The following is a 58,051-nucleotide window of genomic DNA, read 5'->3' as shown; positions in this document are numbered from 1 at the left end:
TAGGACCTCGTGAGAATCGGGGTATGCAGACTTACCCAGTATGTCAGACATGCAGGGAACGACATTTGAGGGAGTACCGAGTAGGGAGATATGTTTTCTATTGTTATGGGAGACCCGACCACATGGAACGAGCATGCCCAGGACAGCTGATCCAGGTCCCAGCTCCTAGACCCTATCGGGGAGGTTATCAGGCGCCACATGGAGGCCAACAGAGGAATGTAGCCCCGGCGAGGGTTTATGCTTTGATGCCGGGTGATGCTGAGATTGCCCCAAATGTAGTGACAGGTACTTTACTGTTCTATCATATCAAGTTATTATTTTATTTGATTCAAGTGCTCCTCATTCCTTTGTCTCTGTGACCTATGTCAAATTGTCTGGAAATGAGACCCAGTATTTAGATGTGGAATTGTCAGTGGCTACACCGTCAAGGTTAGTAGTGCATTGTCAAAGTGTGTTCAGGGGTTATCCAATAGAAATTCAGGGGAGAGTGTTACCAGCTGACTTGATCGTATTAGATATGTGTGGGTTTGATGTAATATTGGGTATGGATTGGTTGGAAGTTAATCACGCCAATATTGATTGTCATCAGAAAGAAGTAATTTTTAGACCCCCTGGCGAGTAAGAATTCAAATCTGTTGGTTCACGTGTAAGTGTTGCATCGCAGTTAGTGCCAGTCATGCAGGTGAGCAGATTGCTTCTGGACAGAAGTCAAGGGTTTATGGCTTTTGTAAAGGAGGTGTCAGAAAATGAATCGAAACTTGACAGTACACCAGTGGTAAGGGAATTTCCAAATATTTTTCCAGAAGAGCTACCTAGGTTGCCTCCCAATCGTGAGGTAGATTTTGCTATAGATTTACCTCCAGGGACAGCGCCGATCTCTAAGGTTCCTTACTATATGGCTCTGACTGAATTGGGAGAATTAAAGGATCAGTTGCAAGGCTTGCTAAATAAAGGATTTATACAACCCGGTGTATCGTTGTGGGGAGCTCTTATGTTGTTTGTAAAGAAGAAAAACGAGTCTATGAGGATTTGTATTGATTATAAGGAGATAAACAAGGTCACTATTAAGAACAGATATCCACTACCGCGTATAGATTTTTTTTTTTATCAGCTCCAAGGTACAAGAATGTATTCCAAAATCGACCTCAGATCAGGTTATCATCAAATGAGGGTAAAAGTAGAGGACGTTTCGAAGACAGCCTTCAAGACCAGGTAGAGGCACTATGTGTAACGACCTGCTTAATTTCCATATAAATTTTTTTTCCATAATATAATAAAATCACAATAACAAATTCAGCAGATCACAATCCACCTGAACCCATGGGTACCAAGGATATATCAAAAACACAATGCGAAAGCCTAAGCAGCAGGACACATAAAATCATAAATAACTCATAATACCATATACTATTCCATCACAATACCAAAGTTACTATATCCACTATAATTACATGTGTAAACCACCCAAAAGAGTCCTAGGGTCACTTCCCACAAAAATTCATTGGACCCTATCACAAAAATACATACCCTTCAGAGAGGGCAGATCAGCCGTAGCTATCTCAGTGGAGCTTTATCTGCTCTCCTATCCGGGACTTCTGAAATGTTTATGAAATTTTGGGGTGAGACACCTCTTAGTAAGGGAAATAAACTAATACTAGTATGTGACAATATGAGTTTATTCTGGAAAAAAACATGTATAATCATAATGTGGCAGAACATACTGGATTTTCATAGTATAATTTATCTCATATAATAATAATACGAAAACAACCCTGGTAGGTTAGCTGGTTGTTGTCATGTATTATGTAACGACTTGCTTAATTAACTGGGTTTTTTTTTTCACTATGACATATAACATGCTCTGATACCATTCTGGGAGTAAACTCAATCATTAGCCTAAACAGCGAGAAGCAGAAATCACATAGACATAACCATATGAAAAAATATATATACAATACCAATACCAGAGTACTACATGTTTTTCCAAAATATACACATATATCTGTTTTCCGAAATACCCTCAACTATACTGGGATATACAAAAATTCTCCACAATACTCACTTCACTGACAGGACACTAGCAAAGCCCCTCTATCTGCGAGCCTGGTCTACTCGCCTACCTGGTTCACTTGAAAAATGATTCAACACTAGGATGAGCCAACGCTCAATAAGACGAAATATGCTATTACTAGTGTGTGGCAAATGAGCTACAGTATTATGAAAATCTGTTTTCATATAATCATGTATAACTGGATACGTAAGTACAATACAAGTAACAAATTACACCACCCTTTTCATGTTACTTAACATAACAGTATTGTAGGTTACTATTCAAAATACTTCTAGTGTACATAAGTATGTCCCCTGTTTTTGTAAATCTGTACATACATAATAGTAATTGAAAACTTTCCCTGTGGATAACTGTGTGTCATGATTTAACCCCTCATGACAGGGTTGTACGGCCCATAGGCGGGATTTACCCTGGCTGGCCAATCAAGAATAAATTATTATACTCCATCGGTCTAATCTGCCCACCTCAACCCATATCTGATGGGGAGTCTGTCCACGTCAAGGGCCTAGGTGATCGACCTACTACCATGTATTATCTAAATAGGTGGTTGCACTCATAACATAACATAATATCTGTAACAACGGTACCGTGCTCTGTAACTGCATAGTCCAACTGGGTATGATACTATATAATATATTTCTATATACAACTATATGATTTACCATGATCCTAAAATAACCGTAATTACCATGAAACTGCATAAACTGTAACTATAATTCATACTTCATAATTTTGAGAAGTGTATAATCATAACACTAATAACTACATAATCATATTACTGTAATTCATATATTCATGGAACTGAGAGTCGTATAATCATGGTGCTGCAATTCATAAAATCATGGTACTGAAATTCGTAAAATCATGATACTAAAATTCGTAAAACATAATTCTGTACTATATTCATATACTCAAGCCACGCCATACTTTAATACATAATTTTCATAATTTAATAAACTGCATAATATTTTAAAAATACCTAACATAGCATATTTCCCTTACCTGACTACTAGAAAGCCCCTATGGTATACTGGCCCAACACCCGCAGGGCCTCCCACACAACACCCTGAAAATCATAAATCCCATAACAAAACATCAATATTTCTTGGCCTATATCATTTCCTATAACTATTAGAAGGCCAAAAATAAACTAAAAGGTCTTACCCTGAATTTGGGATTAAATCCAACTTCATTTCACCAACCATCCGCTCTGGTAGACTTGCATAGAACTTCGCCAAGAGCGTCGTGGTGGCTTCGGATTGTCAATCCGGTGACTAACAGGACCAGAATCAAAGAGAGAAGTGAGAGAGGGACATAGAGAGAGATAGAAGAGAGAGAGCGCTGTGAAAATGGGTTAAAAATCTGAGTTTTCACTATTTATAGGGCCAGATTCGTCGACGAGACACATCACCTCGTCGACGAGTCCTTCATTAAATTCGTCGATGAAACCCTGTATTTCTTAATGAATTTCCTTATGCACTTCTCGACGAAACCCTGTATTCATCGATGAATTTCCTGGCAATTCCTTGAAATTATTATTTTTCTTATTATCTCCAAAATGTGATGTCGTCGACGAAGTCTACCTCCTCCTTCTATTCCTGTTTCCATTTTCCTCCCTATTTATTATTAAAATAATATTATTCTTCAGGTCACTACATATTACCCCCACATGACTAGGTTGTGTACCCAAAGGCGGGACCTGACAATGGTTGGTCGATCACTGCCAAGTCAAAAGTACAGTTTGTAAGTTCGATGAGTTTGCCAGACTTGGTCGGTACACCAGGGGCGCTCACACTTTTTAAAACCACATCGACTATCCATCCTTATGCTACTCCGTACAACAGCGTTAACACAATATCATGATGATCATGAACACATAGCAGCGGTACCGTGCAAGTGCTAGCCTAAACCAAGCCAATCAGGTTCTAATAACATATAGCATATAATCAAACTGTGGTATATGAATATTTCATACTAATAATTGTCAAGTTAATATCATCACATCATTTTGCATATATATATATATATACATCATTAAAAATCATCGACCCGTACGCCAGCATTTCATATTTTTACCATAGCTCGGCCCGTACACCGGCAAAACATATCCATAGGTCGGCCCGTACACCGGAAAAACATATCCATAGCTCGGCCCGTACTCTGGAAAAACATATCCATAGCTTGGCCCGTACACCGGTAAAACATATCCATAACTCGACCCGTACGCCGACAAAACATATCCATAGTTCGGTTCATACACCCGACAAAATATATTCATAGCTCAGCTAGTACGCCGGCAAAACATATCCATAGCTCAGCCTATACGCCAGTAAAACATATCCATAGCTCGACCCGTACGCCAGAAAAACATATATAAAATTCTCTGCCCGTACACCAATTTTTCATTATAAAATCCACATTATTATCATATTCCCAGAAAACAGTAATTCATCATAAATTTTACTCATGTCACACAAAATGGGTATTACGTATATTCAGAACATATCATCATTTTCAACAGTGTTTTCCAACATAATGCAAAACCATATATATATATATATATGTAAACATATATTTCCCTAAAATCACATGCTATAAAATTATACTTATTTTTCACAAAACATCTAACTTAGTTTATCTCCTTACCTGATTCCTGAAAATGCCCCTTAAACAATCCACTCAATACTCGTTGGGTTCCCCAGTTAACACCTTGAAGACAGAATCTCCCAGAACTAAACTTCAGTATGTCATCATATATAACATTTCTTACAACTATAGTACGGTCAAATATTGAATAAAAAACCTTATCCTGAATTTGGGATGCATTCCAAACTCGTCTCACCAACGATCCACTCCAACAAATATGCAAAGAACTTCTCTAGGAGTGTCGTGGTGGCTTATCGTCGAACCGGCAAAAGATCAGCCCAAAATCCTAAAGAGGAGGGAAAATTTAAGAGAGAGAGAGAGAAAGAGAAAGAGAGAGAGAGAGAGAGAGAGAGAGAGAGAGAGAGAGAATTTTTGCAGCCAAAATGAGCTCAAAAAATGCGTTTAGAGCAACTTATACTATGACCTTCGTTGACGAGCCCCGTCATCTCATCGACGAGGTCACGAAGACAATTCGTCAACGAACTCACTCCTCGTCAATAAAATTCAGAAATGCCCAAAACATCCTCTTGGTACTTTCTCGTCGACGAATCACCACCTCGTCGACAAGCCCCTTTTTCCTTTCTTTCCTTTTCCCCTTCTTTTATTATTTAAATATTATAATTATTCGAGTCACCACACTATGAATTTCTCGTTATGCCATTTGGTTTGACGAATGCCCCAGCTATGTTCATGGACTTGATGAATAGAGTTTTTCACCAGTATTTAGACCAGTCTGTAGTGGTTTTTATTTATGATATACTGGTTTACTCGAGGAGTTTTTAGGATCATGAGGCGCATTTGAGGCAGGTATTGTAGACGCTCAGGGAGAAGAAGTTGTATGCCATGTTTAGTAAATGTGAATTTTGGCTAAAGAAAGTGTTGTTTCTGGGTCACGTGATCTCAGGGGATGGTATTTCCGTGGATCCCAGCAAAATTGACGCAGTGATGAATTGGGCCTAGTCAAAGAACGTATAGGAAGTTAGAAGTTTCTTGGGACTGACAGGCTATTACCGTTGATTTGTTGAGGGGTTTTCAGCCTTATCAGGGCCTCTCACACGGTTGACCAAGAAAAATTCAAGATTTGCATGAGATGAAGAATGTCAGCAGAGTTTTCAGGAATTAAAGTAGCAGCTCGTCACTACACCAGTATTGACGATTCCATCATGAGGTGATGGTTATGTAATTTACGGTGATGCATCTTTAAAAGGGCTTGGTTGTGTATTGATGCAGCATGGTAAGGTGGTAACGTATGCTTCCAGGCAGATGAAAGAGTATGAAAAGAATTACCTTACCCACGATCTGGAATTGGCTGCAGTGGTATACACACTGTATAGTGAGAGATGTGAAATATTTTCTAATCATAAGAGTTTAAAATACTTCTTTATGCAAAAAAAGTTGAATATGCGGCAAAGGAGATGGTTAAAACTTATCAAGGATTACGATTGCACCATCAGCTACCACCCAGATAAAGCAAATGTGGTGGCTGATGCACTGAACCGTAAATCAGGGGATACAGCGCAGTTAGCAGTAGTAATTCAGCACCCTATTTAAATGGACTTGGAGAGGCTTGGCGTGGAATTAGTGGAGGATGATCCTCAGGTATTTATTGTCAATCTTGTTATTTATCCTACGATATATGAAAAGATTAAAGTCGTTCAGGGGAATGATCCAAAATTAGCAGAGGTAATAGCCCAAGTACAGGATGGTCAAGGAGAGGAATTCAGTATTTCTGACGATGGGGCTCTGAGATTTTGCACCAGATTGTGCGTGCTTGCGGATGATGATATTAGGAGAACAATTCTAAAGGAGGCTCATAGATCTCTATACACATTTCATCCCAGCAGTACGAAAATATATAGGGATCTGCAAGAGTATTTCTAGTGGAGTGGTATGAAGAAAGAGATTGTAGAATTTGTACAGCAGTGCTTGACGTACCAATAGGTTAAAACTGAACACTAGAGGCCGGCAGGACAGTTTCAGCCACTCTATATCCCTGAGTGGAAGTGGGACCACATATCCATGGACTTTGTTACTGGGCTACTGCCGATGCTACATGGTCAGAATGTCATTTGAGTAGTTGTGGATAGGCTGACAAAAATAGCTCATTTTCTACCTATGAAAGTCGGCTACTCTATGAACAGATTGGCAGAGATTTACATTCAGGAGATTGTTTGACCCCGTGGAGTACCGGTATCTATAGTTTCAGACCGTGATCCACGCTTTACATCACGTTTCTAGAAGAGTTTGCAGGAGACTCTGGGGTCTCAGTTAGCATTCAGCACCGCATTCCATCCTCAGACAGATGGTCAGACAGAGAGAACAATTAAGATACTCGACGATATGTTACGAGCGTGTGTATTAGATTTTGGGGGTAGCTGGACCCAGTATTTGCCACTAGTGGAAATTGCCTACAACAACAGCTATCAGGCTAATATAGGCATGACACCTTATAAAGCGCTTTATGGTAGGAGATGTCGTTCTCCTTTATACTTGAGTGAGCTTGGTGAGAGGTGAGTTTTGGGGCTAGAAATAGTGCATCAAGCGTATGATAAATTCCGACTTATTCGAGATAGAATCAGTGCAGCACAAAGTCAGCAGAAAAGTTACGCGAATACTTGCCGCCGGGAATTGGAATTTGAAGTGGGGGACCATGTGTTCTTGAAAATAGCACCATTGAAGGGAGTCATGAGATTTGGGGAGAAGGGTAAGTTGAGCCCTAAGTTTATTGACCAATTTGAGATACTTGAAAAAATTGGGCTAGTTGCCTATTGGCTAACTTTACCACCAGCTTTATCCAAAATACATGACGTATTTCATATTTCTATGTTAAGGAAATACGTCCCAAATCCTTCTCATATTATTAGTTACGCAGAATTAGAATTCAGTGATGCTCTTGCATATGAGGAAGCTTCAGTGCAGATCTTGGATAGAAAAGAACAAGAATTGCGCAGTAAAAAAATACCACTAGTAAAAGTCCTGTGAAGGAATCACGCGGTAGAAAAAGTTTCTTGGGAGCTTGAAGATGAAATCAGATAGAAATACCAACACCTAATTAGTGGAATATAGCAGTGATTTGTAAGTTAAAGTAATGATAATTTTATTTTATTTAGTGCAGTGTAAAAGTAAAGTAGAGTATAGGATAGGTAGTGCTTTTGGTTTTGGGAGAATTTTTCTTTTATGGGTATAATTGTAATCTCCTAGAACTACTTATGTAACCACGGTATTTCTCCACCATAAGTGAGGGTAAGTAATAAAATAAGTAGACCGATTATCTTTAAGGGATGATGAATCATATGGATAGCAAATTTCGAGAACAAAATTTTTATAAGGAGGGGAGAATGTAGAGACCTGAATAATTATTGTAATTTAATAAAAGAAGGGGGAGAGAAAGAAAGAATTTAACAGGGTCTCGTCGACGAACACAGGGGATTCGTTAATGAGTGCATATGAGGGGCTCGTCGATGGGAATGCGTCTCGTCGACGAGAAAATACTGAGAGACCATATTTCAGTTTCTGAATTTCGTCAACAAGGAGTTGGCATTCGTCAACAAACTTCCTTCGTGGCCTCGTCAACAAAGTAACGTGTCTCATTGACAAAGCCCAATTTATACATAGTTCTAAACTCGGATTTCAAGTAGAATATTCAACACAAAACCCACTCTCTCTCTCTCTCCTCTTCAGTCTTCCCCTCTTCTCTCTAAGATTATGGGCCCATTCTTCGCCGACTTGACAATCCGAAGCAACCACGACACTCCTGGAGAAGTTTTCTTCAAATCTACTAAAGTGGATCGTTGGTAGGATTAACTTGAACCCCATCTTAAATTCAAGGTAAGGGTTTTATTTGGGAATTTAGCTTTCCTACATTTGTAGAAAGTGTAGAACTCGAAGAAATACTGAAATTTTGTTTTGGGAAATATTGTTTTCAGGGTGTTTAATAGGAAATCCTGCGAGTATAGGACTAGTCGTAATAGGGGTTTCTCGGTAATCAGGTAAGGGAAATATGCTATGCTAGTTAAAGTAGAGATTTTTACTAGTAAAATATAGTATATGTTCATGGGTTTTCAGAGCAGGAATTTACATGGTTTTTTAAATTATGTTAAATGAATTTTAGTTGTGTGGCATGAGGATATTGATATAGTACAGAGTTTTACACAGCTTTATACAGAATTATGATTATATAGTTTCAACAGCATCATGATATACAGTTTAGACAGTTTTAATTACAAGTTATGGTTTTATCATAATTATAGAATCATGATTTATAGTTATATATAGAAAGATGCTTTACAATATTTTCAGGAGTATGATTTACAGTATCTGTAGACAGGAGGATGTTTTACAGTTTTTGTCATGGTACCATGATTATACAGTTTTACAGAAACCATGACATACAGAAATACAGTTGATACAGAAATACAGTTTACTATAGCGTCATGGTTAATACAGTTAATACAGAATCATGGTAAAATAGATAGATTTATATAGAATGTATTATATAGTATCAGACTCTGATGGACGATTACAAATCAATTTATAGAGCATGGTATCATAGTTATTTACAATTCAAAGTGCAACCACATAACTTAGATAGTATGTGGATTTATAGCAGTCGATCGTGCCTATGTAGTGGACAAGCTCCCTATCAGTTAGGGTTGAGGAGGCCTATCAAACTTTCGGAGTATAGTGACTTATCCTGGTAGGCCAACCAGTGATAGGTCTCGCCTACGGGCCGCACAACCCTATCATAAGGGGTCAAATCATGACATACAGTATCCATCCAGGGAAGTTTTCTCAGTTATTATACGTATACTCAAATTTACAGAAATAGTAGATGTAACTATGAATATTAGAAGTATTATGAATAGAAAATTTATAAGAACAGTTATGTTAAGTAACATAGGTATAATCTATAATGTACATTATTTATACATGCTTTTTCAGATTCAGTTATCTATGGTATTTCTAAATCAGATTTTATAAATATGTAACTCATTTGTCACACTCTAGCGATAGCATATTTCATCTTACTGAGCGTTGTCTCATCCTAGTGATTTAATATTTTTCAGGTGATCTAGCTAGGTGATCAATCAAGCTCTCAGATAGAGGGGGCTACAGTACTGCCTTATCTGAGGGTGAGTATTTTGGGGACATTATTGTTGTTTGACCCTAGTTCAGTTAGGGGTATTTTGAAGATAGTCACGTATGTACAGATTGGGGAATATTCCGACACTCTGGTATTGTAAATATAAATGTGGATAAGTTTTTATGTATACAGCTTCTCGCTGCTTAGGTTGTTTGTTGTAGCACAGTTTTCATGGGTCCTATTTGGACCGAGATGTCGGTTGACTTACAATAATAGGTATCATAGCAATGAAATTTCACAATATATATGTAAGGAAAAAAAATCTTTATTAAATCGGGTCGTTACAAAGTTGATTAGGTCTTCGGAGAGATGTAGACTGTCCCTAGGTCTAGACTAGGTTGCGATGGGCCAATTGTACTACAGACGAGGTATTTTGACTTAGCCTGGTAGGCCAACCAGGGTTAAGTCCTGCCTTTGGCCCGCACAACCTAATCATGTGGGGTTATTACATAACGATGATATGAATGGGTCTCCTCATTATAGACGTGATACACTCATATGATTGTACTTTGAAAAATATGATACTTTGTATACAGAAATATTTATTGAGCATGATTATTTTTTTGAGAAAAGTATATGGTTACAAATATACATATATGTTTGTGGATATAAGTACAGATTCCTATGATACCTTAGTTAAATTAATATTTTTATAAACATGATATGATACACTGAAACTCATTGCCACACACTGATAATAATTTATTCCCACTTACTGAAAGGTGTCTCACCCCATAGATCTTAAACATTTTAGGAAATTTAGGACGTTAGACGGACCGAGCTCCGTGATAGAGGAGGAGTAGATTTCCATTAGTCAGGGTATGTTTTTATTTTGGGACTGGATATATGTTTATATAGACTTTGGGGGTCTAATGACTTTCGGGAGTTGGTTTGTATATTTTTGGGAGAATGTAGTGCTCTGGTATTGTACCTAGAACTTGGATGTGTTATGTTTTCCACTGTGTAGACAATATATGAATATTGTTAGAGGACTCATTCTCGAAACCTAGGTGTTAAAGAAAGAGTGCTAAGATGATCTTATACTGGTTTTGAAACTGCTCACAGAGAAGATGTGGGACTAGACGGACATTAAAACTCCCCCTCGAGCCCATGGGGGAAATGAGGCAACGAGAGCCCATGGGAAGAAATGAGGCGAGGAGAAGTCCAGCCCACGGAGGAGCTAAGCAGCCCAAGGCCCAGCTCTGATACCATGTTAGAGAACTCATCCTCAAAACCTAGGTGTTAAGGAGAGAAAGCTAAGGGGATCTTATACTGGCTTTGGAACTACTCATAAAGACAATGTGAGATTGGACGGACATTAATAAATGTAGACAAGTGTACCCCTGGTACCGCACCCTAGGTCCGAGTTGACTTGGTTGACCTTATATTTATTATGGTATTAGAGGTATTTAATTGAAAAAAAAAAAAAAACATGATATCTCGTTTGGTTAGTAGATACCATCTAATTTTTTTAGCTTCAAATCATTGATTTATCTTATGCAATTTGAATTGAAATTCGAACTTTCAAGAACAGTATAGGGTCTTGAGCGTGCGAAAATATTTTGTGTTTTTGTTATTTATGGGTGTAGTTGGTCTTTTGAGTAGTAGATAGATATCACTCTCGATGTGGACTTCAAAATTGAATCACATAAATTTATGTGCACTCTCTCTCTCTTTCTAAAGTTGTCTACTTTATTGTCGTTTGCATTATTCTACACATCATTCTATAATAATAGACAGAATGATGTTGTCATAAATGAGATAAACAATCTAAAATTTTCAACTAATATCAATAAGGTATCTCACGCTAAGTTTGAAATGTAAATTTCAACTTTTAAATTTTACATTATATAAATTTAAATAAAATATAATACAAAATCATATTATTATTTTTCATACTATAAAATGCAAAATGTGAATTTTATATTCCCAAAAGGTTGTTTCAACTCAATGCCTATCTTCCTTTTTATGTACTCACCTTGACCTCAGCAAGAAAAAAGTCGTTCTTATCATAATGACCAATGAGGCCTCCACCTTCATCTGCTGCCATTTCTTTTCACATGCACACACTCACACTGTGGTCCATAGCCCATGGTCCCCATCATAGCTTCTGCACCCCATCTCTCTCTCTCTCTCTCTCTCTCTCTCTCTCTCTCTCTCACACACACACACACACAAACAAACAAAAAGATACATCTAAAACAATATATTATGCTCTGATCCATTTATAAGTACACATATATATATATATATATATTAAATCTGTTTTTAGTTTTTTAAATGATGAAATAGTAAATTTTGTAAATCATATCATGGTAAATTTTATAAACCAATGCATGACTGCACTTATACAAACATTGTCTTATTTTTTGGACACGCTTATTCTCGTAACACTAAAAAATTTCTGTCCATAACTACTAAAAACTACAAAAATATGGGTAGCTTGAATCCATGACCAACAGGTCCAAATAAACAGAAGGCCGTGCTCATTTAATTAATATTCAGCTATATCACTTCAACACTATATAGAAGTTTAGTCAGATGTGGTCACAGACTTTTGCAGAATTTATTAATTGGTTTAGTCAGTGAAGCTCGAAGGCACCTTCAGTGCATCAAATGCATAAACCACCAGATAGTGAACTGTTTATGGATAGAATATGAATTTAAAAAGCACCCATTAGAGTTGGAAGATGTGTTTTGGATCTAAGCTAAGCTAAGCTAAGCTAAGCTAAGCCAGGAAGGCTTGTGTTAAATTTAGTATGGAGTCTTGTAATGGAAGCAAATTTTTGCTTTTTTCTTTTCTCCATTCACTGATCTTAACTTAGCCCCTTTTAATGCTTGCTTTTAGTAAAATAATTGGGAGTGGGGGTTGGAAAGCCCATCAACTTTTTTTTTTCTTATTTAATTAGAAAAGAGAAAAGGTGTGGGATACCTAGAGAGGGTTTTTTCTTTCATGACTTCTTCTACTTTGTCTGAGACTCTGTTTATATTCTGGGACTCTGTTTATATTCTACTGCAAGTGGTGGTTAATATATGATCACATGCATTAAAATGACCAAATGGTTAGCATAAAAGCCTTTCTGGTAATTGATTGTTTCTCAAGAAAAATAATAGCACCTTGGAAAGTTTGATATCTGTCTATTAACCATGTGTATAGAGAGGTAAGTACCATTTTCGGAATACCATTAGCGTGTTTGGTTCATAGTTCTTCAAGCTATCACCTTCGGAATGCTATTCCCATGCGTCCCCCTTCCTTTCTCGAGAGCAAGTTATTGTACCCTGATATTAGCTTTTGATTAGATTGTCGAGGAGCAATGAGCATGGTAGTCTTGATTCGATCTTCCAAAAACGTCTCTAGGGAGACATTCTAATGGTTAAAATTTAATACATTCTTATTAGAAGTCTCGAGTTGAATATCGGATGAGAGATGACCTATGCCTCGCTATGTGACCCAAGCTTAGTATGGACTTCCAATTGACAAAAAAAATCATTCATTACAAAAAATAGTCAGTTGCAATCACCAATCAGAGCTGATATAATTTCAATACCATTTGCATACGTAATAATGCCCATTTTACTTCTCCACTTGCCATGATACTCACGAAGCTAACTCATAATCTACCTACTGTGTTGACACTTTATTCCAGTAACAATGCTGTTATTGCATAAAACCACAAGAATATCCAAGAAGGAAATACAAAATATGTTCACAAAAATTAGTTTGCCCTGCACTCCTCTCCCTCCACCATCTCTCTCTCTCTCTCTCTCTCTCTCTCTCTCTCTCTCTCTCTCTCTCTCAAAAGATGAACATTTAATATTAATAGAAAGAGGATTTTTGGCCTTATTAAAAAATTGTTGATGGGGAGCTTAGGCACAACAATAGGGGAGCTTAAGCATAACGATAAGGTTATCGCTGTGTGACCTAAAGATCACAGGTTCGAGGGGTGAAAACAAAGTAAGGCTGCATATTATAGACCCATTGTAGATCCCCCTCACACACAGGAGCTTTGTGCACCCGGATGCCCTTTTCTTTCCTTATTTTAAAATTGTTGATCACTCTTAATCCCAGAAGATAAATGAAAGATGTAAATGCATGCAGCTTTGGTGCCACCATGGCTCGGTTCGTGGACCAACTCTAAAAGGACAATTGTAGATAGTAACTAGATGTACTGGTTGTCCAGAGTGACTTGGAGCTCAAAGGACTTTGGTTGGCTTTTGAGGAACAAAATATTTTTTCCCTATATAATCACCATTCATTTGCAACATCAATTACTCTGCTTCCTAAATCACTTCAATCTAATAACTGCACCAAATTCATACGTGAATTACAACTACTCAAAAGTAGTCAATTACGGTTTCATGCCCGACAACACAATTTTGCAAGTGAGAAACTTGGATGGAACGAGGGCACCATGTAAAATTTACAATGCAGTATCTTATGATCCACACCAATGTTTTTTATGCAAGTACACATAAATCCGACTAGCAAAGAATGTAGATACAAGTGACTCTGACTTGCGTGAAAAAAACTAATGTAGCATAATAGGATAAATACATTATAAATCTTGTGTGGCGACCTGTTTCATGCAACCATTTTTTTTATTTTTGCAAAAGCATGCACACGCAAAGGCGCAAACACATAGCCAAGCTCACTTAGTAGCAAAAAAATCTATTCAAGAATTTCATTAATTCCAAACATTTGACAATCAAAATGGCTTATAGTGTTCTATCATACAAACAACCTAAATACAATATCAACTCCACACTCCCTATGACTTCAATTCTGGTATGGGGGACTAAACTATGACACCACTTATAATGTCACAACAAAGTGAAGAAAAATATAGAGAAAACCTAGCAAGATGAATGGATATTGTATGCAAAGAACCAGGAAAGTGGGGATAAAAGACCGAAAAGCAGAAGAAGAAAAGAAAATTTATAGAGTAGCATATCAAAGCAGCAAAAGATCATGAAGACATCTCCGACTCTGCACCAGGCTTGTGATTAGCGACCAAGGGCTGCTCGATTTCCCTGCGAGATGCTTCCCACAGCTGCTGTTCAATCCCCAGTTTCCTCAATTCCATCAAACCATGCTCAACTGCCAAGGGCACAATCCATGAATGGTGAAGCTTATCAGTGTTTTACACAGTAACCATAATGGTGGCAGCTAATTGTAAGATTCACATATCATTTATCAGACTGATTGTGTCCAATTTTGGTCCTCAGAAATGTTTAATATATATAAAAAAAAAATTCTTTTAACTTCCAGATATAGCTAAGCTAAAGATTTTCTTCTTGCTTTATAAGTTTATATTTTGGTCAAAATTAGTCCGGACAAAGTTTCCTAAACTGTTTTCCAAGTTCCAGATGGCTAAAAAATTTACATTAGAAAATCACTAGGCTCCCTTACCATAACATGGCTGAGTGCTAGCCCAATAAAAGCAATGCAGCTTAGGTAGTTCAACGTAATTCAAAAATCCAATAGAAACCATTTTGGACCATTTTATAATCTTGGGCTAGCTGTTTAAATTAGTAGACCTTTTATATCAACACCAAACAAAAAAACAAAATATACACTCATTTAAATCCTTCCAGATAGAACAATGCAAAATATAGCAGATTGTAAAAATATACAAAACAAATATTAATCAAATGAGACCCAATCATGAGCTAACAGATGATGTACACACCCAGCTATGGTGGTGAATTTGCATCCGTGTTCAACTCACCTGCCCATACCAAGGGCCAATATGTATTTTTAAATATATTTTAAAATAAAAATATTAATAATCTTGCTATTAATGTATATTTATAACATATTATTATCATATTAAATTATAATAAAAAATAATATTCTTAATTAAATTTAAAATTTTAATTAAATTAATAAATAGTTGATGAGGATTGGCAACCACTTTCCTTTTCGTTCGCTAACATGATGACATGTGGACGACCCCCAGATGTCCACAATGCTTGCTAGCCATTGAAAGAACTTAAGGAGATACTTGAAGACTTTTCAAAATAAAGAAGCCCGAGTTGTGATTCCGAGCTCAAGACCCTATTGGGCCCCACACAATTCTCTAGGCCCCACATAGCTTGGATCTCCCTTTTAACTTTATTTATATTTAATTAATTGCATTATGAGTTGTAAAGTACTTAATTTGTGAGAGACTTATGTGAGTTAATTTGTGAACTTAGTGAGTTGTCTCCCATGCCTGTATGGGGACATTTAGGTCATTTATTGCTAGGTCTTTATTTTTCCCTATATATATTACTATTGTAAACGCTGGAAAAGAGTTTTTAGCCAAGCATTATTATTGATTGAATAAAGGTTCTTCCTTTGAAAGCTCAAAGCTTTGTTCCGATCCTTACGATTGAGTGGCGAGTGGCTACGACAGTCTCCTCAGAGATCAGTTGGTGTGAGACCAACAATCTATTCATCACATCTTCACCATCTCTGATCCTTCCCGCCGTTCGCATCCAACTTCAACAACACCACTATTCCGATCCACCAACATCTTAAGGATTTCGTGATTTGATTCATGTTCATTGATCATTGGTAAAATATCCAGCGATTTCATAAGGTAATACCCATTCTAATCCATCCTTAACTTTGTTTGAAACCTTTATTCAAGATCCCATAAACACCCGCTTCACAAAACCCTAAAAATCCCATTTTTAGCTCAAGCCTGTCAGGGGTCAGGCGACTGACCCCAAACGGCCTAGTCAACCGACCCCAAACGGCCCAGTCGACTGACCCTTGAAAGCTCTCGGTATTTTTCCAAAATCTCAGTCAGTCGACTGACCCCCATTGGCTCTGTTGACTGACCCATTTTCAACTCTCGGTATCTCACCGAAATTTCAATCAGGCGACTGACCTTCCACTCCCCAGTCGACTAAAGTTTCCCTGAAACTTTTAATTCCAACATTTAAATACATATTTGATTGTCAATTGGGGGAATATGATTGTGATAACATAGACTTACTTTTTTGAATGATTGAAAAGCATCTTTATGGCATGTCCCTTGATTCTTTTGTGAAAGAACCATCTAGGATTGAATTTTGAATCAAACTATAGGCCTTTCCAAAATCCTTAAACCTGGGAAGACAAAGCATGATTTATTTTGTGCACGTTTACTTGATTCAATTCTTATTTTAAAGTGTTTCTCATATATGTTGATTGAGGGTTGACACCCGTAGGACTAGGTTACTCATCCCGTCTTACATCAATAGTTCTTGTTCAATCCAGAATTGAATTATAGTAACTAATATGTATTTTTAAATACATTTTAAATATAAGTATTAATATTTTTATAATAAAAATTTTAAATGATAATTATATTAATTTTATAATTCAAATTTTCTATTAACTAAAATAATATAGTATTATTTATTAATTAACAATAATCTTGTTATTAATGTATATTTATAACATATGATTATAACATTAATTTATGTTAAAAATAATAGTAATAACTAAATTAAAATTTTTAGTTTTTTTAATGTTAATTTACATTTATAGATGGTTCTTTTATTCATTCTAGAATTTAATTATATTTTAATAATTAATGGGAAGTTATAATGCATAATAAAATAATATATTATAAATTTTTAATTAATGTTAACTCTTATTTTTAATTAATATTTAAATATTTTTCTCAAGTAAAAATAGTATAGTATTATTTTTTGATTAATAATCTTGTTCTTGATTTATATTTATAACATATGATTATCATATTAATTTATGTTAAAATAATATTACTAACTCAATTAGCATTTTTCCATTTTTAATATTAATTTAAAATTTTAAATTAATAGATAGTTCTTCATTCTAGAATTGAATTATGTTTCATTAATAATTAATATTATAAAATACAAAACAAAATAGTATATGATTATCTTCTCATGTAATTTTTAAATTATAAAATAGCCACTAAATTTTCTTACGCATACAAAATTGACCCTGCTTATGAACAATGTCACTTATAAGTAGCCAAAACACAATCTTGGATTGCTTATCAAAATTCACTTAAATAGTTCTTAAAAAAATGGTTCTAGAAAAGCACTTTTTACAATGTGTTTGTTGTAGTACAAGTCAAACGCCATTTTTTGTAGAAGTGCTTATTTTAAGTGATAAGCGCTATAAGCACATTTTTTTAAAGTGCTCCCAAACGGTGACTAAGTCATTTATGGCCAGGCTCCTCTGATATTTATAATATATATATTCAGTACAATGTCAAAAGAGGCTACAGCTAGTGTAGATTACCATCAACAGCATCATGTGAAGTCGGTGACTGCCCACTACGGCTGATCCAAAACTGAAGTCGCTCCTCAGCAATATCTTCTTCCACACCATGAACTTTGGCCCTTCTCCAGAAATATGTAAGCCAGGCCTGTGCACATTTAAGTTTTTCTAAGATCCCAAGCATTGTGAACCAACATGAAATAATCAATCTCTACTAAGTACATTAGAAATTATTCAATAAAACAAAACAAGTTAGCAGATCATACTGGCTTATGGAAGCACAAAACTGTGAAACCTTCATTAACTTGTTAGTTGTTACTAGCTTCTATAGTGATTAGTGTTGTAGTTTACCAACTAAAATTAACAGTTTCTCAGAACCAAACAAAAATGCAGCTATTGGTGTAATTAAAGTGTTTTGAGGTTTTTCACAGTTCTAGGGTTTTGTTTTATGCATATGGTGGGGGGTGGGTGGAGAATGATGTTTTGGTCTGTGACACATCCAATTAATTCTTCGTGACATATGTTATTTTGCAGAGGATTTTCATAGAAGTTCAATAGTTCTTAATCCAACAAATCCAAGAATTTTATGGAAAGTGGTTTACATAAATTGCTCATAATCTAAAAAACTAGACAGGTACACAATCTACAAAATAGCATGAGACCATAGGAAAAGAACAATCATTACATCTCTACAAAGGAACCGACAGAACTGTCTTTTTATCTGTTTCTTAAGTATAAAAGTGAAATTCTAGAAAAGTTTTAATATTTGGAAGCCTCCAGATGACACAGTTCTTCGGTCAGTGACCTTGTCAACTCATAAATAGATAACTAGAGTAGTACAGAAGTAATGGTTTGCAGGGTTTAAAGTCTTAATTCAGAGACTTGGAAAAAGACACAGATACAAAAACATTTAAATAAGAAAGTAGCACACCTGCTTGAAAAGAACATCTTCTGATTCCTCTTGACTTAATTCTGAAAAAATAAATAAATAGAAGGAAGAAGAAACAACTCAGATTAGTGATAAAATAAGCATCTTAAATGTTAATAAGGAAAAAAAAAATATAGAAGGAGAAAGCAGGGGAAGGGGGGAACCTACACAACTAGAACTCCCATTGGAAATGTACAGACTGTAACTTGGGGGCCACTATACCCTCAATCATAACAACAAAATTTGAAGCAGGAACTATACTCATCCACATGAGCGACAACATTACTTAATGGTACGAATGAACCTTCTAAAAGGTTCAATCACATTGACCTGGTAACTGCTAACTGCTTATTGAAGAGTTTAAAGCCTATCAAGAAAGAATAAACCCAGTCCACAAATGATACACCATTTGCATGTGATATTCATTGTAGAAGCATGTAGAAGACCTGACATTTCCCATTAAATATACATAAACCAACTAGGATTAACTTGTGCAAATTTCTCTTTTCTATCTTTTTCCTTTTGTGGTGAACTTTTTAGGGAAGGAAACAGTCTGCAAATAAACATAAAAGATTTGTTGAATTAACATTTGACCATAAACTTAAGAAGTTGCCTAGCCAACTAAACATATCAACTATCAAGCACTAAAAAAGGTGAGTTCATAGGGTGGAAAGAAATCCACAACAGAGATGCATCCCTCCAGCATTGTTATGTATCCCTCCACTTTCTTAATCCAGCATATCAAACAGACACTGACACATAGCATAAGAACTGATCAGAATCTCTCTGTTACCAAATGCGTCCATAAACTTGGGATCCACTGGTGACTTCGGATCTGAAATAAAGAAAAACAAAATATAGATGACTATGCATTTTTATTATAACCCTTTTAACTTAAAATAACATATAGATTCTCTCAGATAGAAAGAAGGAAAAAGTTGCTTTAATGTTTAGATCATTTTCATTTTCCAATAAGATATTTATTCAAACAGAGAATGCAAGCAATCATTCATGTAACGAACTATTGACAAAATAAACTGAAACCTAAAAAAGGGTAACGGCCAGATAGAATATTTCAGTCTTATAATGCCACACCAAAAAACCAAAAAAAAAAAAGGCTATTTCATGAGCAAGGTGGGGAGTCAGTCAAAGATGGGTGGCAGGAATAAAAAATGACGCTACAGCCATCACATGTGGGGAGGAAGAATTTCAAGTGTAAATTGTAAATGAGACCAACGAGCATACACTAATTCATAAAAATTCCAGTGTGCCTGCGTGAGGAGCAACTGAACAAGGAAAATAAGGATTCAGCCAATCTGAAAAATACTGCTAAAATGTTTCTTTAACCTCCACATAGACAGATTAAAGAGAAAACAAAGTTCATGGAGTTAAATTAATCATGAATATCCAAAATAGAAAATCTTGAGTACAACACAATGTTACAACATATCATACCCGTGATTGATTGTCGAACCAAATTAGGGCGTCTATGTTGTGCCAATGCAAGCACAACGGCATCCTCAACCTAGAAACAACAGAAGCAAATATTAATTTAACAATTTAAATATAACTCCTTCACAAGAGGAAGAAACATAGAAACATTATGAACAAAATAACAAGTGTAAAGTGGCACAAATTCTGTAGCCCATGTTTGCATTTACAGAATACAAGAGGTGTCAGAAGTAACATGTTCCAGATGAAAATCCAACAAATCACAAAATCATTTGAATGAGAAACTGAATTGGATGTTAAAACCATGAGAAAATACCTTCAAGGAAGCTAGTTCCCTCAAACCCATTTCAACTGAAAGCATACTCTCAATATTTCCTTCTCCACTTAAATCACTCAAATCCCGAACAAGTTTGCTTCGCCTATCTGGATCATCACCACCTGCTCAATGTAGCACATTGCCTATGCTTAAGACTATTTTTTTTTTAAATAAAAATATATGCACCAAAAAGGCATCAAGGAGTAGCCACCCAAGAAAATGAGAAAGGCCAAACGCCCCCCCCCCCCCCCCGGGGGGCAGGAAAAAAATACTTTAGACTCAAGATAGACTACAGAATCCAAAAATTGTACCATAGATGGATCCATGCAACCTGAAAACCAGCTACACAAAAACAAGAAACAGCTAAACTAATTTCAAGCAACAACCTAAAAATATCTTGAAAAATGGTGATGGTAGAATATAAGATCAAGATTAATCAATGGGCTTGCCTGTATCCCAGGATTCCTCCTTCGCCTTCTGCCCAGCAGAAATTACAACTTCAAATGGTAGAGGAGCTAAAGATGACCAATGCTCATGCTTTGACACTGCTATTTCAGCATACATGCCTGTAAATGAGGATACTAGCAGTAAGAACTCAAACACTATTGAATAATTAAAAAAAAAAATTCACAAATAAAAAGCCAAATACAATCATGAAATTCCCAACATCAGAGCAAGAAATGTTTGAATATTTATGTAGCGGGGAACAGGGGAAACTGCTTAGGCCTGTCCTGAAATCTAAGGAAATTATAGTCTGCTCATATATATTTTATCAGAATTTTTAAAAGGCCTGCATAATGCAAGGCGTTTAACCCTTAAGAGGCAAGACGTAAGCCTTTGGAGAAATTATTTATGGATAAAAATATGTAAACAAATTACATATATATTTAAAATATGGAAAAAATAAGAAAATTACAAATAAATGTAAAAAATCACATATAGTTTGTAAACTGCTTGTTGGCCGTCCAAAAAAAAAAAAAACTAACTTGAATTCATTAAGCAAATCATGCCAAGAGGGAGGTACAATAACATTACAGAGTTCAAATTATTTTCAAGATCTAAGATGCAGCTCTCAAATATTTTAGGAAAAGGTTGAGGTTCAAGAGTTCTAGAGATTAACTCATATTACGACATTCCTTTAATATACACATGTAGTTAAAAATTTTTAGCCAATTCTAACTTGAGATTCACACTCAAATCGTGTGAGCCTCAACCAAAAAGGAGCACAAGGTATGCTGCCTTTTGTACAAATGCATAAGCCTTAGTGTGTATTGCAATGGCCTTTTTGGGATTAGGAATTTTAGATTGAGCCTCAAGCTGTTTTAGGCATGCCTTATCTTGACGCAGGACTCAATTGAAAGTTAGAGTAAATCTTGGAATTTCCAACATAAGAAAATGAAATGTTTGATCAGGAACGGACTGAGGAAGGAGAACAAGGTTGTTAAAATCAGGATCCAAAATGGGATTAGCAGGATTGGATCAAGGATCGAAAGATTCAACCAATTAAATGAACTCGTATAGAATGCATCTATATTTTATATTTTCATAAATTTCAACGTATAGATCCACAAACTTGGCTATTAAGTGTTCAAAACTAAGAGATCACAGCTAAAGTAGCTCAAAAAATAGGGTCCTCATAAAACAAAGATATCAAAAGGTTCAAATTGTTGCGTTCCTGACTCCAGTAAACAATTATAGTGGAGGAGAAAAACATAAAAATAAAGATACTTTTTAACACAAACCATTTAATGCAAGAATGCCTAAAGCCAAAATGACAGTTTTGCAAACAAATAACAAATGCCAAACTATCAAGCTGGCTTCTCCGTATTAATATCATCATTTACACCATAATTTTCTTCTTTACTATCATTAAGATCATCAAAGTCTTTATCATGGCTCATTTATCATAATTATCACCAAATACATTAGAGTACTAAATTCCATCCAAACCTTAACAGCAATGCACTAAAATAAATTTATGAGTTCATAATGATGCAGATCAAGAGTATAGGTTACTGCCAATAAAGAAAATGGGGAGAGATAGAAAGAGAACAGGGGAAGAGGAAGAAGAAGAAGAAGAAGGAAGAAAAGGAAAAAGAGAGGAGGGAGAAGAAGATACCAGGGGAGAGGCGGGTTGGGGAAGGACACGTGTTAACTTCTAATTTCAGATACACACAGCTGCCTTTACATGATGTCCACACACTAATTCATAGGGAAGACTAAAATACACAAAAAATTACAAAAGAACCCCTAAAAAGTCACATCTATCACAAACAAATCACAACACAGTTAGTAACTATTAATTAACGAAATACATGGAGTTTAGGACCCAACAAACCCTTGACTCGATTCTTGTAAACCATTCTCCAAACTGGATCAAAATGATCGATCCAATAACCCACTTCCCATCCAGCATCAAATAATTTTGCTAATACTGAATAAAATAAATCACCTTCTAGGTCGTCTATTTCTTGTACAAATTGTATACAGAAAAAACACTAAATCTATAGTTCAAGAAAATTAGGAAAAGAAGAATATAAATTTTTATAGGATCTTACACTCCTAGCACGATTCTACCAATCCTACTATGATCAGACTGCAGTCCCGCATTTTGTGATTCTATGTAGGATTTGGATTGTTTTAGCAAAATTAGGACGATCCTACAATCCGGTTCGCAATTTTAACTACCATGGAGGAGAAGAAAACTGCATAGGTCTATCCCTGAAATCAAAGGAAAAAAAAATATAAGGAAAAGATAAAATAGGGCTATTAAAGTATTGTTGGCTCATAATTTATCATATGATAATCTGATGAAAGAATGGACTGTCCTCTCTAACTAGAATACACAAATTAGGAGAATTTGGGGGATAGGTCTCTCTACTTGTTCTTTTTTTTATCATTTAAAAAAAAAAAAAAGAGAAGTGCCTTGATATATTCGCCTAATACAAACAAAGGCAAAAGAAATCAAAAAGCTAAACAACTCATTCCTCTCTTTGGATTGTAACAAGTTGATTACCATGCTGTACAGCTAAACCCCAATAGCGAGCAAGCCAACATCTCTTCAGAACAACTTCCTCCTAAAATTCAAGTATCAAGAATACGATCAACCACTGAGCAACTAGTCATAAATCTCACTATAAGTTTCAAGGGATAAACCATTTCTTCTTTAGTTAAAATCATTCTCTGTGTCATGGAGCGAAGAGATTTTGCGTCAGATTCTGCTTCTCGAAGCTGTTCTACAGCATTTGCAGTCTCTTCTTTAAAGTTCTGATGCAAGCAAGACATGGCAAAGAAATATAGCATAAATCAGAATAGAATCAGCAGTATATTAGAATATAAATAGAGGTCAGAAGTGGTTGCAGACGTAACTCACATTAATCTGAGTACGAAGTGCAGCTATTTCTCCATCTCTCCCATTATTAGTTTGTTTTACAGCCTTAAGAGCAGCCTGTGACAAAGGTCATTTTGAAGTCTAAGGACAGCCTCTCTGAGAATAACATTTGGCACAGAAACAACATAGAGAGCACCCTAACATCACATGATAACATAAAATGGAATTTTGTAATCCAAACAAAGTGTCTTCAAATAAGTAACACGAATCATGGAGTGGCAAAATAAGTATATGACCTTCAGTACCAATACTGAAAAACAAGGACAATAGGTAAAAGTCTATCCATCCCAATTTTACATAATAACAACAACAACAACAAAAAAAAAAAAAAAATCCAAGCCTTAAGTCCCACTAGGTGGGGTCGGCAATATGAATCCTTTTCCGCCAATTTACATGTATGTGCCAAATCCAGTTCAACAGTCCCAGCTTACCTCTCTTTGACGCAATGCTGCTTCCTTTCTGCAGATGAATCACAAGAGAAATCATAATCAGAACAATATAAAGGAAATAACATATGCTAAACCAAACCAATTTTACCTGCTTAACAACTTGGCTTCCAGGGATACACCTTCTCCAAGAGAAGCTACCTGTAAATTTTGAATTGAACATAAATAAACAATAAAAAATAAAAAATAAAAAAAAAATAATGAATCACTAAGCATCATTGCTAGAAAAAGAAAATGAAATTTTAGGACACATTCAAGAGGCACATATAATTAGTGAAAAGTACCTCATTACCAATTTTCACCAAAAGCATAAATGGGACATTTTGAAGGTCCAGGTAATAGGCCGTACTCTTCAGTACAATACTATCCCATTTTAATCAGGGTGTAGCATGATTAGAAGGCTGGAGATAAATTAAAAGAGTAGGAATATATAAGATATGATGTTTATGTTCTTTCAATCACCTCAGTATATTGTTATTTGTGAAGCATCAAAAGCAATCCATCTTTCACTCTAATTTGCATCCTTACATATTTCAAAATAAGGCTGTTAAGATTTGATTAAAAATGAATGACCTAACTTGAAGATAGGTTTCTCCCTCTATTTATAATACAAATTTAAATACATTCTAATAACCCTTACTAACTCTTACTAATTAACATTCTAACACACTCAATAATAATAATACTAAAAGACATATATAACCTCTAACACCCCCCCCCCCTCTCAAGCTGGAGCATAAATGTCATAAGCTCCTAGCTTGTTACAAATGAATCTAACACGCGCAACCCCTAATGCTTTGGTAAACAAATCAGCAAACTGCATGTCCGACTCAACATAAGCGTTTGTAATGAGCTTCGGCACAAGTTTCTCCCGAACAAAGTGGCAATCAACGTTAATGTGCTTCATACACTCATGAAAGACCAAGTTGGAGGCAATATGAAGAGCATCTTGATTATCACACATCAACTTCATAGGCTGAGAATGCAGAAAACCCAATTCTTCCAAGATATTCTTCAACTAGACAAGTTCACATGTAGTGTGAGCAATAGCTCTATATTCTGATTCAGCACTTGACCTTGCCACCATAGTTTGTTTCTTACTTTTCCAAGAAACCAAATAACCACCAACCAAAATACAATACCCGATGGTGGATCTCCAATCGGAAGGCGATCCAGCCCAATCTGCATCCATATATCCATGGATATAAGTGTGACCCTGATCATGATATAAAAGGCCTTTCCCATAAGCACCTTTGAGATATCTCAAGATGCAAATTACTGCATCCCAATGACTTGTCCTCAGAGAATCTAGAAATTGACTCACAACATTTGTAACAAAAGATATATCCGGCCAAGTAACTGTGAGATAATTCAATTTTTCAACAAGCCTCCGGTATTGTCTAGGATTAGGTAGCAAATCACCCATATCTGGCATTAACTTCTTGTTAGGATCCATGGGTGTATCAACCGGTTTAGATCCCAATAAGCCAATTTCATCTAACAAATCAAAAACATACTTCCTTTGTGAGACAACAGTTCCGATACAAGATCTCAATACTTCTATACCCAAGAAGTATTTGAACGATACCAAATCTTTGGTCTAAAACTTAGTCAGTAGAAAAAGTTTGAGACTCTAAATACCTTTATCTTCATCAGTTGTAATAACAATATAATCCACATAAACAACAAGAAGGATCCTATCTGATGAAGTATGTCGATAAAACATGGAATGATCCACATTACACCGTCAAAGACAAAACTCAAGTACTACAGCACTGAAACGACCAAACCATGCTCTAGGAGACTATTTTAAACCATATAAAGTCTTCTTGAGCCAACACACTAAGCCTGACTACCCCTGAGCAACAAACCCAAGTGGCCGCTCCATATAAACCTCCTACTCAAGGTCACCATGCAAGAAGGAATTTTTTACATCTAACTGATACAAAGGTCAGTGACAAGTAGTAGCCAAGGAGATGAACAGACATACTGATGTAAGTTTGGCAACTGGAGAAAAAGTATCAGAATAATCCAGACCATACGCCTGAGTATATCCCTTAGCAAAAAGACGAGCCTTTAAATGAGCCACAAAACCATCAATATTGACTTTCACAGTATAAACCCATCGACAACCAACCACAAACTTGTCAGAAGGAAGCGGTACCAAGTCCTAAGTACCATTGTCATGTAAAGCATTCATCTCTTCAACCATAGCATCCCTCCACCCTGAATGGGCTAAGGCTTCCGAAATAGATTTAGGAAGGGAAGTAGATGACAGAGTAGTGACAAAACAATAATAGTAGGGTGATAAGGAGTCATAAGAAACATAATTGGAAATGGGGTGTTGAGTACATGTTTGTTTACCTTTCCGAACAGCAATAGGAGGAGCAACATCATGGAAAGTATGATCATCAGATCAGGAAATCAAAGGTGTGGTAGTAGAAGCTAGAGGGGACTCTCTTCCTTGGAGATGTTGTCGTGAATACATCTGCAAATCAAAATGATCAAGGCGATGAGAAGGACCCGAACTACATGGAGATTCGGATCGTTGCTTGGGCAAGGGCAGCAACGTAGAATCTGGAAGATTAGGCAAAGGAAAAAACTCATTGAGCTCATAAGCGCTCAATGACTGGGTAGGAAGGTGTAGACTTAAAGAAGGTAACATCGACAGAAACAAAGGAGCAATGTAGCACATGACTATAAAAAACGATGTCCCTTTTGAGCATACGAGTAGCCAAGAAAGACAAATTTTATAGCATAAGGATCCAACTTATCTACCCCAAGAGTTAGTTGATGAACAAAGGACACACTCAAATATACGAGGAAGGAGAAAAAATAAAGGTGAATTAGAAAAGAGAATGGAGTAGCGAATTTTACCACTAAGAACAGAGGATGGCATTTTGTTGATCATATAACAAGCAGTAAGTATAGCATCACTCAAAAACACTTTAGGTACATGCATTTGATAAAGTAAAGTGCAAGTGATTTCAAGAAGATGTCTATTTTTCCACTCTGCGACCTCATTTCGTTGAGTGTGGGCACAAGATGATTGATAAACAATACCAAACTGAGTCATATAAGTAGTGAATTGTGCACTGAAAAACTCTTTAGCATTATCATTTCGAAGTATTCGAACTAGCAAACCAAATTGAGTCTTCATTTCATAAAAAATACATAAAATACATGAAATAACTAAGAACAAACTTAAATTAAATATAACCAAGTCATTCTTGAATAATTATCCACAAAGGTTACAAAGTATCGGAAACCCAATTTGGACACGACCCGACTAGGACCCCATACATCTAAATAAACTAACATAAAAGGGCTTGCAGCTCGTTTATCGACCCAGGAAGCGAAAGAAACACAATGGCGTTTTCCCAACTGACAAGACTCATAATCAAGACTAGACACAGAACTCAAACTAGGAACAAGACATTTTAACTTTTCCAATGAAGGATGACGCAAGCGACAATGAATTTGGAAAGGTGTGGCAATAGTAGTGCAGGCAGTAGAAGGAGACAGCGGCTCAAAGTGATAAAGCCCACCAACTTCACACCCTCCTCCAATTGTCTTCCTTGTATTCAAATCCTGAATAACCACAGAATCGGGGAAGAGTATCACTGAACAATTCATGGATTTAATAATTTTGCTAATGGACATAAGATTGAAAGGAAATTTGGGAATATATAAAACCAAAGGAAGAGAAATAGAAGAAGACTTCCCTTGATTGCAGTAGTGGATCCATCAGCAAGAATAACACAAGGTAAATTTACAGGATATTGAAGAGTGGAGAAAAAGCTAGGTATACCGGTGATATGATCAGTGGCGGCAAAGTCTATGACCTAAGGACTAGGACGAGAAGTATTGGATGACAAGCATATTGTGTGCTTACCTAATTGGGCAGAGATGCAATGGAAAGAGAAGCTTGTTGTGACGCTTGATACTACTAGAACTTGGAATACTCTTCCTCTGACATAGAGACAATACATTGCCCCCCACTCGACCACAAAGGTGGTGGCAGCATTGGCAAAACATGAAGGTCTGCCATGAAGACCCCAATACTGCTCAATACTATGATTATTCCCTCCACAATAAGCACTTGCAAGGAGCACCTCAACCTTGTCCGTCTCTACCAATACAACTACTCGAACCACTGCGATAACTTTTGCTGTAGTTTGGTAAAGAACTAGAATCACTCTGTGTAGCAAAGGTTGTCCTCTCAGAGTTAGATGCAAGAACATGAGAATGTGTGCTAAATGATGGCAGCCCGGCACCCTTGAATATCTAGGACCAAACTACCTCAATCTCAAGCCTGCTAGAACACAAAGAACTGTCATCTGCTCCCTTTGCTTCTACATCTCACAAACGTTGGCAGTTATAGGTTGCATGACGTTAAGCTCCTCATGAATACGTTTACTCTCTCCAAAACAATCTGCAATGCTCCTATCTCCTTGTTGTAACTGAAAGTACTCCTGAGATAAATTATACATACGTGTAAGTTACTAGAGAAAAGAAGTTACATAATCCCAAATCTCCTTGCACATATCTAGAAGCATACACATCTGTGCAATTAGTAGTTCCATTGAATTCTATAAAAGCGAAACAATCAAATCATCTTCTTGAACCCACACGTCTTTTCTATTCTCATAAGAAGACTCATACTGGAGCAAGTGGTCAAATTTCCCTAATTCTGCTAAATAAATCTGAATAGCTTTTAGACCACACATAGATCTTTCCATCCAACTTTTACGTCGTTATTTGTCGCAGTGATGTAGGAAACAAATTTTTGGGATTCATAGATTCCACCCCAACACTCACAAATCAGCAATCACACCAAAAACAAGATGAACAATCAAAACTAATCGGGACAATCACAAACTATTTGAAACACTGACACGATGATGGACAAGGTGAACAACTCACCGATGGATATAGCACTGCCACAGAACTCACAAACGGCAACCACGCCGAAAAAAAGAAGAACAATCAATAATTGGAACAAGCACAAACCATGTGAAGCACCAACGCAATCACGGACAAGGTGAACAACTCACCGACGGATATAGCACTGCCACAGCCTCACAACTGAACATACGAATGCTGCCACGGCTCCAAAAAAAACTCACAAGGAAGCTTTCACAAACCATGAACAAAAATTAACGGAGTACTACAAGTGCATAGTCGAAAAAAGTTGAATTTTTGAGCAAAAAACTGGCCTAACAGCTTGATAATATAGTCTAAAGAAGGAATTGGAGCATGGAAGAAGAAAAAAAAAAAAGGCCAGGACTGCTCTCACGTGCTGGCGCGTGGGGTCGGCCTTGCCGGAATTTGGCCAGCTCGTCTAGAAATGGGGTTTTGTGGGTGGGTCATCGGGGGGTCTAATTATGGGTATATGGTTGGTTTTGTGATTTAGTATGGGATGGAGGTGGACTAAGGAAGAACAGCCACAGGAAAGATGTTTTCCGGCAATGGCTGAGGGAAATAGGGTTTAGATAGGATCATGCTCTTATACAACGTTAAGATTTGATTAAAAATGAATGACCTAACTTGAAAATAGGTCTCTCCCTCCATTTATAATACAAATGTAAAGACATTCTAATGACAATAATACCCTCACTAACTCTCACTAATGAACATACTAACACACTCAATAATAAAAATACCAAAAGACATATATAACCTCTAACAAAGGCCAACTGGGGTCAACCCAATCCAAAACTGCTTGGGCACAATTCAAACTTGCCTCGAGCTTGATCCTATCTCATAGATGTTAAAGCTTGATATACATTGTTGGCCCACAACCTAACAACTTCAGCTTTTAGGTAAAGTGGTAATCTAACATGGTATCAAAGTTAATTACTAGCAGATCCTGGGTTCTAGTTAAAACATTGTTAAAAAATAAGTTGAACCAAAACTTCCATTACTTTGTTAAAACAATAACTTGAACCAAAACGCTCATGGTTACTCGCTCTCTCTCTCTCTCTCTCCTTGAAATAATAGCTTGCTTTGTGTGTGTTTTTTTAAGTGTGTACTTCTCCTTTTTGCTTGAGGAAAAAAAGCCCTCATTTTTTCACTCAATAAAGTAATCCAATTTTGAGTGGGAAAAAAAAATATATATATATATATATATATGTATATATAATGAAAAGATCAGCATCCCTCTCTCTCACACATGCAAACAACCATTCAAAGACAAAGTTCAGATTCCAATTAGCATTTCTAAAGGCCTATTTATGATTCTCTGTCAAATTTTACTATCTTTAAGTATTTTGCAATCAATAAAGTTCACATGCAATTCAAGTGGCTCGCAGTAAATTAATTTAAATTCCCACAAAGTATTGATCTGAATATATTTAAATGCGAATAAATATTAGGGCAAAAAGGAGGGGAGAACAACCATATACTGAATGTAAACTCATCAAGGACAGCCTTTGCGTAAGCAATGAAGGAGATGAAGATTTGTCTAAAAAGATATATGTCACAACAGGAATATGCTTTATTGTGTATAGAGTTCCATAAACAAGGTTGAGTAACTTTGTTGCAAAACTGCAAATAAGAAAAATTCATCGCTAAGATGATTGACCTGTTTCTCAAGCTCCCTTGATCTGGCCTCTGCTTGTTCACGTCTTTCTTCTGCACGACGAAGCTGCAGTGCAGAGTCAGGCATTAACGTTACATGTCAAAAATACTATGGGCTTAAAACTAACTGTCAGGCATTAATGTTACATGTCACAAATACTATGGGCTTAAAACTAACTGTTTAGTTTCCCTCTTATTATTAGGGAAGACTGTTTTGGAAAGAAAAATGGAGAAGGCAAAGGAGGGAAGGAGGATAATGCACCTTGTCAAGAATAATTTCATTCTCTTCTTGTAGCATATCAAGCTGCAAGTTAAGAATATGTCAGCATCACATAACTAGCATGACCACATAAATAATGATGGACAAGAGCAACATACCTCATCACGAAGTGCAGAAGCCTCCCGCTGATTTCCTGTACCTTTTGTGTTAAGAGATCCCATATCAGATGGAAACCTGCAAAAATTTTCCAATAGTATGATTCAAGCAGCCATGTGAATACCAAGTAATGCTGTCAATTTAAGCATAAAAATATAGTTACAAATTTGTCCTCATCTTGCCAAATGCATTTTTTTAATCCCTGACGTTTCGATTTAAGCATTAACTCATTAACACTTGCAATCAAATCGCAATGTGATCCTTGATGGTTAAATTGGGAAGCAGAAGTTAGTATTACTCTTCTGTCCCTCTAAAGCTGAGAGGAATATAAAAATAATCTCAAGGGTTTTTTTTTTTAAATCATTTTTCGCAGCTCAGAAAGGCAAAAAAGTCATTTATAGACTCTAATCACATGTTTCTCACATTGACTAAGGTCTGTAGCTAATTTGATTTCCAGGGAATATTGCAATTTGGTAGCTAGTTGGGGGAGCATAATGCCCAAACTTGAAATAAAAGGGATCAAAGTGCACTTTGGCAAAACTTTGAGGACCAGTTTTGCAATTTATCCATTGATTAAAAAAAATAGTGTTATTGTTATAATAATAATAATAATAATAATAATAATAATAATAATAATAAGTGTGGTACCAAAAATTATTCTCAAAAACTGTGATTAGATTAATGTCTCAAGGTGGCAGAAAAAAAAAAGTGGGAAGGAGAATGAGAAAATAATGTAAATATCTGAATTAACATAGGCCCACATGTATCTGTTTTGATTCCTAGTTTATTGAGGTAAGTTACGTAGGTTTGTTACGTGTGGCAGGTGTAGTATGTTCCAGGCATCAAATATGTTTAAATATCAAATTTTTGGATATAGGGACATTGCTAATTGAGGAACCATTCAATCATATTATCCTCCACATACAATTAGGATCCAAAGCCATTATTCTACTTTATTAGCAACCAGCCCATTCCCAACACTCCCCTCCACCCCAAAAAGATAATAAAAATGGGAGGGAGTTAATAAATGAATCTACCTTTTCTCATTAAGCCTACTAGTTGGAGGCTCAATTGGAGGTATAGAAACTGGAGTTCTCAGTGATGATCGGCTAGGAGGCACCAATGGTGTTGAACGAACAGACATCGATGGTCTTCCAGCTGACGAGGAGCGAACTGAAGCAGCATGCTCTACAAAGTTCCGACCTAACTAATCCAATTATGGAAATTTCCAATTAGCCCAAGTATCCAATCAGATTGAACAGAACACCCCCAAATCCAAATTTACACCAAATTGACACCGTGAATCAGTTCAAAAGCAAATTTGGAGCTCAATGAATAGCCCAGATTTAGGTCCCTAATATCGGTTAAAAAAAAAACACTAAAAACTCAGGTTAAAATCTCCATTTCAGTACAGATCAAGAGAACTCGTATCCAAATTATACTTCACCGCGCTAAGGATCAAAATAAGTTCAAAACACACAAAGTCGCAATGCAAACAAGACCATAGTCCAAATAAGTTGACACATCCAGACACATCGAATCGCAAAGCATGGGATCAAATCAAGTCTATTACACATTCAAAGACAAACTATCTATCCAGTACGCGTCACCACGCATAATCCCAATCAAATCTCTTCAAGAACTACATTGATTACCCAAACGCAACACCGACAAGGAACAGATAATCAAATTACCGCAGGCGAAGGAGATCTATTAGGCCTAGCAGTCGAAATTGCGGGAAGAATGCTGCTGTTATTAACATTACTGGAGAAATGAGGTGGAGGCGGAGCACTGTATCGGAACCCTAGATCGTCGTCGTCGTCATCGTCATCGGCCGTCTGCGACGCCATAACCTGAGCCAGACGCTGCGCGGCGGCCTTGGCGGCGACGTTCTGCGTCCGCTTGACGGTCGAGAGCCCGGAGACCGACGGCTGCCGTGAGTGGGGGTGCGCCGGCGACATCGCCGGAGACGACGACCCCGTGCTGCTGGAACCACTCCACTGCCGCGAATACACAGGACTCCCAGCTCGTCTTCGATCCATCTCAATTTACAGAAATATATAAATATATATATGTATACTGAAATATGTATACGGACGTATACGTGCGTATAAGCTCTGACAGTAGGGAGTAAATCCGGAATTTTCTCTTGGGGGCTAGATTTTCTCGAGAAAATCGAAGCGAGATCGGGGGTGGTTCTCAGGGTGAAAAGAAAAAGACAGAAGGGGGTCTCAAAACAGAAACGTTGACCGGACGAAGCTTTGAAAGTTTTGACGCCGTCCGATTTAGGAGGACGCACTCTTCGTCTTCTGCCTACTCCACTTCGCGGACAACGGCGGGCAGTGAAATCAAACAAAGATATGATTCTTAATTATACGCTCTTCAAATAATTACCCTTTCCAATGTTTTCTTTTAAATTTGGACATTTAGAAAATGAAAAGGAAAGGAAAATAATTTTTTTTTTTTATTAAAAGTGAAAAAGAAGAAAAAATTTATAATAAATTAATAAACAAAATTTTAATTTTGTATCCGATTAATATTTTTCTTTATTTTTTTAATTATATTAAAACATTTTGTTATTTTAAATAGTGTTGAACAACATAAAAATATTTAATAATTTTTTTATTTTTTCCCTAAAAAAAATATATGTAGCATTTAATACCAAAATTCATATTTAAGGCGCGAGATTTTTGCTCTCGCATAGTGTAATTCTATATTATATTTTATATAAAGTTCCACAAATCCCAAACTAAGACCCAATGTTTTATTTTATAATATAAAGTATTATTTAAATTAATGGACTGGACAAAAAAATTTCCTCTAGATTTTCTAAATGACTAAATCGTTTTAAATTCCATTAATAAACTTGAGACACACTTATGTCATAGGTTCTGAGTTCAAATATTCTCTTGTGGGACGAGGTTTATGTTGTGAGCCAGGCCAAAGTTAGTTTAGGTCTTTAATTTTTTTTTTTAAATAATTTAATTAACTTCGCTCCTAATCTAAGTGGCAATATACAATGTATAATATGGACTTAGGGAGTCCTATACATATAAGTTACTCTAGTTATTTTCTACGCCCTATAAACGTCAAATATAATAATTTTATGTTGTCATTTAGGAATTGAAAAATATTAGGGAAATAAAAGAAAAATATAAAATTAAATTTACTTTTTCATGTTTATTTATCAATAAATACGAGAAATAAAATAAAAATGTACCAAATTAATAAATGAAAATTTGATTTTATAGATTATTAACATCTCATTTTTTAAAATTCTTAACCATATTAGAATAAAGTTTTTACTACTATTTAATATAAAGAGAAAATTTAATATAAAATCGATTTTTCTATCATATTTTTTCTTTTTTTTCCTCTAAATAAAATCCTTAATGCCAAAAGATACTAAAGTAACTTGATTTGTTAAGTAATATCAAACAAAAGAAAAAAATTTGAGCTATCGACATTGTTCCATTTACTATTTACCATTGCTTGACCTTATTGAAGTGAAACATTAATGGCCTGTTTGGAACTTGGAAAATATTGATAAAAGGAAAAGAAAATAAAAAAGATTTTACTTTTTATGGCTGTACATTAAGAAAAGTGTAAAATAAAATAAAAAATATATCAAATTAATGAACAAAATTTTATTTTTACATGTACTTAGTCTTCATTTGGAACTTAGAAAACATTAAGGAAAGTAAAGGAAAATATCAAAGAATTCACATTTTCATATTTGATTGTCAAGAAAATGAAAAAGAAAATAAAAAATGCACCAAATTTATTAACTAAATTTTGATTCTATTCATCATCAATACTTCACTTTTTTATATTTTTAATTATTTTAAAACAAATTTTTATTTTTAATAGTATTTAATATAGAAGGAAAATATAATGGAAAATGAGTTTCATCCTCCTTTTCATTTCTTTTTCCCTTTTCCCAAGAAAAAATCTTGATCCAAACGCACTCTTAATATTTAATTTTTCTTAATTTTTAATCATATTAGAACAATTTTTTATTTTCAATGATATTCGATATACAAAGAAAGTATAATGGAAAATGAATTTTTCTCTTTTTTATTTTATTTTATTTTTTCCAAACAAAATCCTTAATTCGAACTGAGCATTCAAAAAATCACAATTTTCAATGACTTTTCTACATGTTTAGCGTTATTATTTTTATTTTATTTTATTTTTTTAATAAAAAACCTACGAGAAACAAAAAGAGATAAATGCGCCAAGTGGTTCTTAATCAATTACTCTTCCCATGCAAATTTGAAAGGACTTCACAATAATTGACAGGTAAATGTTTGTTAATACTTTTTGAAAAAAAGTAAAGTAGTTGAAGGCTTGCATTTATTCCCATAACTAGTTTTTAAGCATGAATAGTTTTTTTAAACAATTAGTGGTGGAGGAGATTTGCTTTATCCACTAATTAGGGTTGCTAGAATCCTACTAGTGGATTAGATAAGGTTTGGTCCACTTTTAAGCTTCAATATTTACTTTTAACATTGATATCTATTTGAATGAATCATGATAGAGTCTTCATTTGTCCAAGTCAATTTTTTAGTAATTATTTTTAAAAGTGTCCATATCTAACTAAGTCGGATTTCAATTCCAAAGTGTTATACTTTGGTATTTATCAATTATTTCAAATTATGAAAAGAAATTACACTATATTTTTTCTCCAATGATCGCATGTGACATAATTTGGTCAAGCAAGTTAAGTTAATTAAATGTGCGAAAAATGTAATCGATTCTCTATCAATATTGTGCTTAAAATTCTTAGATGGAATTATATATATTCATTTTTATACTAAATTTCAACATTTTTATAGCATTTCAACGAGTTCCACAATAAAATTATATGCATGTTTATACTCGAAATGTTTGAACAATTTTAATTGGGGAGTCTAAAATTAGACAATTTTACCTTAGAAAATAATTACATGGATAAAAATAATCAGTTGAACTCATGACACTTGATTTTAATGTAAGAATTGTGGATATACTCCTTAAATATTGAATTATTTAACCTCTGAATAAACAAGCAATCAATTTAACCTTTTTTGAGTCATGAATTTCACGATAAATGAGACATATATTTGAATTTATGCCTCCGTGAAACAATGCAACATATTTAAAATGATTTAGGACTGAAATCACTTGAAAACTCTTATTTTGAAGAAATTATTTACCTTACGAAATGAAATTATTGTGCCAATAAAAGTTGTACTTAAACATATAGACGCTCTAATTTAGTAGCGTTTTTGACGGTAGACATTATTGATTAATCATAATATAGTGGCGAGTATTCTTGCTTGCCACTTGGGTGACCTAAGTTTGATCCCCAACAACTATTGCTTGCCACTTGGGTGACCTAAGTTTGATCCCCAACAACTATGAGATTTTGAAAATTCAAGGATGTCCCCGAAAAGATCAATATTTTTTACCCAAAATTTTTAGATTAACTTATGTTAGATATTTGGTTTTCTATACAGTCTTCAATCCGAACCAGAAATACTCATAAAGTTAAAAAAGAGGTTTCCCAAAGCCAAAATGTACATGGACACTGCCCTTGCCTGCTTTCCCTTGAAAATAACAGGCTGCTGAAAACAAAAAAACACATTTTCCAAGTCACTGCTACTGGCATCATGTTCGCTTAGCACGAAAAAAAAAATGACAAGACATGATTTGAACGTCAAATTTTCCCATCAAAAGAAATAAAAAGCTGCGAACAAAATGAACCAATTAAGCTCCATGAAGTAGTTGTCGAGAATTCATATCGATCTCCTGAAACAATTATCAAGCTTTGGCTTTCTTCTGCACTAGTTTCTCTATCAAATCAGCTGCTTCTTGCACAGTTGTTTTATGTTCTCAGAGCTCTCCTCCTCCACTGTGATCCCAAACTCTTCCTCCAGCTCCCATCACTATCTCCACTCATACTCGATTCGTTAAGTTCAGTCAAATTGACATAACTAAAAAGCGTAGGGTTGGCTTACCGTGTCGAGGGAGTCAGCCCCAAGTGTTGAGAACTCGGATTCGGGGGTGAGTTCGGACTCGGGAGGCAAAGCAAGTTGCCTCCTCACAATCTCACACGCTTTCTGCACTGTCTCAGGCTTTGCCTGTCATAGTTTGTGTTGTTTGAGTATATAAATTGTGTATAAGTAAATTTGCAGCCAAATTGAGCTGAGGGACGACAAGTACCGCGCAAGAGACGTTGAAGCGGGAGGTTCTTGACGAAGGAAACCCTCTCTTTGCCCAACCCACAGAAGCCACTCTCAGTGTTGTTGTTCTCAAAGTCATCTGCATATGGAAGCACAAGAATCACTTTGGTGTGTTTGGTTCTGCTTGGGGAATTTTGACTGTCATGGTCTCGATGCATTCCGAAGTACATTAGTCTCGAGTTAAGAGCATAGAGTTTCGATCCTGAACTTTTGTGAATTTGAACAAAAAGCAATACGAAGTATGACGAATCTAAATCCACATAATTCAAAATTTCCGTGTATCAAAACCAAAAAGACTACACATTGAATTCTATCCAAATTCACAAAACTCCAAATCCGAATCTCCAAGAAAAACACAACATTGGTATCTAATAAACCACTAACATTAATTAATATACCATCCACCGAACTGTAATAAAATACGCACCTTATGCATGCAGCAATGGGTTTTTTTAAGTACTAATTTCTCGAAAGTAAGAAAAACACTTTGAAACTCTTTCCTTTACTCTTCCAAATCAGCTGTAATAGTTAAAAACTCTGCAGACCCACCAAACCCAAAACAACAGTGAATTGAAATATGGCAAAAACAGAAAGACCCCATTTAGCTTCCAAATCATAAAATAAGAAATCAGTTTGAGTGAGAGATAATGGATTCAGTACTAGAACCATGATGCTGTTGAGAATTTCACTTGTGAGTTTATCCTACATTGGAAAATTTGAGTAGATGATAGGTGTTTATATACATTATTGGGCCCAACACCCAATAGACTTAACCTTTTGAATCAAGTTAGTTTACCCATGTATATCAAAATCACCCATAAAGCAAATGCAAATATGTCAATGCAGTAGTTGGTGAAGAAGGCTGACTGCCTGGGGAGCCTTGGTGGGTTGCTTCAGCAAAGGTCTGTGCCCAACAGAAGAAGTAGAGACAGCAGCCATGGATGAACCAAAGCACAGAATGGTTGATTAAGTTGAACCAATAAAAATGAAGAACTGAAGAGGAAATGAAGTTGCCCAGAAGGAAACGTTGAACATTATTTGCCTTTGAATATATATATATATATATATAGAAGAAAAAGACAGGTGATCTCTTCATTGAGATACTAGAGGTGACCATTGGCTCTTGGTTTTAGAAAGCTTATCCAGTCCCACTATTTCTTTCGCGTGTCTTGTTAAAAATGAGGATCATTTGAATCAAATTATTTATGAATAGACTAATCTAATAACACTTATACTAAATTAATGAGTAAATTATTAACTTTCTTTTGAAAACAAATCAAAATAATTTACTGGATTTGTCTATAAATGATGCAGTAAACTCGGTTTACCTAATAATTTTTCTAAATTGGGTCGCAAACAATTTAAATTACATTCTCTAATATATATGAAACCTGATTTCTAGTATATGGTGTAACGACCTGACAATAAAATAAAAATTTTTCTCCTATGTTAATATCAAACATTAACCTAAACAGCAGAAAACTACATACATAAATATAACCACATAAATTACAATATCAGAGCGTCTAAATATCTCATAAATTATACATATATCACTGTTCTTCTCAAAACTATTCCCTACTGAAGTCAAGGCATATAAAATACTACCCAAAAATGCTACTCACCCTTAACAGGGCTGACTAACAATCCCTCTACCTGCGAGTCTGATTCACTCGCCTAACTGGTTCACCTGAAAAATAATTTAACACTGGGGTGAGACGACGCTCAGTAAGACGAAATATGCTATCATTAGTGTGTGGCTACTGAGTTATATTTTTGTATAAATAATTTGATTTAAAAATAATATCATGGATACTGAAATTGTAAATGCTGGTATAAATAACATATATTAAAACTATATAAATTTACTTTTCATAATACTACTACTATTTCTGGAAATCTACTTATACTTCTAATATCTAAGAAAATTTCCCTAGATGGTTGTATGTCATGATTTAACCCCTCATGACAGGGTTGTGTGGCCCAAAGACAGGACCTATCCTGACTGGCCGACCAGGGTAAGTCAACTGAACTCCGACAGTTTAATCCGCCCCCTCAATCCATATCTGAATAAGAGTCTGTTCCGACATGGGCACGATCAACCTTATACCACTTACTGTCTGAGTAAAGTGATTGCACTCTGAACTGAATGTCTGTAGTTACGGTACTGTGCTCCGCTGAATCTAATCCATCAGGGTCTGATACTATATAAGTACCTGATATCTTTAACGTATTTTACTATGATTTCTGAAATAACCATAACTCCATAGAATTTATTTGAAATTCTAAATTAACTGACTGAAAATATGATTTCTGTATAACTAAACTTTTATCTGTATAACTGAATATCGGGGCGTTATGGTACTGAAAAAAAAAACTGATTATTCTGAAATTACTGAAAATACATTTTTGTTCATAAACTGTAAACATGGTATTCATGTAACGACCCGAATAAAATGGTATTCAAATAATAAAGAGAGGGAAATGGAGACCAGAAACAGAAGGAGGCCGTCGACTTCGTCGACGAACGCAAAAAAGGGGGGGAACAGCAGGATTTCGTCAACGAATACAGGGATTCGTCAACGAAGGCTTAAGAGAATTCGTCGACGAATACAGGGGCTCGTCAATGAGAAAATACCGAGAGGGGTTCTGAGGCAGTATGAATTTCGTCGACGAATATAGGGTTTCGTCGACGAAATTTGTGAAGGACTCGTCGACGAAGAACAAACTCGTCAACGAAATCCTCTGTTTTATATATATACGAAAATCCGAATAATTTGGCTTCTTAAAGAAGCCAACACTCTCTCTCCCCCCCCCCCCCTTCAGCTCACTCTCTCTCTCTCTTCATTTTTGGGCTATTTTTACGCCGGATCGACGATCCGAAGTCACCACGACGCTCCTAGCGGAGTTCTCTCCAGATTTGTTGGAGCGGATCGTGGGAGAAAGCTAGTTGGAAATCGTCCCAGAGTTGAGATAAGGCTTTTTAAGTCATATTTGGTCTTGCACTAGTAAGAAGAAATGTTGTGCGCATGAAAATACTGAAATTTAATATTTGGGGTTTTCAGTTTCGGAGTATTGGTCAGGAAACCCCTCAGGTGTTAAACTTGAATGCTTTTGGGTAAAAACTTTCTACTCAATACGTGAGTTTTTGACAGTTGAGGAAAATATTGTATGTTTCGAAATACTGAACTTTAATTCTGGGATTTTTTATTTTCAGGGTGTTGAGTTAGGAACCCTGCGGGTGCGGGGCAGTTTTATTAAGGACTTTCCAGGGATCAAGTAAGGGGATAAACTAAGTTAGTTTCCGTTTTTGAGAAAATGTTTATATATATGTATACTTATCATTTGATTTATGGAAAACGTATATGTTTACATATATATGTTTTATATTTGCAAAATATTGTGAAAATGATCGTATGTTGAATATGTGGAAAATCTGTTGTGTGGCATGAGTAAAAAAAAAATTTTGTGAAATACTGTTTTTCTGGGAATGTGGATGATATGGATTTTTATGATGGAAAATCGGCGTACGGGCCAAGATTTTTATGTGATTTTCCGACGTACGGGCCGTGCTATGTGACTGTGATTGCCATCGTACAGGGCATGCTATATGATTACTATTTGCCAGCGTACAGGTTGTGCTATGTGTAGCTGGCGTACGAGCCGAGCTATGTTAAAATGTGTAATACTAGCGTACGGGCCGATGATTTTCATGATACATGTATATATGTGAAATGATATGATTGATGTGAAAATAAATGATCTGAGATATTTATGTATCACGGTTTTAGTATATGTAAATGATATTAGAACCTGGTTGGCTTGGTTTAGGCTAGCACTTGCACGGTACCGTTGCTATGTGTCCATGGTCCTCGTGATCATGATATCTGTGTTAACGTCGTTGTACGGAGTGGTATGAGATTAGATGGTCGATGTGGTTATGTTTGAGAAGTGTGCTGTTATCGCCCTTGGTGTACGGACCAGCCTGGGTAGACCCATCGGACCTACAGACTAGACTATCGACTTGGCAGTGATTGGCCAACCATTGTCAGGTCCCGCCTTCGGGCCACACAACCCAGTCATGTAGGGGTAATACATGACAATAGCCAGCTAACCTACCAGGGATTATTTTATGATATTATTATTATGATATGAGATGAGATATGTTATGAAAATGCAGTATGTTCTGTCATGTTGATTTATATATATATATATATATATATATATATGTTTTCCCAGATTTGATGAAACAATACTAAATGTGTTATATATGATATATGTTGAACACGAATTACTCATGTTACCATACACTAGTATTAGTTTATTTCCCTTACTAAGAGGTGTCTCACCCCTAATTAACTTTTTAGGAGCCCCGGATAGCAGAGCGGGAAAAGCCCCGCAGAATTAGTGTTGTTTATCTGCCCTCAGCGAAGGGTAAGTCTTGGAAGGGACAGTTAGATTTTTAGGGAATTGTCCCTAGATTTATTTTTGGGATGTATATACTAAGAGTTAGTGGTTGTAGTACTCTGGTATGTATTGGGCACATTATGATGAGATGTATATAATTTTATACTTTCTGTTGCATAGGCTTCTGCTGTATGTTTTGTTATATATTTGGTACCCACGGGTCTAGGTGGATGGTGACCTGCTGAGCTGGATTGTGGGATATGTAGTATTGATCTTATGATGTTGATAATATAAAAAAAAAAATGTGAAAAATGAGCAGGTCGTGACAGCTTGGTATCAGAGCCTAGGTTGCTAGGTTCTGTATACTTTAGAGTGCAGCAGAAACAATACCAGAGTTTAGGAAAGGATTTGAGATTTTGTTCTACAGTCTAGAAGCAGGACTTCCGTAGTAGTTTCTGTGTTTTTCCTGGGGTGATGATTTCAGGAAAATCATAGTAAGCTATTGTCGGGTTGTGTTCCTAGAACGTAAGACTGGGGATTAGAAATGAGTTAGGAAGGTTGAGATAAGTGGTGAAGATAGGTGGGTAAACTATAAGGATAGAAGTTCTAAGTCGTGTTTGTTGTTTCAGGATGGATCCATAAGAAGGAAATAGTGCCCATGCGAGTGGCAGTGATGGTGCAGGACCATCAGGTGCAGCTGGGACCGATTCTGACGCAGTATTACGTAGTGTGGCTTAGCAGGTTATGGCTGAGATCGCTACGAGTTCGAGGGGGCAGAGTGGTCCATCTGCAAACCATGGATGCACCATAGAGAAGTTTACGAAGATGAATCCCTCAGCGTTCTCAAGCGGAGTTGATCTAGTAGCCGTCGAGAACTGGATGCAAGAGATTGAGAAGATCTTGGTTCTACTACAGTGTACTGAGGAACAGAGGGTCCTCTTTGCCACCTATAGACTGACAGGAGAGGCTGAGAGGTGGTGGACTTCGGTGAGACTATTGGAGCAGCAGAGGGTGACTCCGATAGCTATTACATGGGACCGATTTAAAGAGCTGTTTTTTGATAGATATTTTCCAGCTACAGTTAAGGAGGCTAAGGTAGAGGAGTCCCTGAGTCTGAAGCAGGGACAGTTATCCGTCTAGCAGTATGTAGCACGTTTTATCGAGCTTTCTCGTTTCACCCGTACATTGTTCCTGATAAGGTGAAGAAGGCGAGGCAGTTTGAGAGAGGCTTGAGGCGAAGTATATTTAGGCAGGTGGTGGTGCTGCGGATCCAGGACTTTGCTGAGTTGGTCGATAGAGCATCTTTAGCAGAGGTTGGTAAGCGTCTTGATGCAGAGGAGCAGGGACAGAAGAAGAGATCTGCATCTACCGGCTACCAGTAGTGTCATAAACCGGGTTAGTGGAGGAGAGAAAACCATGACAAAGGACGAATACAGGAGACAGGAGGACACGAGGTGCAAACAGGGCAAGGTCTCCAGTCTGTCAGACTTGTGGTAGGAGACACTGGGGGGAGTGTCGAGCTAGTGGTATGGTGTCCTACTGCTGTGGTAGATCAGAGCACATGGTGCGAGACTGTCCTACCCCATCAGATACAGTTCTAGTGTGTTATCACTGTGGTAAACCGGGGCATATGGTACGAGACTGCCCTACACCACCAGATGCAGTTCCAACTCATAGACCATATCGAGGAGGTTACCAGGCACCACGTGGGGGCCAGCAGAGGAATACGGTTCCAACTAGGGTGTTCGCTTTGACGCTGGGCGAGGCTGAGACGGCAGGTGACGTTGTGACGCCCCGATTTTCATACAATTTTTTAAAAAAATAATAAATAAATAATCATGTCATAAATCCATTAGTCGGCCACGTCAACAATCCTACTATAATTCATGCGACCTGACCCGCATTGGGTACCGGGAAAAAAGTATTTTATTAAACAACCTAACAGCGGAAGACAATATATACACATCAGTCAAAATACAATACTCAGAGTATCAACGTACATAAATACACAACACTATCTCATACCCAAAAATAATACAACCCTAGGGAACCACACCTCCCTAGTCAAAACTCACCCTGTATCTCAGGGTCCCAACTCCATATGATCACGGAGCTCTACCACCTGGCCTATCTCTGTCCCTTAAAAAATTTAGATAATTTGGGTGAGACACATCTCAGTAAGAAGGAATAGATTATTTACAGTGTGTGGCCAAATAAGTACAATTATAATACACTTTACTTTTCAAATCACCATTTCATTTGAGAAAATACACTGATATTCACATACACATAATCATATAGATATACAACACAAGCTTTTATCGGCTTTAAAATCATTTATCAAATTCAATGATTTCCAATACATATTTACACGCAAAGTTCCTGAAAATAGGAAAGATTACCCGCCCATACAAGTAGCTTCCCTTTGCCCTAACACATTATGCAGCCGGGTATGGCCACATCTAATACCTATCAGGGCACTCACCTTACTCAGTAAGCCCTCAGGCGGAGAGTTTCACTTCGCCTTAATTATTTATATTATTAACTCACACTGTTCCATTTCTCAATTTTATAATTCTTTATTTCTCAATTTTCATTCTTTCTTTCATTTCTCATTTTAGCCAATTTAATCATTCTTTCACTTTTCATTTCCACTTTACTTTCCGGCTCATGAGTATCCTCGGTATCAAATACCAACATTGCGTCTGTAACTCATGGCCACCCTGAGGATCTTTCTATACACGCCATGCTTCCCCACATGGTCAACGTTGTGCGGCCCAAAGGCTAGATCTAACCGCGGTTGGCCAACCCGGTTAGATCAAATATCATATCACATATCGTGTCTGTAGTACGACTGGCCGGCCTAATACCCTGATCCGGACTCAGGGGGTCCAACAATTCTACACAATGGCACAGTCGACTGTCACGCCACACGCTCCAAGAGTCCGTGTGGTTTCACTAACACCACTCGCAACGATACCGTGCTGAATATTATAACCATCCAATAGGGTTTACCACCACATATCCGCAATCATTATGTGGTATTGGCATTTTATCAATTATATTCCAGTATATCACAATTCAGTTTAATATAAATATTCTCATCATTTTCTGTGCACATTTCATCATCTCGTAATATCATATATCATATTTCATGTATTTTTCACATTTTCCCAAAATACTCATTTCTCATGCAAATAATTTCCACTCCCAAATTAATACCACATTTCATTATTTTCCAATATCAATAATTCACAAAATCCCATTTTCCAGGCAAAACATTTCTACTCATATAATAATACCATATTACATTATTTTTCACTAATCACATAAGTAATTCTCATCTCAATATTTTCTTAGAAATTACTTATCGTTATATTTTACACTCCAAAATACCACAATTTAACATCACTCAAATGTCACACAGTTTATCTGATATTTATATCATAATAATTTTCAGAAAAAATATCATTTGCTCATTTTCATATATTAATTCAAATAATAATTCTAAAAACACTGCTATAATTTATTCCCCTTACCTGGCTTACTAACAGTCTTGCTAGAATCCCAAAATCTCATGCCCTTGGCGCCTGAAATTTAACTCCTGCAATTTACATTTTTCCCAAATTAACTAATCTATTTCTCCAAAATAATACTCATCTAGCCTTCCTTAGGCCCCATATACCTCAAATTAATATTTAAACTATTATTTAAAACGCCCACTTAATTTTCTAAATTTTGCCTGCGGGTCCCAATATTACACCCGCGGCGCTCACCCAGATCCTAAATTCGAGAAATCATACTTCAACGCAAAATGCTCAATATTTTAGCATTTCTAAATTAATACTAATTAATTAAAAATAAGCCCCTTAATAACCCCCGCACCCTAAATTTGGGGTTTTAACCTGACACCCCCACGAGAATTCCGTCCCTCTAGACTTGTAGAGAATCATCCTTAGATTCTCGTGGTGGTGTCCGTTCGTCAATTGGGCTTATATTTTGTAAGAAATTAAAGAAAAAAGGGAAAATGGCTTACCTCAGGGAATATGCTTACGCTGCTCCTCCCACTGATCCGTTTCGGTAGAAATGACGGTAGCGGCGAATGGAGTCCAGTGGTATCTTCGAATTTTCGATCGAGCGAAAATCCGTCACGAAATCGAGGAAAGAGGTAGAGAGAATGAGAGGAGAAAGAGAAGGAGTTTAGAGGTCGCGAAGGAGAATAAAGAAAAGAAAGAAGAAGAAGAAGAAGAAGAATGAATGATTGAATTTAAAAAGCCTCCTGAAGCTTCTTTAAGCTTCAGGAGAAGCTTCAGGAGATAATAATAATAATAATAATAATAATAATAATAATAATAATAATAATAATATATTTAATTAATATTAAAAATAATATATTTTATTAATAAAAATAAAAATAAATAAATTTTAATTAATTTTTTTCTTTTAAATTCGATTAATTAATTAATTAATTAATTAATTAAATTTTTTATTTTTTATTTTTATTTTTTATTTTTTTTTATTTTTGGAAATCATTCCACTAATCTTCTATAACCCTTTTTGGGGTTATTACAGAGGTGGTGACAGGTATGATGATTATGCTTTCTTTTAGAGTTATTGCATTATTTGATTCAGGAGCTACACACTCGTTTGTGTCTTTGGGGTGTATTAAATTATGTGGGATTGAAACACAGTCATTAGATGTTAAATTGTTAGTATCTACGCCGATTGGATCAGTAGTGAGATGTAGTAGGGCACTCCGCGACTGCCGAGTAGAGATTCAAGGGAAAATATTGTCTGCTGATTTAATAGTGTTAGACATGCACGAGTTTGACGTTATATTTGGCATGGATTGGCTAGTGGCTAATTTTGCCAGCATAGATTGCCGTGCATGAGAGGTGATATTTAGATCTCCAGGGGAAGCAGAATTCAAGTTCGTAGGGTCACGAGTGCAATCCCCACCTCAGCTAGTTTCAGCTATTTAGGCCAGGAGACTACTACTGAGTGGGTGTCAGGGGTTTATGGCTGTTGTGAAAGAGATGTCAGAAAATGAGTCAAAACTTGCTAGCACGCCTGTAGTAAGGAAGTTTACAGATTTTTTCCCTGATGAGTTACCGGGCTTGCCACCCGATCGTGAGGTAGATTTCTTTATTGATCTACCTTCTGGTACGGCACCGATTTCTAAAGTACCGTACCGGATGGCGCCAGTGGAGTTAGCAAAGTTGAAGAATCAGTTGCAAGATCCGCTTGATAAGGGCTTTATACGGCCTAGTGTATCCCCGTGGGGAGCTCTTGTTCTATTTGTGAAGAAGAAGGACGGGACTATGAGGATGTGTATAGACTACAGGGAGATTAATAAAGTGACCATCAAGAACAAATATCCTTTACCTCGTATTGATGATTTGTTTGACCAGCTCCAGTGTACACGGGTGTATTCGAAGATTGACATCAGATCCGGCTACCATCAGATGAAGGTGAAAGCAGAAGACGTCTCGAAGACGGCCTTCAGGACCAGGTACGGGCATTACGAGTTTCTTGTTATGCCGTTTGGTTTGACGAATGCTCCTGCGGTATTCATGGACTTGATGAACAGAGTCTTCCACCAATATTTACACTAGTTTGTTGTTGTTGTTATTGATGATGTACTGGTCTATTCGAGGAGCTATGAGGAGCATGAGACACATTTGAGGCAGGTTTTGCAGACACTTCGGGAGAAGAAGTTATGCGCCAAATTCAGTAAATGTGAATTTTGGCTTGAGAATGTCATGTTCTTGGGGCATGTTATATCTGGAGACAGTATTTATGTGGATCCTAGCAAGATTGAGGCGGTAGTGAATTGAGCTAGACCAAGAAATGTCCAGGAGATCAGGAGTTTCTTGGGGCTAGCTGGCTATTATCGCCGATTTATAGAGGGATTCTCAGCTTTGTCAGGACCTTTGATACGACTGACGAGGAAGAATGTCAGATTTGAGTGGGACGACAACTGTGAGCAGAGTTTTCAGGAGTTGAAGCAGAGGTTAGTCACAGCGCCAGTGTTGGTCATCCCATATGGGGGTGAGGGGTATGTTATTTATAGTGATGCGTCCTTGAAAGGACTTGGCTATGTATTAATGCAGCATGGCAGGGTAGTGACATATGCGTCCAGACAGTTGAAAGAATATGAGAAGAACTACCCTACCCACGATCTTGAATTAGCAGCGGTGGTACATGCGTTAAAAATTTGGAGGCATTACCTGTACGGCGAGCAGTGTGAGATCTTCTCCGACCACAAGAGCTTAATGTATTTCTTCACACAGAAGGAACTGAATATGAGGCAGAGAAGGTAGTTGGAGCTGATTAAAGATTTTGACTGTACCATCAGCTATCACCCAGGGAAAGAAAATGTGGTAGCTGATGCGTTGAGTAGGAAATCTAGGGAACCAGTGTTAGCAGCTATGGAGATCCAGCATTCAATTATGATGGATCTAGAGAGACTCGGCATAGAATTGGTGGAGAGTGATCTTCCAGTGTGTATTGCCAGCCTTGTGGTACAACCTACTCTGCAGGAGAGAATTAAAGCTGCCTAGAAGGAGGATCCAGAATTAGTAGAGGTGATGGATAAAGTACAGAGTGGTCAGGGGGAGGAGTTCAGTGTTGCAGATGACGGAGCTTTGCAGTTCCGTTCCAGATTATCCATTCTTGCCGATACTGAGATCAGAAGACCATTCTAGATGAGGCTCACAGATCCTTGTATGCAGTTCATCCTGGTAGCACGAAGATGTACAGGGATCTGCGAGAGTCGTGCTGGTGGAGTGGCATGAAGAGAGAGATCGCCGAGTATGTAGCCCAGTGTTTGACGTGCCAGTAGGTAAAGGCTGAGCACCAGAGGCCAGCAGGGCTGTTGCAGTCGTTATTTATCCTGGAGTGGAAGTGGGATCGTATATCCATGGACTTCGTGTCAGGACTGCCAACGACGTTGCATGGCCAGAATGCCATCTGGGTGATTGTGGATCGATTGACGAAGACCGCCCACTTTATTCCTATCAAGATCTGCTACTCCCTCAGCCGTTTAGCGGAGATCTACATTCAAGAAATAGTTCGTTCTCATGGAGTGCCAGTATCTATTGTGTTAGATCGAGACCCATAATTTACGTCACGATTTTGGAGGAGCTTGCAGGAGGCTTTGGGGTCTCAGTTATCGTTCAGCATGGCATTCCATCCGCAATCAGATGGGCAGACTGAGAGGAAGATACATATACTTTAGGACATGCTCTGTGCGTGTGTATTAGACTTTGGGGGTAACTGGACTCAGTTCATGCCACTGGTAGAGTTTGCGTGTAATAACAGTTATCAATATAGCATTGGCATGGCACCATTTGAGGATCTATATGGTAGGAGATGTCGATCTCCTTTGTTTTGGGATGAAGTGGGTGAGCGGCGAGTTGTGGGGCCAGAGCTTGTGCAGCAGGCGTGTGATAAGGTCCGGCTTATCAAGGACAGGATCAATGCAGCTCAGAGCCGACAGAAGAGTTATGCCGACCATCGCTGCAGGAATTTAGAGTTTGATGTGGGCAATCATGTGTTTTGAAGATAGCTCCGATGAAAGGGGTTATGCGATTTGGGAAGAAAGGTAAGCTTAGTCCTAGGTTTATCGGTCCATTTGAGATTCTAGATAAAGTGGGACCGGTAGCCTACAGACTAGCTTTGCCACCTGTGTTGTCCAGAATCCACGACGTATTCCATGTCGCTATGTTGAGGAAGTACGTCCCAGATCCTTCTCATATCATCAATTACGATGAATTGGAGCTTAATGATCCACTGGGGTATGAGGAGGTACCAGTACAGATTCTGGATAGGAAGGTGTAGGAATTACATAACAAGAAGATTCCTCAGGTAAAAGTTTTGTGGAGGAATCATGCAGTAGAAGAGGCTTATTGGGAATCCGAGGAGCAGATGAAGCAAAGATATCCGCATTTATTTCAAGAGGTCTGAGTGGATAAAAGTAAGTAGTTAAGTAGTTTCTTTTGCAAGTACATGTAATGGTTTAATTAGCATAGTATTTTAGTTCTAGAGGAAGTTTTCTTTTGTGCATGTAATCTTCCAAGACTTGGAATGTAACCACGGTATTCCTCCGCCATAAGTGAGGGTAGGTAATAAATAAGTAGACCATTTTCCTTATTAAGGGATGGCGAGTTATATGAACAGTAAATTTCGAGGACGAAATTTTTTTTATAAGGAGGGGAGGATATAACGACCCGAATAAAATGGTATTCAAATAATAAAGAGAAGGAAATGGAGACCAGAAACAGAAGGAGGTCATCGACGACATTGAACTTTGGAAGGACTAACGGAAAAAGGGGGGGAACAGCAGGACTTCGTCGACGAATACAGGGGATTCGTTGACGAAGGCTTAAGAGAATTCGTCGACGAACACAGGGGCTTGTCGACAAGAAAATACCGAGAGGGGTTCTGAGGTAGTCTGAATTTCGTCGACGAAATTTGTGAAGGACTCGTCGACAAAGAACGAACTCGTCGACGAAATCCTCTGTTTTATATATATACGAAAATCCGGATAATTTGGCTTCTTAAAGAAGCCAACGCTCTCTCTCTCTCCCCCCTTCGGCTCACTCTCTCTCTCTCTCTTCATTTTTGGGCTATTTTTACGCCGGATCGACGATCTGAAGTCACCACGACGCTCCTGGCGGAGTTCTCTCCAAATCTGCTAGAGCGGATCGTGGGAGAAAGTTAGTTGGAAATTATCCCAGAGTTGAGGTAAAGCTTTTTAAGCCATATTTGGTCTTGCGCTAGTTAGAAGAAATGTTGTGCGCATGAAAATACTAAAGTTTAATACTGAGGGTTTTCAGTTTCGGAGTATTGGTCAGGAAACCCCTTAGGTGTTAAACTTGAATGCTTTTAGGTAAAAACTTTCTACTCAATACGTGAGTTTTTGACAATTGAGGAAAATATTGTATGCTTCGAAATACTGAACTTTAATTCTGGGATTTTTCATTTTCAGAGTGTTGAGTTAGGAACCCTACGGGTGCGGGGCAGTTTTATTAGGAGCTTTCCAGGGATCAGGTAAGGGGATAAACTAAGCTAGTTTCTGTTTTTGAGAAAATGCTTATATATATGTATACTTATCATTTGATTTATGGAAAACGTATATGTTTACATATATATGTTTTATATTTGCAAAATATTATGAAAATGATCGTATGTTGAATATGTGGAAAATCTGTTGTGTGGCATGAGTAAAAAAAAAATGTTGTGAAATACTGTTTTTTTGAGAATGTGGATGATATAGATTTTTATGATGGAAAATCGGAATACGGGCCGAGATTTTTATGTGATTTACCGGTGTGCGGGCTGTGCTATGTGACTGTGATTGCCGACGTACGGGCCGTGCTATGTGATTACTGTTTGCCAGTGTACGGGTTGTGCTATGTGTAGCTGGCGTACGGGCCGAGCTATGTTAAAATGTGTAATACTGGCGTACGGGCCGATGATTTTCATGATACATGTATATATGTGAAATGATATGATTGATATGAAAATAAATGATATGAGATATTTATGTATCACGGTTTCAGTGTGTGTATATAATATCAAAACTTGGTTGGCTTGGTTTAGGCTAACACTTGCATGGTACCGTTGCTATGTGTCCATGGTCCTCGTGATCATGATATCTATGTTAACGCCGCTGTACGAAGTGGTGTGAGATTGGATGGTCGATGTGGTTATGTTCGAGAAGTGTGGTGTTATCGCCCATAGTGTACGAAACAGTCTGGGTAGACCCATCGGACCTACAGACTAGACTTTCGACTTGGTAGTGGTCGGCCAACCATTGTTAGGTCCCGCCTTCGGGCCACACAACCCAGTCATGTGGGGGTAATACATGACAACAACCAGCTAAGCTACTAGGGATTGTTTTATGATATTATTATTATGATATGAGATGAGATATGTTATGAAAATGCAGTATGTTCTGCCATGTTGATTTATATATATATATATATATATATATATATGTTTTCCCAGATTTGATGAAACAATACTAAATGTGTTATATATGATATATGTTGAACACGAATTACTCATGTTGCCACACACTAGTATTAGTTTATTTCCCTTACTGAGAGGTGTCTCACCCCTAAATTTCATTAACTTTTCAGGAGCCCCGGATAAGAGAGCGGGAAAAGCCCCACAGAATTAGTGTTGTTTATCTGCCCTCAGCGAAGGGTAAGTTTTGGAAGGCACGGTTAGATTTTTTAGGGAATTGTCCCTAGATTTATTTTTAGGATGTATATACTAAGAGTTAGTGGTTGTAGTACTCTGGTATGTATTGGGCACATTATGATGAGATGTATATAATTTTATACTTTCTGCTGCGTAGACTTCTGCTGAATGTTTTGTTATATCCCTGGTACCCACGGGTCCAGGTGGATGGTGACCTGCTGAGCTGGATTGTGGGATATGTAGTATTGATCTTATGATGTTGATAATATAAAATATAAAAAAAATGTGAAAAATGAGCAGGTCGTGACAATTCATGGTTTGTATAAATACGATACTTCACTCTAATCAACTCAAGCCACACTAATAAATATTATCATAATCAGGTTCTGAAAACTGTATATATAATTTGAATAATAATTTGATAACAGTCTATATTTTGTACGTAAATCATAATGAAGTTTCCTAACATAATAGGCTTCCCTTACCTGACTACTGGAAAGTTCCTACTGAATATTGGTCCTACACCTACAGGGTTTCCCACTAAACTCCCTGAAAACAACATTCACCAAAACAAAACATAATTATTTCTCTGTCTACTTCATTTCCTATAACTGCTGGAAAAACTAATTTCGAATAAAAGACCTTACCCTGAACCTGGGGAGAAATTCAACTCGATCCCACCGATGATCAGCCATGGTAAACTTGGAGAGAACTTTGCTAGGAGCGTCGTGGTGGCCTCAAATCGTTGATCCGGCGATTGATAGGGCCGAAATCGAAGAGAGAGGGAAGAAAAACCGTAGAAGAGAGAGAGGGGAAGATTTTCGCTGAAGGTTCTACGATTAAACCCAGTTTAGGGCTATTTATTCTGCCGGCTTTCGTCAACGAGCCATGTCATCTCGTCAATGAGGTCCAGAAGGAGGTTCATCGACGAATACCATCTCCTCGTCGATGAAATTCAAAATTTGAAAAATAGCCGTTCGGTATTTTCTCGTCGACGAAATGCTTCCTCGTCTACGAGGTCCTAATGTACCCTTGTCGACGGATCCCCTATGTTCATCGACGAGGGTCTAGGAAAATTCTTGGGTTATTACATGCCAAAGTCGGCTGCCTCCTTCAGTTACTATTTCCATTTCCCTCCTTTATTATTTTAAATATCATTATTCTTTGGGTCACTACATATGGAGTATTACATGGACACCATTCTAGGTACAAAATTTGTATGTGATTTTGCGTGGAAGAGAGTGAGGAAAGAGTTAGGGCATTCTACTTGTAGTTATTATTGAATAGTGAAATCAGTAACCTAATCTAACTCCAAGAACGTAGATAAATTGTCGAACCTCGTAAATTTGTGTGTTTTTTGAGATTATTATTTTTTAATTCTCGTTTTTATTTCTTTCGTTTGTTGGATTTGTTGCAAGTTTTTAGAACATCCTTATTATAATTTGATTTATTTAATTTTTTTTAAGTTCGAGTTTATTTTATTTAAGTAACTTGGCAAATTAAATTAAAGTTTTGTTAATACTTGTGAGTGTAATTGAATTTCTATTGTTTTTTTAGGCTGTATCTTTGAAAGTATGAAATTTAATTTTAAAATTTTAATTTATATGAATTTGAACAAAATTTAATATAATTTGCTGCTTTTTTTAAAAAAAAAAAATTTAAGATGATATTACAAGTTCTTATCAAGTTCAAGTTGCTTAAGGAGTATTATGAGTATAATTTTGATAATACTACTTTATTTAGTAATCATGCTTTTGTTATTTTATTAACTTTATATTATATAACTGAATTGTTGAGAAATTCACTTATTATTTTGTCCCACATTAAAAATTTATATAGTAGACACTTGGTTGAATCCAAGACTCAATAGGCTTAGACTCTATTTGAAATTTGAAAAATATTAAGAAAAAATATTCAAAGGAATCCCTTTTTTTTTTTTTTTGTGTTTGGTTAACAAGAAAAATGAGAAAGGAAATAAAAATTACGTCAAATCAACGAATAAAAATTTGATTTCACGTACCATTAACATTTGATATTTCTCAATTTTTAATCATATTAAAATAAAATTTTATTTTTAATAATATTTGATTTAGAGAAAAAATATAGTGGAAAATAAGTTTCTTTCTTATTTTTTATTTTTCAAAATTATGTCTTTAATCCAAACAGACTATTAAACTTTTGAATCAAGTTAGTACTCATTCATACACATGAAACTCTCTTATAGATTATATACAAATTTAGATTGAGTTTTAAGATTATAAGATCGATCTCATTAGATTGAATTAAGCTTTGAGTTTTAAATTTTCAAAACGAGTAAGGTTTGAGAATTTTATTATATCTGTCGAACATAAGCACATTCTAGCTGAAAGATTTTATTTAAAAAAATATTGATTATTACAAATGATAATTAACAATCAGCTTGAAGAGACATAATAAAACTATATAAGGAAGGTCAACTGCAGCCCTTTGGGAAGCTTCCAAAGTCGAGCATGAGCTGCTTTACCAATCATGGAACCTTCTGCTCCCTCTGATATCTTCAAACCCTAATTTTGAAACGCATTAAGAACTCCTCCTTTGAATTGAATTCTAGAAAATTAATTAAATAGTCAAACATTGATAGCTAGATTGTTTGCTTTGAATTTTTAATCCATTTATCTTTATAAAAAAGTAGCTCATAATCTATTTAATACAATTTCATATTAAATAGTAACAAATTTTTTCATATAATGTTAAAAGTTTATCACTAGTAAAATACTATTTTGTCCCCACTTTTAAAGATAATAAGGTTAAAAATCTATATTTTTAATTATAAAATAGGCAAAATAGGGCAAATTAATTATAATGTTGTTAGGAAGTATTTATTTTTATTATTTTGTTTTAAAAATGTAGATGTATTGGAAATGTAAAAAAAAATTATTTTAATATTATTTATATATTTTTACCCTAATTAAATAAAATTTATGGGTTTGTCACTAGACTGTGAGATACATCCTAACATTAAGAAAATATTATGTGTTTTAGTCCATTAGGTTTCACAGTTTTGTTTTATATATAATACGGTCTCAAAAATCTGAAATTCAGTTCATTCTTTTATTTTTAAGATTTTTATATAGCGTTTGGTTTGTACTGTCTAAGATATCCACCAACTTTGTTATTTTAGAAAATCTTGATTCCGGACTTTTGTTTTGTAATATTTAAGATGAATATTTGTTGCTGTCAAGAATCATACGATTTTTGTTAAATTGTCATTCAACTGTGACCACTTGGAAGGAATCAAACCAAAATAACTTGGATGACCTCGGGTGTATTCCGAGGATCGCTCTGATGACTAAGTTAGTGAACGGGAGGCTTAGATTGTAATAGTAAATAAATAATGAGTTGGAACGATCTCCTTACCTCATCCTGGGATCCCTTTTTTTTATAGTGGTAAGGGTAGACTTTTCTCCAACTTGGCATCTATGAACGCACCGTTAGGCTTGGGAGGTTACTGGTAATTCGTGGGCGGTTACTTTTCAAACAATCAAACATCACACTTTTATTTACGTACTATATATAAGTGTACCATATACATAGAGGGTTTTTGTGTTTGGTTTCTAAGTGTAATATAATACTTGCACGTTTTAAGTTGTGCGATACGGTTAATTTGTAGAAATAATGATAAAATAACACAATTCAAAGGTTTATTCAATAATATAATTATTTTATAAAAAATAATAATAGATATGCAATTCATAAATATATGCATCAAATTAAACGATTTAATCACGTGTATTCATATCCTGATCAATATGTTTTTAAATTTATAAAATATAACTATGACCTTCTTTATTACTTAGTTACTACAGTTGAGAATTTTAATACTTTTAAATTAAGAACAAGCATGCTAGTATGAATAGAGTTTATAAAAACATGTAGTTGTGTTTAAGAGTATAAATTTCAAGTTTTGAATTCGAATTTTGATAAATTAAAATAAAATTTAATTTAATTTTATATTACATTTATCAAAATTCATACAAATTCAAATTCAAAATTTTTGAGAGAAATTATTTTTCCCCAAACAAACAAGTTCATTCATTCATTGAAATATCCTTTCATCCAAAAATTATTATTACAAAAGAGTAAAAAAAACAAAAATCCTCTCAACAGTAAATTTTTTTTAAAAAAAATCAATTAAAAAATCTCGAGAATGATTGGATGATTGCATACCAGTCACGTGCCTTGCATGCTTTTTTTTTTTTTTTTTTGAGGAAAAAGAAAAAAAAAAATCCCCGGAGAAGACGAGTCAACAATTCTCTTTGGTCTTTAAAAAAATTCCCCCCCTGAGAAGACGAGTCAACAATTCTCCTTGGTCCTGGAAGGCTGTCTGAAACGTGAGGGGAGAAGGTTCCTCCTAGAGAGCCGTGCCGACCGCCGTGAGCAATAATTATTTAACTTACTAATTACGTCCTTGCTTAGGTATAGCTTGTTCCAAGTATTTCTCATTAAAAGCCCATAATATACCTCTGTTCCAAAATTGAAAGCACTAGCATCATCACCTCTCATGGCGCTCTCCGATACCTCTCGCCAATCTCTCATCCCCAGCTTCCTCTATTCTTCCTCTTTCTCCAAGAAGTCCTTCGATTTGGACCATCTCGCTAACACCAGAAACCGTAGCCTGCCTTCCTCGCCAAATGGAGCAGCTCCGACGAAGAGCTTCGTGGTTCCGGCTCCCAGCGAGCCCGCGAAGATCGAGATGTACTCCCCGGCTTTCTACGCCGCCTGCACCGTCGGAGGAATCTTGAGCTGCGGTCTAACTCACACGGCCCTCACGCCTCTTGACCTCGTCAAATGTAACATGCAGGTCTAATCTGATTTCCTTTCACACTCACCTACTCATTTCATTTAATTTTGTCTTGATTGATTTTATTTTTTTCATTCTTATATTATTTTTAGTTGTTTGCGTGCAAAATCGAGATTTATGATTTTGTTCGGGATTATGCGTTTTCAGGGCTCCCTCGTTTGATTTCATGTCTGGATGTGTGTCTCGGTTATATGAGCTCATTCTATTTTTATTTTTTTTTCTTACATTAATCTGACTCGTTTACCTACAGAGTGTGTTGGGAGAGATATTAACGCGGAATAATTCTTCTCCTTATATAGAGCAACTACTTCTATATGTGCTGAAAGTAATAAAAAAAATAATTAATTATATCAAGTCACGAGAATACAATCAATTTTTTACGTTAAAAACTTCCATAGTGTAAGGAAGAAAAACCACATGACCTAATCTATTTAAAATCTCCACTATCAAAATGAAATATACCAAATTCGTGATTCCTGTTCACGGGCAAAAATTCCAACTTTCAAGTTCCAAATCTAATTTACACCGTTCAGATTGTAATTCCTTGAGTCGTGAATCTCTTTTTTAAATTTCAGTTCGATCGGACTACAGGCGGGATTGAAGTCTTTATGAAATTTGAATAGCATGAGAAAAAAAAATCATGTTCTTCTCTCTTTCTTTTGAGAAGTGACTGCTCATCCTTTCTCCCCTCTATTTTTATAAACTTATTTCACTAAAAGAGTTGGATTTTGAACTTTTAATAAAACCCACTTGAGCTTTCCTCCGCATG

The 58,051-nt window shown here is 36.3% G+C and overlaps 3 protein-coding genes across 4 annotated transcripts in view; 1 reads left to right on the top strand and 2 right to left on the bottom strand.

The window, feature by feature from the left end:
* Nucleotides 1-14,513: 14,513 nt before the first annotated feature.
* On the bottom strand, nucleotides 14,514-33,952 carry LOC131159192 (coiled-coil domain-containing protein SCD2). 2 transcript variants are annotated; one of them, XM_058113907.1, is made up of 17 exons: nucleotides 33,291-33,952; nucleotides 32,634-32,803; nucleotides 31,599-31,674; nucleotides 31,483-31,524; nucleotides 31,225-31,287; nucleotides 24,730-24,779; nucleotides 24,624-24,651; nucleotides 24,175-24,249; nucleotides 23,958-24,068; nucleotides 23,818-23,878; nucleotides 21,251-21,367; nucleotides 20,802-20,923; nucleotides 20,489-20,558; nucleotides 19,827-19,868; nucleotides 19,037-19,077; nucleotides 18,127-18,253; nucleotides 14,514-14,958 (listed from the first exon to the last, which is right to left on the bottom strand). In XM_058113907.1, the coding sequence occupies exons 1-17, from the start codon at nucleotides 33,636-33,638 to the stop codon at nucleotides 14,828-14,830; spliced, it is 1,674 nt and encodes a 557-aa protein (XP_057969890.1). In that variant the 5' UTR covers nucleotides 33,639-33,952; the 3' UTR covers nucleotides 14,514-14,827. The 2 variants fall into 2 exon arrangements, with proteins under 2 accessions (XP_057969890.1, XP_057969891.1); XM_058113908.1 differs by having other exon boundaries at nucleotides 32,634-32,799; nucleotides 33,291-33,423.
* Nucleotides 33,953-37,108: 3,156 nt separating this feature from the next.
* Nucleotides 37,109-37,995, bottom strand: LOC131160009 (acyl carrier protein 4, chloroplastic-like). The gene is made up of 3 exons (XM_058115291.1): nucleotides 37,804-37,995; nucleotides 37,599-37,721; nucleotides 37,109-37,526 (listed from the first exon to the last, which is right to left on the bottom strand). Exons 1-3 carry the CDS (start codon nucleotides 37,906-37,908, stop codon nucleotides 37,524-37,526), a joined length of 231 nt encoding a protein of 76 aa, XP_057971274.1. The 5' UTR covers nucleotides 37,909-37,995; the 3' UTR covers nucleotides 37,109-37,523.
* Nucleotides 37,996-56,771: 18,776 nt separating this feature from the next.
* The window catches only part of LOC131160146 (mitochondrial phosphate carrier protein 3, mitochondrial-like), a 4,700-nt gene continuing 3,420 nt past the window's right edge, over nucleotides 56,772-58,051 (top strand). Inside the window, exon 1 of the mRNA XM_058115507.1 lies at nucleotides 56,772-57,282. Within this exon, the coding sequence (XP_057971490.1) occupies nucleotides 56,983-57,282 (300 nt within the window). The 5' untranslated portion in view covers nucleotides 56,772-56,982. The remainder of the gene's footprint in view (nucleotides 57,283-58,051) is intronic.

The sequence above is a fragment of the Malania oleifera genome, chromosome 7, assembly GCF_029873635.1.
Source record: "Malania oleifera isolate guangnan ecotype guangnan chromosome 7, ASM2987363v1, whole genome shotgun sequence".
Taxonomy (NCBI): domain Eukaryota; kingdom Viridiplantae; phylum Streptophyta; class Magnoliopsida; order Santalales; family Ximeniaceae; genus Malania; species Malania oleifera.
Note: the sequence above shows the minus strand (reverse complement) of the source record. Positions and strands in the feature narration are given on the sequence as shown.

Coding starts and splice junctions, on each gene's coding strand:
- LOC131159192 (XM_058113907.1), bottom strand. CDS start 33,638: ATGGATCGAAGACGAGCTGGGAGTCCTGTGTATTCGCGGCAGTGGAGT. Junction 20,559..20,801: donor GGGAACTAGCTTCCTTGAAG/GTATTTTCTCAT, acceptor TGTTGTTTCTAG/GTTGAGGATGCCGTTGTGCT. Junction 19,078..19,826: donor CAAGTTTATGGACGCATTTG/GTAACAGAGAGA, acceptor TTATTTTTTCAG/AATTAAGTCAAGAGGAATCA.
- LOC131160009 (XM_058115291.1), bottom strand. CDS start 37,908: ATGCAGATGACTTTGAGAACAACAACACTGAGAGTGGCTTCTGTGGGT. Junction 37,722..37,803: donor GCTTCAACGTCTCTTGCGCG/GTACTTGTCGTC, acceptor AAACTATGACAG/GCAAAGCCTGAGACAGTGCA.